Below are 72,089 nucleotides of genomic sequence, written 5' to 3' on the forward strand. Positions count from 1 at the left end.
GCCTTCTGACGCGCTGGTTGGTTCCCGCCTCAGTTGCCCACGGGCTGCCTGAGAGAGAGGAACTCCGCCGAGTGTCCCTCTCAAATTGCGCCATTTTTTACCGAGTGTCCCGCAGTGTTTTGGCCTTCAAAACTTTGTTATGGCACCTATCCGTGAACTATCGAGTGAAATCATATCCCAGATCATTGCTCTAAAGGAGGCAGGCCACCAGACAAAGGAAATTAGTGAATTGGTTGGTGTGGGACGATCGACAGTGCGTCGTTGGTGTGCGCGGTTTCGGGAGGAAAACAGTGGTGAAGTTCCCACAAAGAAACCGAGGTCTGGTAGGCCTAGGAAAACTTCCCCAAGGTCTGTTAATGTTTTAAAACGTGCAGTGGAGTTTAATCCTTGTGTGAGTGCAAGGAAAATTAAGGAGAGCAACCCAGAAGTGTTTGGTGAGGTGTCAGTGAGAACAGTGTCTCGTAGGGTGCATGAGCTTGGTTACACAAGTCACAGGCCTGTGAAAAAGCCTCTTCTCTCTAGCAGCCAGAGAATTCGTAGGCTTGCCTTTGCTAATAAATATCTAAATTGGGGTGAGGAGCAATGGTTGTCAGTGTTGTGGTCTGATGAGGCAACGTTTAGTGTTACCTGTAACAGAGGAGCATGCAAAGGTAGTGACCCACTTGACCCACGGTATGTAGAAAGCACAGTTAAACATCCTGATTCACTCATGGTATGGGGTTGTTTTTCAGGGAAGGGTTTGGGGAAGCTTGTTGTACTTCCCAAGAACCTCAGAGTGAATCAGGATGTTTACCTGGAGCTTCTGTGTGATCATTTACCAGACTCCTTCGAGCTAACAGGTGCACGAGTGTTTCAGCAGGACGGTGCACCTGCTCACAAGGCCAAATCGGTCACCAATTGGCTTCGTGACTGCGAGGTATCATTCATGACAGACTGGCCAGGAAATAGCCCAGACCTCAACCCGATTGAAAACCTCTGGTACCTCGTAAAGAAGAGTCTCCAAGGGAAGGACGTGAGCTCTCTGCCTAAGCTGGAAGCCGCCATTCGTGACTCCTGGGACAAAATACCCCTCCAGCACCTCAGGAGCCTCGCCCTTTCACTTCCAAGACGTCTCAGGTCCGTGAAGAAACGTAAAGGCTACCCTACGAAGCACTAAAGGTAAATAAAATGCATTATTTATATGTTTTTTCAATGTTGAAAGGTTTGTTTCTCAGGAGGGACGCAGGGCGCCCCATACTTCTGACGAGCACTGTAGGAACTACAGTATTACTGACAGAGGTACACACGAGGCGAACTGTTTTCAGATTTTTCGATCATATATTTCAAAATGCTTGGTGCTTACCACATTCGGATATTTTATGGTGAGATTGTACATGAAATAAGCTGGTACGGGATAAAAATCATAGCCAATTTAAGGTAAAAAGACTATAGTGACTAGATTAAGAAGATATTAGATTTCAATATAGTTTCATGATAGTGTGATTGAACAATGGAGGGAAGTTTCCAGTTCACTTCATTATTGACAATTACTTCAGCAAAACCTCTTTAAGTCATGGTTTTGGGACAGTGCAAGGAAGCAACTGACGTTACCTGTACAGCACTACAAAATTACCACATACAATAATGGAAGAAATTAATGTATACTGACATAATGAAACAGCGTGTACTGTAAAGATGAAACACAAATATATATATGTAGGAATAATTCTTCCATGAACAATCATGGCCCTACAAAAGCAAGACCCCAACTAAGTAAAAAAGAAAAAACTATAATTAATGATTCTATATTATACCTGAGAGTGCTAAAACTTAGCTCTGCTATCACAAGTAATGGTACATTAAAACTAACATAAGCAACAGGCCACAACAACATATAGTATGCAAGCATGGATTCAAAGATGTGCAAAATAATAAATAACATATGGGTTAACATTCTTAGATGCACATTCTTTTTGTTGATTATCAATATATTATAATATAACAGAACCAAAGAGTTAAAAATAAACTCTGATAAAATGGTACGTAAGGTTAGTGCAATGTGCCCAAATGACTAACATTCAGTGTCTGGATTCATAAAATAAACTTATAACCAATTCCCTCTTGTAACAAGATTCATTTTACCAAGAACAAGTGATATTGAAAGATTCTATTCTCTTTTCACTGTCCTTCCTACAAAAATAAATCACAGTCACAACATGAAATTTCACTAATCTCCTTACAAACCTGGGTCTATTTTTTTTTTCCTGTTATCATATCATATCAGACACTCATAGATCACTGTACATTTCAGAGCTGGACCAAAGTCTCCTACAGCAATTCAAAATAGGCTAACAACTTCAATATGGCATTACACTTTTTATTTTATTCTTCCTACCTCCAAATTATCTTACTCAGCTTATAGGAGAGTTTTTTAATTAAGGGGATTAGGTATGGCCTTCATTAATAATTTCAGAACTAGGGTGCTTTCCTAAGTTGAACGAAATACTCTACAGACAACACAAAAATGATTATGGGTTAATTCCTACAGATTATTATTATATTTTTTTTACTCAACTTGTAGAGCAGACTTTGAAAATGGTGAGGTTAATACAACCTTCACTGATGCCTTCCATAAGAGATCGCTCTCCTATGCTTAAAAAAAAAAAAAAAAAAAAAAAAAAGAGGAGGTAGCGGGAATAAAATGATTAAATATATTCACCCTCTAATGGGTTACTGCCTTTTTTTGTTTTTTGTTTTTACTTCTTTTAGATACAGCATGCCATGTGTTATTTATGCAAACTATACTAATATGAAAATGGTAAAAATTGCATGAGGGAATAATGAGGTGGAATACGGAAAATAAATCTCAAGGGAAAAGGTGATGTGAGGAGTAACACTGAGTAATTCTAAATGCTCCAAAATTAAAATGGAGAAAACAAAGGATAGAATAATGAATTCTGGACACATGGTGTCCAACTTATCCTTATGACATTGTCCTGTAATGGACCTCTGATGGTGGCACTGGTGAAAAACAAATTGTCTAACCTCCATTTTCTTGGCTGATCAAGGTAAGTCCATGTGGAGTTACTACACAGAGCTCCTCATATAAAGTTTCTCAATTCCTAAGCCTGTAACAATATTCCTCTATGACACAATAAAACACTGTTGATAATTTTCTATCGAGTACTGTATACTGAGCAGATTACAGATGTCAAATAATGTTGATTCCAATAAATACAATATACAGTAGTGATCATACTCATATTTTCAAGCATAAAGAAATGATACTCCAAAACCTAGTTAAAAATAGCATAGAGTAACAAAAAGTACTATACTGATCTGGATTTACGGATTACAGAGTTGTCATATAATGTTGATTCCAATACATACAATGTACAGTAGTAATGATACTCACGATACCATGTACAATAAAACAATACTCCAACATCCAGTTAAAAATACCACAGAATAACAAAAAAGTAGACACAATGTCCTTTCTTCTATGTCATGTACTGTAATGCTACTGGGGGCATAGATTGGTAACCTACTCTTAATCCTTCAATACAAAAGCATTGTATTTACTGTATTTTACTCTTGCTAACACCAGACAATTTAATTTAGCTTTGAGTGAGATCTCTCATACATATGCAGCTGAAAACAATTTCCATGAACACCTCCACTGAGAAAGGCCTCCCCAGTGCTGAACAGACCATCTGAGAGTGTCATGAATAAAAGAAATGCATTGTACTGGTACTAAAGGGATTTAACGTTCCTGACTATGGTAGCCTTGCCTTAGGACCCTACACTTTTCAAGGGGGTACTATGGGTTTGCCTGTTACAACGGTATTACCTTTTGTATGTGGGTTTTTCTTTACATATCGGTGCTAAAGAGGGATGCTTTCATGTCATGGTACCATTATGACCAGGTTGCTCAACTGCCTTGTTGTACAAATGTCCCTCAGCTACTTTCCTATCCCCTAAAACGAGGATGGTGAACTAACTGCAGGAAAAATTCAACTGAAGCCTGCAGGCCACTGGACTTCTATTTCAGTTGAACCTGGAGCTATAACTACAACTATTAGTCTGCATATGATATCTGGTATACTAAGGCTCCTCTGTAACAGCCAATTCCACATTAACTCCTTTGAGGCATCAGGGCCACAACATTTAGGGGTAGGGGACAAACTCTTTATATACCAATAACTAATAATTTATAATTTTATATGTGAGTTATTCCCTGCTATGTGGTGTGGTTGGCACTAACTTATGCACTTTTTTTCATATACTGTTTTTATAGTCCTTATCATAAGTTTGGGATACTCCAAAGTACCAAAAATTTTCACAGAACTTATACGGTAAACTATGGTAAACTGAGAAAATAGCTCAGTAAGTATAATACAAATGGAACTTTAATCCACATTTTTTTCTGTGTTTTACTGCTGACTTCACTGTGACAAGAAACATGAAAATTGAGACTTTCAAAAAAGACTTACTGTTGTACAATGGAGGGAGAAACTGAGAAATTATCATAAACCCCTACACTGAAATGAGGTCCTTTTCATTTTATTTTTGTTATGGCCAAGTGACATTACTTGGTTCAATTGAGATTCTCTTGTACTGAAGTGGCTACAAACAATCTCCCTCTCATAGCTAAGATCTGTTTTTGTAAGAAGAATCAGAGACAATGAAAGATTCTGTGCTCCCCTATCCTTGTCTTTCCTGCAAAAACAACAGATACTTACAATGTAGAAAATGCAAGTTTTCCATGAACCTCACCCCTGTAAAATACTGTATATCTTGTGAAGGCTTAGGATGTCAGTTGAGTTCAGAAGTGCTGGTGTTTACCTTTTGAATGACTTGGTTCAGAGTGAGAGGTTAAAGCTTTTGAGGTAACACTAGAGTCTGGAGTTCTGAAGTCTTCTGAGGCACATGAGTATTAGCTTGAATTCCTCCAGAACAATGGTCTATTTTATTTTTTGCTATCTATAGTACAGATAAGTTTATTCAGCTTAACAGAGATTTCCCAGACTGAAAGGGTTAGACACAGCCTCCAACAACCCATTCAATACTACAGGTCTTTCCTCAGCTGTATATGATCATCTCTTCATTGACCAGAATAAAAGAAAAAATACATCATCGCAACAAAGGGGCTTATTCTTCCAACACAATGATATATTTTGCTTTATTCTTGCTACTGATAATTTTTTCAGCTTATGGATGACACTCTTGTAGTAAATGGGTCAGAAACAGTCTCCATTAACCCCTTCAGTACAATGACATGCTTTGTTTTGGTATTGCTTGATGATTTAATGCACCTCAGGAGACCCCTCTTGTCATGAAGGGGTTAAGAGAATTGATGGTTTGAATAACAAATAAAATGAAAAGGTGTGTGAGAGTGCATGTGTGTGTAAAAGGACAGGTGGAATGATAATGTGAAAGAGTACATGAGGGAAGATGGCTTGGAAAGGGATGGATGGGGTAGGGATGAGTGGTGATAGAGAAACTTGGGAGGCCTTTTATCATGGCTCCTCCGGATGAACTCAGGGATTGGGCATTTACGAGCAGGGAATTTAGTTGATGTGTGTGTGTGTGTGTGTGTGTGTGTGTGTGTGTGTGTGTGTGTGTGTGTGTGTGTGTGTGTGTGTAGGAGACTGCGAGCCACTGAATATCAACGGATGTTAGGGGTTGTAATGTGTCTGAATCTTCAATGAATGTAGATGGGTTTGAAAACACTGGAAAGTACAGTGAGTGCTTGAAATATAGAAAAAGTGTTGTTGAGTCCAGTGAGATCATTGAAATACATAAGGCTGGTTTATGAGTTTGAAATTATATGAAGTATGCAAGTGAAATTACTGTGGGCAGTGTGTTGAGCTTGAAATGAAAGAAATACATGAGTCTGAACTGAAGGAGGGAAGTTATTTGTGCAAGTTTGACATATGAAGCAGGCCTGTGAGCTTAAAAGGATGGAGTTTGAAATAGGTGAATGATGCATGTGATTTCGAAATGAGGGAAGAATGTGACTATGAAAGGAAGCAATGTGTGAGACTCAAGTGAAATCTGCCTGTGAGTTTGAATTAAATGAAACCTGTGAAGTTGATGTAACTGAGGTACACACGTTTAAAATCAGTGAATACAGCATGATTTGAAATTAGGGAAGTTTGTGAAATGAAGGAAGCCTTTGAGATTAAAATAAATGAAACTTGTGACTTTGAAACAAATGAAGCTTGTGAGTATGAAACCAATGAAGCATATGAATCTGAAACAAATGAAGCTTGTGAGTCTGAAACAATTGAATGGTGCATGCATGAATTTTGTGTTGGCGTGGTCCCCCCAGAGCCCTAGGTGAGCTTGTGGTTGTGTGTGTACTGGGGGTTCTGGTCAAGGAAGGCGCGCAGCTTGGTGGGGTAGTCGGTCATCACACCTGTGGCGCCAGAGTCAAACGCTTGCCGGAAGTCGTCCTCAGAATTCATCACCCACAGGTATGTCTAGGGTCAGGGCAGGGACAGAAAGAAATTAAAAACTCCAATTCATAACTTCACAGGTATACTCATGAGTAACAACAATTTACTGTGGTTACCACAAGACGATATTCACTGGCTGAAGGACACCCATACCAATAAAGGCTTAAACTCTTCTGTCCAAAGTAGGATACAAGGTTGAATACTGTTATCGGGCAATAGCCAGGCCAGGTCAGACTAAAATAATATACAGTACTGGTACCAGCACCCTCATGTGGAAAGTGTTAAAAGTACCATTATTCACTCCATCAATGCTTTTGTCGTACTTACCGAATGTTATTTATTCTGCATAGTGACACACAGTTTACTTGGATATTCACTCTATCAATGTTTTTGTCATACTAATGATATTTATTCTGCATAAAGACACACAGTTTACTTTGGCTGCTGTGTAAGGGCTAACTATTTACAGAAATGGAATTTCTCTTACATGAATAAAACTGTCTGGTGGTACAGAGAGTACAGTACAGTGATTTGTAGGAACTAACCTGTACTCCTCTCTTGGACAGGTGCTCAAAAAGGGAGCGTCTGATAAGCAGTGTGTTGGCCACTTTTGCTGCAACTGTGTGCCACCATTTTGCTCCAATGTGATTACCAAACACTCTGAAAAGTATACATCATCATCATCAGCAGTAGCAATATTGTCATCACTATCATTGTATTTATTATTATAACCACTACATCACTATGCCTACTCTACAACATACACACCATCACCATCATGTGCCACAACCACTACCAAATACAGGTACTATTGGGGTCAAGAATTCTTACACACCTCCGATTTGCCTCAGGCAGATTTCATCTGGTAACACTGACTCCCCCTCTTCCCCCCCTCTCTTTCTCCTACTCCCTCCCTGCCTCCCTCTCACCGCTCCTCCCTCCCATCCTCTCTTTTCCCATTCCTCCTCTCCATTTACTCCCCCTTCCTCTCTCGTTCTCCCTTCCTCGCTGCCCTTAGTCTATATCCATTCACACCGCTCTGTGTGTGTGTGCGTGTGTGTGTTATCATATGCTATGACTGAGTACGAATGAATGAATGACTTTGTTGTCGACTATGTTTGCCTGCACGAATAGCTTGAAACACTACGGCGGACCCGAAGCATTGATAATGCCGCCATTAATACCCCTAAGTATTAAACTAAGGTGATAGGGATAGATAAGAAGGAAAATATACATCCATAAGATGATAAACTCGATAAGAGGAAAATAGCAGGTTACAATATGACGTTCGAATTGGCGGAGATTACTGTATCTGGGACCAATGTTATTAAAACCCCTTCTAGAATAAACGATCTATGCTAGCTTTCTCGAAGTTCAAAGAAACTAGTGCTTACCAGTGTCTAAAATATGAACAGTAACCTGGGCAGTATTACCGGTACTGAAACAATTATATATATATATATATAAAACCGAATTTCTTCGGTAGTAAACTGGTCATAGGCTTTCATCACAGCTCTTGTGTGTTGTATAAATGTGGTTTCACTCAGCTTTCTATAGGAGTTGTAAAAATTTATGCACCCAATATGATAGTTAGTGCTACGAAAGGCAGTTATATTTAAATACAACACACACACACACACACACAGAGGTGAATGGATAGAGAATAAGGGCAGCGAGGGAGGGAGAACGAGAGAGGGAGGGGGAATAAAAGGAGAGGAGGAATGGGGAAAGAGAGGGAGGGAGGAAGCAGGGGCGAGAGGGAGTAGGAGAAGGGGGGGAGAGAGGGAGAGAGAGGGAGAGAGAGAGAGAGAGGGGGAAGAGGGGGAGTCAGTGTTACCAGATGAAATCTGGCTGAGGCTAATCGGAGGTGTGTAAGAATTCTTGTCCCCAATAGTACAGTAATACCCCAATATACGATATCCCTAGATGCGATATCCTGGCTTAATGATGGGGGTAGAAATACCACCATACCCTACCTAATGATGGCCAAAATTCGGTTTAATGACGGATTTTTATGTTTTTTTACCGTTTTTTTATGATACTTTAGACTAAAACTGTGTTTAGGTTGATTTATAAACAGTTTTTAGACTTAGATTAATGTGTTTTAGCCATAGGTGGGGTAAACATTGTCATTTTGGGGTACAGTTTACTAAGTTTGATTTTTTCCAGACTTGTATTTGATGATTTTCAGATTTTATTTGTTGGTTTTAGTGAGTTATTTACAGGTGTTATGCTTAGGTTAGCTTCTTTTACAGCTGTCAGGCCATTTGGATTGTCTTTAAACATGTTTTGGGGCTCATTTGGGTGGGTTTAGGACCTGGTTGGGGGGAAAGCCAAGGCTGAAAAACGCATCCCATCACTTGATAAAACTACCTCGATATATGATACCCTGCCTAACGATGGGAATTACCTAACCAACTGCATCGTTAAACTGGAGTATACCCGTACTCTATGAGAAATAAATGTACAAAAACACAACACTGGTAAACACCTGAGTATATATACTATCTACAACATATTACTCTCAGATAGACACTTCAACATACAAGTAGGAATGATGTTCTCCAGGTGCATCTACCCCCCTCCCTCCCTCTCTTTGCAACACTCAGATAAGCATAAGAGTCAGCATGAATCTCTCTCTCTCTCTCTTTCCACCACACAAATATCCAACACCCTGGTAAGCATTACTCACTTGAGCATGTGGGCAGGCATAAATATCTCGAGGTGTGTCTCCTTGAGCGGCATGAAGGGTAGGACACCAGTGTAAAGCTGCAGCAGGAGAATGCACACACGCCGTGCACTGAATAGCAGGCACACGTTTGGGTTCTGGGGGTAAAAAGAATACAGTACAATATACAGTAGTTAGTTTGTTTTCATTTGATGAAACTGGGATACTCTCACAACTTGAATACTAACTTCTACTGGCCAGCTCCATGCTGTCCTCATCATTGCCCACCTTTAGAAGGCAAAACAATAATGTTTTGCCTGCTTCTGTGTGTGTGTGTGTGTGTGTGTGTGTGTGTGTGTGTGTGTGTGTGTGTGTGTGTGTGTGTGTGTGTGTGTGTGTGTGTGTGTGTGTGTTTTAATGCAGAAATAGATTATTAAGCCAGGGACATATTTCTTGGGTGGAACGTTGCACTGGGGTACCTCCATACAGAAATGACTTTTAGTGTCGAAACTCACTTCTGGGTGTTGGCAGTGCCACCAATAATATGTATCTTAGATGGGCCTTAGCTTGGTCCGCTCAGAGCTGGCCATTGCCGCCTACTGGCTTGTTTGCATAAAATCTGATTGCATCTTAGTTATAAGGATGGACCGGGTCTCCTTGGTTTTTTATGAAATCATCCCTCAAATCTGACTACACCTGGCCATCAACTCAGTTGAATGGGTTCAGGGATCTTTGTCAGTTTTACATACTGTACATTTATGAATGTACATTTGGGATAACTGTCAAATTAACATCAAAGGCAGGAATATAATTTCAATAAGCATATCATGTTTACTTTGTCAGGCACTTAGCAACAAAAAGAGGGGAACTTCAAACCTGAGGAGTTAAGAGTGAGTAAAATACAGCTTTAATGCACTTCTTCAATACTGGACTAGACATTCTTCCTAAGCTGTAAAATTATTCAGTGGCTTCCTTATTAATGTGAAAAAGACAATGTACTGTATGCCATTTTCTATGTGCTCCCAAAAGCATTTCAGAACAATTTTCTCTCAACTCCTTCAGCCAGACAGGTCACTCCCTCACTGAATAAAATAGTGTGGCATTACACAAAATAGAATACCAAAAGACTATCACTGTACTAATGGGGTTAGAATAACAGTGATCTTGTCAACTTGTACAAAAGCTGTTTTTCCGGCATCTCTTGTTTTCTAGTGCCTGTTTTACATATAATGAAATTCCTGAAATGCATGCCTGCTGCACAGTAAAAATATAGTGCTTTGGAGGAGAAATAGTAATATTTTTAAGATTATGATGACGATGATAATGATGATGGTAGTAGTAGTAGTTGTAATAACAATAATAATAATAATAATAATAATAATAATCCATCCATCCATCCATCATCTAATTCTATGTTGTCCCATGAGAAGTGTGTGAGTCCAGGGCTAGGCAAGTTGGTCCTGACATTTAAGATGAGAGTGACCAACCTCACTCATCCCTGAGTGGCATTACTTGAGCAATATACTCCAACCATCCCTTGGATATAAGCCTTCACCAGCTCAATCCGATTAACAATAATAAATAAAAATAAAATAAAATATAACAATACCAATGATGGTGATGCTGCTGTATATGATGAAAAATGATGAGGACATATAGTATATTGTTTTTACTCTAACTTGGTCCAGATTTTCAGCCTTTTGCAGCTTACTGCACTTGCCTGTGTGGCAGAAATAGACAATCATATTGCCTTAAATACTTTCTATGGCACTTCTTTGTGACTAGCATAAAAATAGTGCCAATCTACTCTTACAACGCAGCATTCAAGATGGGGAGATGGCAATTCTAGGACAAGTTATAGTACATAGATAATAGGGAGAGTAGTGACGTGGTGAGGATCAGACACAGGACTGACCTCCTTGTAGCATTTCTGGGTGACAACATCCTTCATGTTACCCCACACTGTTAGGTGCTCACGCTGGTACTTCTTCACAAGTTCGCTGACCTGAAATATAGTCACTCTTATAACCAACATATCTATGCACGCACACACACACACACACACACACACACACACAAACACACACACACAGATGATAAAAAGGAGCATGGTGCCAAGAGATGAGCTTAATAGACAGGGAAGATACAACTATGGGAAAGCTAACTTTAAAGGACTGAGGAAATTTAAAAAAAATTCTGATTGGAGAAAATACAGAGAAACAAGAGAGATGCCGAGGAAGTGGGATATTTTTCTAGACCTCTATAATTCAGGAGTGGAGAAACATGTTCCAAGAGTATGTGGGAAAGAAAACAGGAAGAAGGACTGGTTCAACAGAAGGTGCATGACAGGAAAAAAAGAAAGGGACATGGCATGGAACAAATGGAGAAAGAGAGGTAATACTAAATCAAAGGAAGAATATAAAAGAACTAGAAATGAATATACAAGAATACAGAGAGAGGAAGAAAGGAAATTTGAAAAAGATATAATTGACAAATGTAAGAATACTCCCCCAGTATCCCTGCTTGTCGTAAAAGGCGACTAAAAGGGTTGGCGGAGGGTTAGTGCCCCTCCCCGGAAAACAACTAACTAAAAAAACAAACAAGAAGCCTCGGACAAGGACTGACCAAACGTTGACGACCAAGGACCGGACAAAGGACATTGCAATTGGAACGTGGAATGTAAGGGGAGCAAATGATGAGGTGAAAGAGAGAAAGATTGTCCAGGTGCTTGAGGATGTGAAAGTGGATGTATGTTGAATAACTGAAACAAAATGGAGAGGAGAAAGTGTAAGAGAATGGGAGTATGGATGGGGTATATGTGCAGGAGTAGGTGAGAATGAGAGGGCAAAGGAAGGAGTATGTATAGTTGTGAGTAAAAGATGGAAGAGGAGCATAAGACAGTATGGATCAGTTGGATCAAGGATTGTGTGGGTAAAGTTGAAAGTTGGAATACAAATGTGGGCGACTGTGTGTGTGTATGCGCCAACGCAAGATCGTGCTAGAAGAGTGAGAGAAGAGTTCTGGACAAATGTAGAAGTGTGCATGGAAAAGTTTGGAAGGAATGAGAGAGTGTTTTTGACTGGTGATATGAATGGTAAAGTTGGGAATGTGAAGGTGGATGGAATAGTTGGTGAGTGGGGTGTGCCTGCTGAGATAGATGAGAATGGGAGTGCGTTAGTGGACATTTGTGCTGGGAGGGGGTTGGTGATAGCCAATACCCTCTTCAGGCATAAAATGATCCACAGGTATACATGGCGAGTGATGAGAAGGGTGGGTGGTGAATTGAGTGAAAGGAAGGCAATGACTGATTATGTGTGTGTGGATGAAATGATACGAAGATGTATATTGGATGCAAGAGTTTATAGAGGTTGGGGGAGTGGACTTTCTGACCACTACTTGGTGGTGGCCAGAGTTAAAGTTCAAGTAAGATGGAGGAATAGAAGAAGGGAAAGACGAGAGGAAGGAGTAGTTGCAACAAGAGTGGAAAGATTACAAGAGGATGAGAAAAAGGCAGAGTATAAGAGAAAAGTGGAGGAACGATTGGGCAAATATGAGTTGGAGCAGATGGGGGACGTGGAAGGTGTGTGTAGAATATTTACAGAAGAAATATGTGCAGCATGTGATGTGGTGTGTGGAAGGAAGAGAAGACGGAGGGGGGTGCAAGGAACAGCGTGGTGGACTGAAGAGGTGAAACGGGCTGTGGCACAAAAGAAGAAAGCATACAATGAATGGATGAGAAATAGGGACGTGGAAGAAGTTGAGAGGCGGAAGAGAGAGTTATATGTAGAAAGAAAGAGAGAGGTGAAAAAATTAGTAAGAGAGAGTAAGAAGAGAGTGGATGAGGAATTTGGAAGGAATTTGAGTGTAAAGTGGAGGGACTGTAAGAAAATGTTCTGGAAAGAGGTGAAAAGAGTAAGACAGGGTGGAAGTGAAGTTAGCAGGGGAGTGAAAGATAAAAATGGTAGATTACTAGTGGAGAAGGGAGAAAAAGTGAGCAGATGGAGAGAACACTTTAAGGAATTGTTGAACGTGGAGGATGGAAGTAATGCAAGTATAAGTGGCTGGGGAATGGCTGGGAGAAGGAGGGAGGTGAGAAGACAGGAAGAAATCAGTAGGATAGAAGTTGTGGAAGCAATGAAGAAAGTTAAAACAGGGAAAGCCCCAGGAATTGATGGAGTGTGTGGTGAAATGCTGAAGCATGGGGGAGAGATAGTAGTAGAATGGATGTGGAAGATGTGCAGATTGGCCTGGGAGGAAGGTAGAGTCCCGGAGGATTGGAAGTCAGGTATAATTATTCCCTTGTACAAAGGAAAAGGGGAAAAAGAAGTGTGTGGTAATCATAGGGGCATTTGTCTTCTTAGTATAATAGGAAAAGTGTATGGTAGGATACTTATTGACAGAGTTAGAGAAAGAACAGAGAAATTAGTTGGAGAAGAACAGGGAGGCTTTAGGAAGGGAAGAGGTTGTGTAGATCAGATATTCATTCTCACATCTTTAGTGGAAAAGTTTCTAGAGAAGGGAAAGAAGTTGTATGCGGCTTTCATGGATTTGGAGAAAGCATATGACAGGGTGGATAGACAAGGATTGTGGAAAGTGTTAAGAATATATGGAATAGATGGGAAGTTGTTGAATGCCGTGAAGAGTATGTACGATGGTGCGAAGGCTGCAGTGCGTGTGGATGGTGAACTAAGTGAATTTTTCTCTTTGAAAGTTGGGTTGAAACAGGGATGTGTCATGTCTCCATGGTTGTTCAATCTGTACATGGATGGGGTAATAAAAGAGGTACAAGGTAGGGTAGTGGATGTTGAAGTGGCCCTGGTGAGAGAGGATAGTGTTTGGAAACTCCCTGTACTGTTGTTTGCAGATGATACCGTGTTGTTGAGTGAAGACGAAGGGGGGCTGCAAGGCTTGGTGGATGAGTTTGAGAGAGTGTGTAAGAAACGGAATCTAAAGGTGAATGTAGGGAAGAGTAAAGTGATGGTCTTTGAGAGAGGTGAAGTCAGTGAATGTACAGCGAGGTTGGATGGTGTGGAATTGGAAAATGTGAGTACGTTTAAGTACTTGGGTAGTGTGATGAGTAAGGATGGAGGTTTGGAGGGTGAAGTGCTTGAAAGGGTACAGCAGGGAAGAAAGGTTGCTGGTTCTTTGAAAGCAGTGATGAGAAACAGGGAAGTGAGCATGGAAGTGAAAAAGTTACTACATGACAGTATTGTGATACCAACTCTAACGTACGGAAGTGAAGCTTGGACGTTGTTGGAAGGACACAAGTCAAGAGTGAGAGCCGTGGAAATGAGTTATTTAAGAGGAGCCTGTGGAGTCACATGGAGAGACAGGCTGACGAATGAGGATATAAAGGAGCGTTGTGGTGTTGATGTGGATGTGATAAGAAGCGTTATAAGGAACACACTGAGGTGGTTTGGCCATGTGGAGAGGATGGAGGGTGAAAGACTGACGAAGAGAGTGTATGTGAGTGAGGTGGAGGGGGAAAAAGGGAGGGGGAGGCCGAGGATGAGATGGAGAGATGGGGTGGAGAGGTATATGAGAGAGGGGGGGTGTGAGTTGGGAGCAGGGGAGTGAAATGGCGGGGGACAGGGCGACTTGGAGGCGATTTGTTTGTGGCCACCCCAAACGGGATTGAGGCATCTGGCAATAGATAGATAGATAGAACCCAAATTGTTTTAAAGATCTGTTAATGGCAAATTGAAACAAAAGGAAGGAATCACCCAACTGAAAGTAGGAGAGGTCTACAAGGATGCACCAATGCAAGCTGAAATAATGAACAAATGTTTCCAGTTGGTTTTCACTAAAGAAAGGGATTTTGTGGAAGGGGAGGGTGTGACTAGAAATGCAGTGATAAAAGATATACAAGTAGAAGTGCAGGAAGTGTATAAATTACTGGAAACTCAAGATGTAAGGAAAGCCCCAGGACCAGATGAAATCTCTACCTAGGTACTGAAAGAATGCAGAGAACAACTGGCAGATGAGATTCACAATTTAATTGTGCGTTCTCTGGAAGAAGGGAAAGTGCCTTGGGAATGGAAGAGGGCCAATGTGGTACCAGGAAGAACCCCTGAATTAAAGACCAATGTCCCTGACCAGCATAGTTGCAAAATTGTGTGTGTGAATCCTAAAAGACATATAGATAAAATATCTGGAGGAGATGAACATATTGGCTGAGAGCCAGTTTGGATTCAGAAGTGGAAGGTCATGTGTTTCCAACTTGTTGAGCTTTTACTCAAGAGCAATTGACATGCTACAGGAGAGAGACAGCTGGGTGGATTGTGTGTATCTAGATTTGGAGGAAGCCTTTGACAAGGTACCCCACAAGCAACTAATGTGGAAACTGGAACACATAGGAGGACTGAAGGGAAACATCCTGGAGTGGATGAGAGACTTCTTGAGAGACAGACAAATGAGGACAGTAATAGAGGACAAGATGTCCGGATAGAGGGAAGTAACAAGTGCAGTCCCCCAGGGCTCGATGTTAGCGCCAGTAAAAGTTCCTGATTTACGTAAAGGATATGGTACATGGAATGAACAGTTATGCAAGTCAGTTTGCTGATGATGCAAGGATCTTGAGGAGAGCAGAAGTCGAGGAAGACTGTAAAATGCTGCAGGAAGACCTGAATAGGATCCATGATTGGAGCCAGATGTGGGAAATGAAATTTAACGCAAAAAAATGTAAAACATTGGAACTGGGTAAGAGTGCCAAGAGGCCATCACTGAATTACATGATGGGTAATGAACCAATCAAAAACGTGAGAGAAGAGTGAGACTTGGGAGTACTGGTCCAGGATAGTTTGTCACTGGAAAAACACATTAACAAGATAGTTAGAGAGATGTACAATCTCTTGACTAACACACGAGTGTCATTCCATTACACGGATGAGGAAGTGATGAAAAAATTGATAGTGGCCATGATCCGCCCCAGGTTGGAATATGCAGCAGCAGTGTGGTCCCCACACAAGAAAGATATAAATAAGATCGAGAGAACACAAAGAACAGCAACCAAGATGGTCCCCAGCCTGGCAGACAGAGGCTGGAAAAGCTGGACCTGCTTTCCCTAGAAGAAAGGACAGAGAGGGGCGACATGACTACAGTGTTCAGAGCTATGATGGGACTAGATAAAATTGATAAAAATGATCTGTTTGTATGGGATGGGAGAGCAACAAGGACACGGAATAAAACTGAAAAAGCCAAGTTGTATGAAGAATATCAAGAAATATGGCCTTCATTATAGATGCATAGACCTGTGGAACAGCCTGGACAAAGAGATCATCCAGTCTAAAAACTTAAATGAGTTCAAAGCAAAATCTGACTTAATGAGAAAAAGAGACAGGACCCCACGATTGTAGCTCATTTCCTGTATATCACAACTAGGCAAATACAACTAGGTAAATACACACACACACACACACACACACACACACACACACACACACACACACACACACACACACACACAAAATGCAAAATCTCTCAGCTGTTACATAATTCTCTCTCTCTCTCTCAGGTGTTCATGCAATGGGGTGCTTTATGGGGTGGAAGACAATTGACAATCGTCATGGTCGAGCCTGCCACAGACGTCGTAGAACACGCATGCTCATGAATCATATGCTGCATTTGTTTGTGTGCACTTGTGAAAGGATCAATGTCATTCCTACTTACAAAACCACTTACACTCTCCAATGAATACACACAACAAGAGCTTATTCATTTGTATGAGTCATACAAAAAGGTAAAAATATTCTAATCTGGCAAGTCTAGCAACTAGTCAGCTCATTCATCCCTTATAATTTAATGTTTTCTATGTTAATTCTTTAGAAATGAGTAGATTTGTATCTCTTAATATATGGTTTCAATGAGGAAAGTCATATTTTCCTCCTCTAAGACGATTTACTAACTTAAATTTATTAATGCCTAAATTCGCCTTCAGTCAGCGATTTCGACAAACCGTCCCAAATCCAGGAACGGTCAAGTCATTTTTTGCCTGCTCTGAGAGAGGTCGGAAGGCTGGACTGAAGTCGAGAGGACGCACGCTGAGAATCTGAGATGTCAGGATCGTACTGTTGTGTTCCCCTGTGCATTAATAGGGGTGGCCATCAATTTCCTCAGATTATGAATGATGAAATTACAAAATAAACAATTTGGATAATATAGTGTCATATACAGTATGTATATATTTCTCAAAGTGGCTAATCAATCCAGAATAGAATATATTCTCTATAATAAGTATATATAGAAAAATATATGTATATATATAAAAATATGTGCATTTCACTTTCACTCACAAAGTACACACTGCTTCCTACCCAGATGACTTAACACTCCCACACACACTTCATGACTGGTGTACTACAAAAAGACTCAGAATGGCCTCTTTTATGGTAGAACACAGTCATAACTCACACCTCACTATCAATAACATCCCCTTTGTCCCAGATGCACACAAAATCTTTGGTGAAATGAAAGCACAGTAACAGAAGAATTTGGTAATATCTTGCAGCATAGAGCAGTTAGTTAGAAGCTGATCTGTAAAAATATTTATCTAAGATGGCCTTTCTGAAATTATCTTGATGTCCTCAAATGTGAATATTACAAAATCTTGGGTGCCGCAATATTAGTAAACAAAAGCAGAGTCTATCTTGTCCCTGGGACTGTACCTTCAATGTGCATGCGCCACTTGGATATTTGGGATGTTACGAGCGTCGTACCGATTTTTTACTTATATTGGCTAGTAATCGACTTGAAGAGGGCAATTACAAAGTATTTCGTTCCAGCCAATAGTGAGTAATGTAACTCCACCTCTTTCAGTACAATAAAAGACTACTAATGCAAAATAAATGAGGATCTTGGAGTTCATTTGATGCTAGTCTAGCTGGATAAATATTTTTTACGTATTACTATGAAAATAATAAGTAGTGTGCCTCCATTTCTTCTCAATTATTTGAGAAAAAAATAATTCCTCTACACATTACAAACATTAATTTGAATCATAAGTCCACACAAAGATATATTATTAATGATTCATGAGAGTGCGACTGTTCACTGTCAGTGGCAGGCTCGACCACTTCAATGGCGGCTCCAAAGCACCCCATTACTTCTTACCAGTCCAAGAACCTGGAAAATAATCATTATACCCATCACAGAGAAGCTTGTTTCTTAATACCTGCCCCCTTACCCTCCGCCCAAAGAATGGGAGGTCATAACCTAAAGGCTACAACTTGAGGAAGAGGGCAGGGCTTAAGAGACAAGTTGCCTGATGGCAGCTGTAATAAAGTATAGTAAAATCAGTCACAATAATATCACCTTTTTAATTCAAGTTAACTAATGAGGTTACATACAGAAATTGCTGGTAGGTGGGGATGCCCCGTATCCACTCACCTGATGTAGTAATACCTGCTTCTTCCTTCATGTCTATCTTGTGTGTGTGTGTGTGTGTGTGTGTGTGTGTCCTCAACTCATCTCATATCTCCCAACCTTCCTGTCACTATTTACTACTCTTCCTTCCATTTAACCCCTTTATCATGATGATGTACCCTGTATGTCATTTCTTGGCAAATACGGGCAGAAGAGGATGTACCCAGGATGTCAAAATCCAATACTTTACTATGGGCATGGCAGAGGGCTGTCTACAGCAGGGGTCAGCAACCTATGGACCACGGGCCAGACCCGGCTCGTATGCCTAATCTGACCGGCCTGTCAGTATGCTAAACAAATTCACAAAAATACTGCATTCCCATTTTTCACTTAGTAAGTGAAAAACCAGTAAGTCGTACTGGCAACAATTATCACTTTGATCCTCACTGCCTGCAGGTTAACTGAATGACTACAGTGAAATATCAAAGTAATTAGTAAGTACCGTGAATATTTCTATTACACATGGTGATAAATGTTTTAATGAAAGTTTTTTCTTTTGTTTCTAATGCATTAATTCTATAATAATTGTATTCAGTACAATTTTAAGGAAATACTGTACTTTGAATTTCTACTACACATAGTGATACTTGCTTCAATGAAAGTTACTTCTTTTGTTTCCAAAGCATTAATTTTATAAAAAAAATAGTATTCGGTAGTTTAATTTTAGGAAATATACTTTGAATAAATGTTATTCTTATTAAAGTGTATTCTTATACAAAAATTCATATTCATATTATTACTGGAGGAGGGGGTGCAGTCTTTAACAAGTTCAAAACATCTGGCCCGCCAGCTGAGTAACAGAGCAGTTCTGGGCCCCAGTCCGTCAAAGGCTGCCAATCTCTGGTCTACAACTTCCTAGTTCCTTCTCCTACTACTATTTGGATACGGTACTGGTGAGAAGGTAAGCCCATGGGCAAGTGGTTACGGGATTCAGATTGTGACAAAAGGGCTAAGGTACTTTTACAATGAGTGGCATACCAAATGGTTTCTTGTAACTCAGGAATTCATTTACAGTGCTGGATGGTAACCATATAACCAAGTAATGAGGTGACATAGAGACTGCTATGGCGCCCCTGTTAACTGGATGGAGATGCAAATGCAGTGTTCACCCGGGAACCAAACCTCCACCGTAATCCCCACGCCTCGTTGTGGCGAGATGCTGTCAGCCACATGAGAACATTAGTTAACTATTTGGGATGGTCCTTCAGGAGTGGTAGCCTGCCTGAAGCTAAAGGGTCTACTCAGTCAGACAGACTGAGCTAGTACAACAGCAACGGCAACAACAATAGAGTAGAAACCAGGCATAACAAATATGAATATGTTTGTTATTAGCATCAGTGATAATAACACCAGACTTATTAATGTACTATTTCTACTTTTTATGAAATCTTGCTGATGAGTTTATATTTTAATACTACTACTACAGATTATCCATGTGAAATAATTAGTTTGTTCTTTTCATTCACTCGGGACTTATCTTAGAAAAATCATATGGGATCTCTTGTAAAATTTGCTTCCAAGAGATTATGTGTGCTAAGGCAACTCCGTACCTTCTTTACCCGTGCACAGTTGTTGACTTTATACACGGGTTTTAATCGCCCCTGTTTAGAGTACAACTCTCATGTGTGGGGAGGCTCCCCAAATACAGCTCTTCTCAATAGGGTGGAGTCAAAGGCTTTTTGTCTCATCAACTCTACTCCTCTTTCTGGCTCCCTTCAACCTCTGTCTCTTCGCCACACTGTTGCATCTTTATCTCTTTTCTATTGCTACTTCAATGGTCACTGCTCCTCTGAACTGTCTGCTTGCATCCCTCCACCTCTACGACGGATGCGTTGCACCCATCTAGCTACAAATTCTCATCCCTTTTCTGTCCACCTCTCTAATGCAAGAGTTAACTGTTACTCCCTGTCTTTCATTTATGCAACAGGTCAACTCTGGAACTGTCTCCCTCTGTCTGTATTTCCTACTTCCTATGATATCCAGTCTTTTAAACGCAGCGTCTCCAGGCATCTCGAAACAAAAGGATCTTGAATTTGGTTCTCTTTTGTATTGTTTTTGTTTTTTCTTGGAAGGAACGGTTTGTGGGCTCCTGGCCTTTGGTTCCTTCTCTCTTGCATTAAAAAAAATATATATATCACCTAAACAAACATTAGTAATAAGTCTGTCACTATTCATTATGAGACTTTGCTATTAAATTTGTTTGTGTTAAATGAGACCATCACACTAACTTTACCTAATGAGTTTATTTCTGTATCATCAGTCCTAATTTCAGTGTTGATGGGAATGCCTGGGAAGTGCTGGAAAGGAAAAGGCATTAGTAACTGAAGAGGCTACATGAAACCCACTACAGTACTAACCTTACTGATGAGTTCATTATTATCAGTCTTGATATCAATGTTGATGGGAATGTCTGGGAAATGTTGGAAAGTCTCCTCCAGGAGGGGAAACTTGCGGTCATCACTCTTGCCACAGAATGTGATGCCGGGTGCAAAATCAATGGGTATCTGTTCCTTGATGAGCGGAAGCTGGGCGTAGTCATACTCACAGATGGCGCCGCGCTGTTCCGTTCGCATGTCCAATACTGAGTCATGTGACACCACCACCTGGCCATCTCTGGTCAACTGGCAGTCCAACTCAAGCATGTCTGTACCAACCTCCACTGCACTTTGGGTAAAAAAAAAAAAAGGGTTAGGTTAGATTAGGTTAGGTTAGGCTAGGCTAGTACAATACAGCATAGGCTAGTCTAGGCTAGGCTTCCACAGAGTGGTATGAAGGGATTAATCCTGCTGAAGAGTCTCTCGAGTGTGTGGAAGAGTTATGTTATTTGGAGGACATGACATGTTCTGTGGTTGGGATGGAGATATCTAAGGAGCAAGGGCAATGAGCTGGAAGAAGTTCACAGAGTTGTTGTCCCTCTTGAGTGTGAGAGGGGTCTCCCTCTGTGCTAAGGGGTCCTTGTATGAGGCATGTGTTAGGAGTGTAACCTAGTAGGGTAGTGAGACTTGGGAAGTAAAGGTGGAGGATATTTGTAGAGTCAAATGTATAGTACACAGATGAGAATGATCAGATGGATGTGTATTGCATCCTTGAATGACAGGCCTGGGGGGGGCGGGGGAGGCTAGGATTGTGAATGAAGAGTTGATAGGGACAATGGGACTTGAGTATACAGTATTAGTACTGTGATGAGAAGAGGCAGACTTAGATGGTTTGGGCATGTGAAGAGGATGGAGGATGACAGCTTGGCATGGAGGGTGAATGGCATAAATGCTGAGGGTACAACTGCAAGATACAGACCGAACAAGACTGGGAAAGAGGCAGTACACTTTGACCTCAGGGAAACGGGACTGAAGACAGAGACAGATGGAGGGAGATCAAGCAGCATGGAGCTGCCATTAGATGACCAAGGCCTATGCATATGAAGTGTATTGGAGCCTTTATAAATAAGCGAAATAAAACTGCAGAGGTTAAACAATGCAAACATGCTGTAGTTTTACACCATGCATGCTCCTCCAGAACAATAATGGCACTGTCCCCATTTAAAATCTGATGAAATGAATTACCTTAATGTAAAGTTAAAAATATATATTTTGGTGGAAAGGTTGGACACATTCTGTACCATACTATTACTACCAACAGAGACTAAACGTCTCACTACTGTGGACACAGTTGGGTACTGTAAATATTCATGAAGGTTAATACTGAAAATGTTAGATGAAGCTGAAAGGTTGTGCTGATTTAATGCTTTAGCTGCTATAGAAGCCCTTGGTTAATTTTGTTCAGTTGCTGTTGTTATGGCCCCTGGCTCATCTAGACATGAACCCAGTACACTGCATGCTGATGTTGCCCTTCATATGCAATCCACCATCCTCATATTGAAGGACTGGGAGGAGTTCTGGGATGCTTATGTAACCAGACAGCGTCACTGCCCAGTAATATCGGTTCTACCTTGTGAATGTAACCCTCTCCAGCACCATTTAATTCAGGCAAACACAGAACATTCTGCTAAGTCAAGAGGAGTCCTAGTACTGTAGTCAGAGGGCTAATAACTTTGCTAGCATGACTTTTACTCTTATTTTTGTTGGCTCCATACTACTGTAGTATACCTTATTAAGTTTAGGTGACTTTTCAAACTGTTAAGGTTATGTGCAGCTTCCATTAAAGTTAGGGTAACTTTTTTGAACTGGAAGGGTCACTTAAGGTTAACTCCTTTAGTAGAAGAGGTCTTTCATAAGCTGAATTAAATCATCCAGATTATTGCAATAATAAACTAAAATGTAAAGCTACTATATGATAAAGTTAATACTATCTAAAATAACTGTTTAACTGTTATTAATGGGCTTTTATTTAGGTTAATAAATAAATCAACCAATATGATGCTATGTTTCCCCTTAACCACCTTATTTACGTTAGTCATGGAACAGATGAAGATTGTTTAAAAGCACCAAACCAGTTAATTACAGTACTTCCTAAAAGTTCCTGGAAACTGCTGTGAAAATGATATAAATGATTTAAACACAACTTGTCTATCTATCTATCTATCTATCTATAGCCCGACGCCCAACTTGTCAAAGTGTGAAATTTAATCTTGGATGGTGTGTACTTTTGGGCCAAGTATGTATCCATACATTACTCTTTTTGAAGTACAGTACATAATATACTTTTCAGGTGAATGGGTGCCAACCGCCTACATTATTACCATATGATTTTGAATTAGCTGCTCGATGCTTTGTGACTGGTTACTCTCACTTTAAATGCCCAGAGTGAGTAGCCTAGTTCTAGGCAACTACACCCTTCATAAAATGAGGTAATAAATGAATCAATGATGAATGGATGAATGGATACTTTACTGATAATTTTGTGTAGTCTTGAGGTGACTGTGTCATACTTAAAAGTTTTCAAGATTTCCAAAAAACTATCTGTTTGCTTTTCAGTTACCATCAAAAGTCCTACAGAATGTTAAGGTATCATAAAGGTGGGGCATGCCAGCAAGATTAATCTACCCCTCCACACTCTTATCAGGAAATCAATTAACACTAACTCTTCTCATCTTATCAATTTAAATGTGTGCGATAATTATCAGGCCTGCTTATCTTCACAATTCCTGATTATACACTTCATTTACCTAATAATACTACAGGTATGTATCAAAATAACAGTATGGTATTAAAAATAATAATAATTAATAAGCATTCAGAGAGTGCATATCTCTGCTAATGCCAATAAAATGCATGAGTTACTGTTGTAATTCCTCTTTCTTACCCGACAAATATTTTAATGAAAATTTTACAGAATTATTCTACTCTGTTACACAAAATCAGAGAGTGCATGCCTCTGCCAATGCAAACAGAATTTATTACCCTTGCAAAGAAAGATGGTAAAACTTTCAGCAACTTGCCCTATACCATTCTGTGACATTCAGCCTGTGTGTGTGTGTGTGTGTGTGTGTGTGTGTGTTAACTCCTGGGGTATTTGATGGATCTGAATGAAACTTCCCACGTGAGCTCGTCTGGTTACTCCAGAGGTTGTCCACGCCACAATTTTCCATCCATCCACCCATCATCCAATCCTATGTTGCCCAATGAAAAGTGTAAGAGCCCGGGGCTAGGTAATTTGGTCCTGACATTTGAGTGACCAGCCTCACGCATCCCTGAGTGGCATTACATGAGCAATAAACCCAAATTTTCCAACCATGATTTTTATGGGGGACCTGCTCCATCCAACAAATTAAAAATTCTCAGACGTAGTGAAAGGGGTGGCAGATATGGCTTCGATATCTTAGTATATATTGTTCAATGGACTCTCACCTACAATGTGATACCTGGGGAGCATGACCCTCCCAGTAACTCTTGCAGGGTGAGCCCCCTTCCCCAAAATAAAAGCCATCAAAAGAGGGGAAAGTGAGCACACTGATTTCAATGAAACTGGCATACATATCGCAGGAAGGGGCATGCAGTTCCGTCTTTTCTCCAAATGCACAGGAAGAAAATGAACATCTACTGTCTCATTTCTTCCAGCATCTGGATCTGGATCCACCTCAAGATATAATCAACTCTTTCACCCACTGACCACCTAACCACCAATTTTCATTGAAATCTGATAACAACTCTCCGAGATATCTTGTCCACAAACCACCACTGCCATAACCACCACCAAGAACAACAATATATATATATATATATATATATATATATATATATATATATATGGTAGGTGGCGATGACCATCATCCACTCACTTGATGTAGTGCTGCCTACTTCTTCCTTAGCCATTATCATTCTTTTTCTGTGCCTGCCCACCTCTCTTCCTATTTCTTCCATCTTTCCTGTCACTTCTTATTGCTTTTCTTTCCTTTACAGGTGGCTTTACATTCAGTGACAAGCCAAATGGTTTCCTGTAAGCCAAGAAACCATTTACAAAGCTGGGTGGTAACCATATAACCAAACCATACATGCTCCCTACGTGTCAACAAGTGGGTTGGTGGAGGGTTAGTGCCTCTCCCCATAAAACAAATAACTCAAAGTCAAATGGCCACCCCTTACGAGATTATGGCATCTGGCAATATATATATATATATATATATATATATATATATGTATACAAACACACAGTACAGTGCCGTATATAAAATGAAAGGGTTGATGGACATCGCTTTTTCCCTTCAGATAGAGAGACCCTTCCTGGAGTTAATAAAATAATCCTAAGTAGGTCAGTCACTCTAATGCACTGAAAGGTATTACAGTATGTCCATTTATACTTTCCTCTTCCTTTCTGAATCCACTCCACCATACAAGTATTCCTAACCCCACTGGTAGGATGAAGTGTTTCATTTAATACTTGGAACTGTCAGACATTTTATTTACCTCTGGTACTGATGGAGTAAGAAACAATGTCCACTACCATATTCAGTACAAAGACATCTCTTTTTACTGAATTCTCGCTACCTGACCTTGATGATTTTATTTAGCATAGGACAGGCCTCTTAATCTGTAGGGGTCTCTCTTTTCCCCTTCACTACAATGATGGACTGTCTATTATATTTTTGCTTCATCCATCCATCCATCATCCAATCCTAAGTTGTCCCATGAGGAGCATAGGAGCCCAGGGGCTAGGCAAGTTGGTCTTGACATTTATGATGAGAGTGACAGAACTCTTGTACTAAAGGGGCTCAGACTTTCCCTATAATGAAATCTTTCGCATTTTTACTACCATCGAATGAGTTCATCTACCTTGGCACCGACCTTCACTCATGTGGCTGATAACAGAAATGCTGGTAATGATGACACTTATGTCTGTCACTGCACTGTACAAGTCATGCTGATAGAACACCTGCAATCTCAATGTGCTACCCATGATAAGGTCAAATTATCTCTTTCCTTGATTCCTTAAATGTGATGGCATTTATCTCAACTTATAATTGCTAGTGATATTCTTTTCAGCTTATATTAACTAGTAACACGTTTTTATTGACGTGAACCCAGTGGGACCAAAGACGTCTTTTTCATTTAGCTCTTGCAGTCTACAGATTATTTTATTTAGCTTGGGACACTCTTTTCAAATGGGAGGGATTTGATACATCCTTTTTAAACTGTTCCTATGCAAGAGGTCTTTCCTCAGTTGAATAAAAATGTCTGGTAGCTGCAAGAATAAACACAAGAGAGAATGTCATTTGAATTAAAGGATTATGGAAGACCTCTCACAGTATAAGTAAAGTAGTACAGCAGTTTCTATTATCCCCTTCAGCCTCAGGCATCACCTTTATTTCATTCTTGCTATTCCTAGATGGATTTGTCAAGTTTTAGAAAGATCATTTGTCGGGACAAGTTAGAAAGTCTCCAATCTCTTCATAACCTGACTTCTCCTTTAAACTGTCTAAAGATAGCAAGATGAGAGTAAAAAGAACACCACTTAAAGTGGTCTTACTTTCAGTAACATGTTGGTTAACGTCCTGAATTTTACATGTGGACCTATTGTACTGTGGTAGTAGATGTAGCCCATAGGTTCATATGAAATGTGAACCCGATGGAGTGCCGTCTGAAGTTGCACGGCTCCAGCATTCCATCATCTTTTGGGGACAGGGTGGGAGTTATGGGATATTTGTATAACTGGGCAGCTGACCTACCCCGTTAAATTGGCACCACTACATGAAGACCTCCCTCTCCAGCAATGACTTCCATTTTAGATGGAAGAATTATACTTAGTTATATGGTGAAAAACAGCTTATTATAAACATTTCACCATGAGTGGGGACACAGCAGATCCACATGAAGGATCATGGTACTGTACAGTACTATAAAATTAGATGCTGTTGCCCCAAACTCTACTGGATGTGAACCTGATGCACAGCACACACTTCAACTGGATGTTCTCAAAGTCATTTGGTGGGGTCAGTTTTTAGTATGACTAGATACTCTCTGTGGGGGTAAGACCTAGCAATAAAGAAAAACACGGAAGTGTAATACAACTATTAACAGAATGCCCACTGAAACAGTGGTATATAGTATAGGTATTAAAACAATTATAATACCAGTACCTCAAAATTAATGTTGACACCATAATTATATGAACACACAAAGATAAGACTGGAGTGAATAAAGATGGCACACACTGTTTATTGGTATTGTTATTTCCAGACTGGTTAAAAAATGCCTGAACTTGGCATGTTGACACACAGTTCTACTGTTGTGCTTTCTTTGTTTCTTGTTCCTATCTCACCCAACTCTAATACCGGTATAGGAATGGAAGTTGGAATGACAATTTGAAGATGGTGTCTGACAACAGGAAAAACATAAAGAGCAAATATACTGATGTCTGAAATTTTGATAAGCTAAACTTAAAAGGAATGAAATGCAAAACAACAATCATTCTTTCCAATACTGATACAGGTACTTACTGTCTGAATGCTGATAAAGTGTTTTCATAATTTTCACCAGCACCTGAAAAGAACAAAATACATTACAATACTTTACATGGAAGCTGAGCTGAAAGTAATTTAATGATGATGGATAACTCTGAATTGTACAGTATGGGTACTGGTTGCAGGATGAAGTGAAGCATTCAAAGCACTGGGTGATGAGTGAATGTATGTATGAACTATTTCACTGTCTACTGCGGATACTGCTTCATAGAACTTAGTTTTCTTTTTCCTATTTCTGGGTCCTATCTAACTCAATGACAATGTGGTTGCACCACACATGAGCAGGAGACTTGGATGTGTAATGCCATGATGAGGGAAAGAACACCATTTGCTGAATTACGATGAAATCTAAGAATTTGAGAATGTTAGTAAGCTGATGTGACTGGGAAAGCTGAGGTGGTTTGGACAAGCAGGAGGAATGTGTGGGAATACATGTACCCGGTAACTGAATAGCACTAAACAGAAAAGATCTGCATGGGACAAAGTAAATGCTACTAGACCAAGTATGGTACAGGGATGAAGTCCTAAAAAGGGACATCAGGATTAAGGGATTCAATATTTATTACGCACTAAACTGAGCATTTGTGTGGGAAAAGTCTTAGAGAAGACCCCCTCAATTTCAGCCCTTAAAAAAAAAAAAAAAAAAAAAAAAAACCTGAAACAATATTTACTGAGGGGTTATGGGACTGTCACTCTATCATCCTTGTCTATCTGTGCTGTAGCACAAGATAATAAGGAATGAACTATGAAAAAAAAAGTAAAAAAGAGAGAGAGAGAGAGATAATGATCTAATGATAAACATGAGTAGAGGGAAGAATGCTCGAGTGATAAACATGTGACTGAGGATTATTTCTTTTGAAGTACTATCACATTACACCAAAGTAATTTTTTTTTTTTTTCCCCTATCTGCAAGAATTTGGTATTACTGAAGGGTGTTTGTATACTTTTACAACAGGCCTAAACTCCCACTATTATGGGACCAAAAACACAGCAAATCCTGGGGAACTGAAGGGACACTATCATAATTATTACAAGGGGTAACATTCACTAGAAACTGATGAAAACTATTCAAGAAAATTTGTGGCACCAAAACCCATCTTAAAAATCAAACCCAACCTAACTCAATATCAAGGTCCTGGCTGAATTCAGTAGAAATGATAACCCAAATAAAGCTCAACTACTACAGGAACATAAATTCTCTATCTAGGTTATCTAACTATAGTCAGACGGCATAATCCCTTAATGGGTGGCTGTTTGTCTTTGAGAACAAAAATTAACCATTATAAAATACTACAGTACACAATGCACCATAAATATGGTAATTCTAAATTAGTGGCTTTCAGTAACACTCAGATCAAGTATCTAATAACTAAATGAATTTCCATGAAACAACTGCACTTCAGAACAACCACCATCTTCATATTTTCAAACCTAACTCTATGCTTTCTTACTTATTACATTTCTTAATTTTAACGCTGTGTTCTGGAGACTCAAAAAATAATTATATAAATGAAAAACTACTCAGGTATTGATAGGTTTACTGGTATTTCTAAAATAAAATGAAGTCACTGAATTAATCTATAAAACGATTATATAAATAAATTCAACGATATCCAGTGGCTTCTATTCACATTATGATGAAGTAATTTCAAAATCTCTATAGAGAAGTATGGCTGCGTTACGAGAATATCGAGAAAATGGTGGTGCTTTAGTAATTAATGAAAAGTACTGCATTGCGGGTATCGGACTTACCCCCGCGGTGGCTGATATGTCTGCATACGAACTTAACGTCCTTCTTCTTGTGTATTAGCATGGGAAATTTGAACAGAATGAAGGACGATATAATATAACACCCAACTAAGGCCGTCAATATCATCTCTATCACCATTTGGACGAGGAATTTACAGGAAACAGCTGAGCACGGCCGCTTTTGTTTACACCTGGACGGGTCGCCAGAGATCAGCTGATGCACCATTATCATAACACAACTGGTTTTATATCATAGACTCTTTTTCTCCATTTAATAATGGAGAAATATATATTCTAGGAATATTAGTATCCAGTTTAGCTTGAATAAAGAATCAATAACGTGAAATAAATGGTAAAATAACGGTATCGTCTGCAGCCTCATCCTCTGCCTTATCATGCTGACAGGACATGTATAATGAAAAATATTCCCCCAGAAATTAGCCTTACTAAATATGGAAAAGAGCTATAGTGGTATGAAAATTAGAAAAAGAAAAAATAGTAGTTTATAGGCTTGCGCATCCCGCCATTCATCCATGACGTCATCAATGCTGGTCTCTGATTGGCTGGTGGTGGCTGGAGTTTAATTTGAGGTGAATTAAAAACATTCTAGGATGATCGCTTAAATTTGGGTCCATTTTCCCCACATTCCGGGCGCCCTTTTCAGGTGAGATTATCTTGAGTTTATGCAATAGACCACAGAATTTTCTCGGCTGCTAGAAATACGGATGTAACTTTCCTAAACAGTCTGATAAAATGAGAGTTAAGGCACCCCCATACTGGTCTAAGTTGCTGGGAAATTATGGCGGAAAACAAATAACTGGTTTTGATGAATTGGTGGCAGATTTTGAAAAGGCTGAGAGATATGTTAAGTTGTTGCTAAAGCTTATGCATTTCTTTAGTGAGAGTGCGAGAATCGGTGGTAAAAGTTTACCACATGGGCGCGGCAATCCAAATTACATTCTCGCATTAAAATGTTAAATAATTTTAGTACAGTATGTAACATAGATAACTGTTTGGTGATTTAGACAACTATAGAACGAACACATTTTACTATTATGGGGTATTTAAGGGAGCTGCCTGGATGAATGTGGCAGCTTGTTTCCTGACAATTTTGTCAACCAAACCCAACTGGGGGGGCTTTTCCCCCCAGACCCCTTATGACTTTAACCTGTTAAGATTATCACAGTACCTAATATTGGAAGCGTCCCATTCATATAAGACCAAAACTTGTAATGTAACCTAGAAACTCATTAGAATATTGGCACCCAATTGGTAATTAAGGTATTAATGAATCGTTTGACCTGTGTTCATGAGATATTCAAGATTTTATTTTACAACATATAGGAGAGTTTACCACAGTTGTAGACTGTATTTCATTTACATGGGTATTAAAGATGTTCATTCATTCATTGCCAGACGCCATGTATCCCACACGGGGTGGCCAAGGGCTTAGAGTTAATTGTTTTACAGGGAGGGGCACTAATCCTCCACCAACCCCACTTGACACGTAGGGATGCCAACAGCATCTGGTGTTCCCAGGCGGTCACCCATCCAAGTACTAACCAGACCCAACGTTGCTTAACTTCGCTGATCGGACGGGAAGCGGTGTACTCAACGTGGTATGGCCGTTGAAAATAGATGTTTGGGCATTTTAAAATATTTGAATGGCTTGAAGAGTAAGTGGATGGAGAACTTTGGCCTATTTTACTGACCCTGTAGCTTGTCTTTCTTATGATTTTTATTTTTTTTTCCTGATGCTGCAAACCTCAGTGAAATAGTGAGAAAGAGGATGATGTTCATGATGACCGACTCATGAGGCAGGTATATTTTTTTGGTCAGTTTGAGCTAAGAACTTTTCAATTTTCAATTTATACAACCTTGCTATACAGTGATACTGGATGCAGGTCTTGTTAGTCCTCTATGTCCAGATCTTCATCATCTCCCGAGTTCAAACTACTGTAATGTGGTGGCCTGGGGTGGTTGTTATTTTTTCCTCAAAATTATACTTAATGGCGTGATTTTTCCAAAACTGGCTCATTAGCTTTTCAAAAAACATCACATTTTTGCCTCAACCACTTCATTGGGTAAGCTTTTCCACACATCCACAATTCTTGAGCTAAAAGACATCTGCCCCAGTTTTGCCGTACTTGGTTCTTTTGTCAGCTTCTTGTTACCACAGGTTGGCCCTTCATTTCTTTGTAGAGTGAAGTTCACTTTGGGGTCATACATTTCACTCATTATCCTTTATACTTCAATCTTGTCTCCCCTTACACACCGATAAGCTATAGAAGGGATACCCAGTGCTTTTATTCATTCTGGGTAGCTGAGAGACTTCATTCCTGGTATCAACTTCGAGGCTCTTTGGAGGACATATTCCGCCATTCTTATGTCTTTCATCTGGTTTGGTGACCACACGGACTGGGCATATTCCAACTGGGGTCTGACTATTGTTTATATAGTATTTTTAAAGTGATAGGCCTAAACATTGGTATGAGGAATATAGTACAGTACAGTACATGTACTAATACAGTATTTTGGATTGCTCCAGCTAGAGTGATGGCCTTGCCATATGCATTGGTTTGATCCCCTAGAGATGAATGGGGTTCTCATCATGTAGCAACATTTCTTTTTCCTCCCACAGCTATTTGAGTTGAAGGGGGTAAAGGATTCTAAATTTCTGGCTCCATGATCATCTGACAGCAACTCAGTCTTGCAGGTGCATGGTTGACTGAGTCAGTCATCAAGCAAGTAATGTGAATAAAGACAATGGACATTGGATGCTTCTGATGACTATGTTGACTTTGTTTTTCTAAGGTGTTTTAACTGTCTGACTCTTTAATACTACAGTACTGTACTTGAGTATTGCAGGTTATGTTATGGTATGTGACAAGCACAGAAACTGATGCTGTTCCAATATTGCAGGTTGTTTCTAAATTTTTTGTTGTTGTGGTGTGTGTGGATCGAGGAAGATGCCACAACAGAGCTCCCCCTATGGCTGTCTGGAGGGACAGTACCAGCTGCACCAGACCATTGGATCGGGGGGATTTGCCAAGGTGAAGCTGGCCACCCATATACTGACTGGGGAAAAGGTGGCTCTCAAGATTATGGACAAGAAGCAGCTTGGGGTTAGTGCTGCTGTCTGTATCATTCTATCTCTGTCACATTTCTCTTGCATTCTTCACCAGTCATCCATTACCACTTGTCTTTTCAACAAGCCTAATCCCCCATGTTGGTAGGCTTCTTTCCCCTTGTGATCCCACAGCTTCCTCACTTTCAGACATTTCTTATCAATATATTTCCATTTGATATGCACAGACAGTAGAGTACTGGCAGTACTTCAAGCATTACTAATAACTATTGTCATGTACAGTATGTTGTTATGCCAGTACTTCAGTAAATGAATTGGTTTACTGCACTCATCTGGAAGATTTGCTACATATTTGGTACTCTTTCTTGAAATTTATTTATTTAATATACAGTACTGCATGTTAATAACCTTTGTTATCTCTGTAGATGGTCATGATTTATTCCCCATAAAGCTTTGACTGTGGATTACTGGATATTTCTGAAAGGCAGTGCTAGTGTGCATGGGTAAGACGTGCTAACCTGGTAGCCTTTAGCCATCGAGAGGCAGATTCTCCCTCCCTTTCTCAACCAGAAGCATGATGGTAAACTTAAAGGAAGACTTTGCCTGCACATGTATTTTTTTGTAGTGTGTGTGTTTTCCTCATTTATTACCTTAACCTTTGCAACATGAGTAATTGCTGCTCTTTGGTATGATTGTCTTTTTTTGCACCAAAATACTGTTTGCATTTAATCCAAAATATTAAGTTAAAACGAAACTTCTCAGCACATTTTATAATGCCTGAGGTTATGTTGTACTAGGTTTCTTTTGCTGCTTTGCAGTAATAGCATTTTGTTAGTTGTATATATAACCTTTGTAACTGTACTTCATGCTTTCTTGTTGTGGATGTATTATGTATCCTACCAAACCTTTTTAATAAGTGAGGCAGTAGAAATGATCACCTGGGTAACATTTGTATTCCCTTCCTTTTAAGGAGTAGGTACTGTACATCTTTGCAGTAAAATAAAAATTGAGTGTGAATGATGATAATCTGTTAATTGTGCATAAGCATTTGATTGCTTGAATTTATGAATTTAAAGTGCTATATATCTTGTCTTCTTGGGTTGTGAATGTTCAGTGTGTAACAAGTACCAGCACAGATATTGTCAGTTCATGTCCTGTGTGCAGTGCTGGACCTTTGTAAGGAAGTAGAGTAGACTATAATTATATGAGAGAGTGGTTAGTGTTGTGGGAAGTGATGTCATAGAAAAGGTTAACAAAATTAGGCTTTTGAACTGGCCAGCTCAATTGATGGTATTACATAACTGAAAAACCTTCAGCCACCTCTTTGAGATATTGTTATATTAAGAAAAAAATTATGTACGAAGAGCATAAGTTTGGAAAGTTATGCCTGTAAGGTGGAGTAATGATTCCAGGGGCTAAAATGGAAAGTAGAGGAGTATATGGGCTACTTAATTGGGCATGCTGTTTAGTTCTGCCACAGTCAGGTTTACTTTTGCTCTCTGGACCTTATCTTTTGGTAAGAAAGAGATCTGGATGATGATGAAACATTGTTTCCATACAATAGACCCTCTGTATAACATACTAATTGAGGGAATGCCTGATCCGATAAAGCCGACAGTCTATCGTATCCAATGGTCTTCCCATGCGGTAGGATTTCAAGCACATCTTTGAAAATAAATGAGTACAATAGCATATTCTAGTATGAAAAATATAAACTATACCCATTTTATGCTAACTTGGTCCATAATTTCACCCTATTGTGGCTTATTTCATATTCTTGTCATAGCATTTCTTCATGACTAGTACAGTATTACTAAAGACTTCGTACAACTAAGCAGTCACAGTGGGGAGAGGGCCACTTCAGGCCATGTTGGAGTAAAGAGAATAGAAAACCCATGTATTGCAACCCATAGCGTCCCATACAGCATTACATTCTTAACATTGTTCATTATAGCCGATGGAAGTTCAGTGGCCTTTAGAGTCCGTTAAATCCAATATCCAGTCTATTGAGGTATGTTAAAGCGAGGGTCTACTGTACCATATTACCCTTTTTGAGTCTATGGAGTACCAGTGTAAATGATTATCTGTTCATTCATTTTTGAAGGCTCCAACATGCTTGCATGTGTAGGCCATGGTCACCTTATGGCGGCTGTCCATGCTGCTCCATCTCTGGCAGCTTCCCTATTCAGTTCCTTATCCCCGAGGTCACACTCAATGACCTCGTCCCAGGTCTTTTTCGATCTACCTCTCACAACCCTGCCCCTAACATTAACACTTCTCACTTTCTGCATCCAATTATCATCCCCATCCTCGCCACATGACCAAACCATCTCTACCCCTCCTCATCACAATACCAATACACTCCAGTCCCATCCTGCCCCTCAACTCTTCCATTGTAAATGTAGCCCCCCCAGGCCTCACACTCAAGGCCGCACTGCACATCCACCTAATCATTGTCATTTCTGTATGTTTGAGCCTGCGACTATCCTCTTCCTTTACTGCCCAAGTCTCACTACCATACAGCATTACATTCTTAACATATGCTGCATACAAAGATCCCGTAGCACAGAGGGAGAGCCCTTTCAATGTCAGGAGAGGCAACAGCTCCCTGAACTTCTTCCAACCACTGCTCTCTCTAGCCACAGAGCTAGCTCCAGCCCCACCTTCAGCATGTAACATCTGTCCCAAATAACAATACTTTTCCACACACTCAAGAGACTCACCAGCAAGTTCAATCCTTTCTCGCCTGGCAGTATCCACATGCTCTCCCTGGCTCACCACACACATGAAATCAGCATTATCTTGCACTGTGCTCTCTAATACCACTTCATCTCTTATGCAGCCACTTATCACAGACACTGCACAAGATGGAACTGCTTCCCATGCCCTTGTGGTAAATCATACACTGCCACTCTCCCTCTTCTTTGACTGTACTGCCACCAGCGCCAGATACCATCACTTTTGTTTTATCTGCATTTACTCTTAAGCCTTTGTGCCCCATACCATCTCTCCACATTCTAAATCTTTCCTCCGCCTCCCTTTCATTCTCTGCAGTCAACACTAAACCGTCAGCTACAACATCTCCTACAGGAGTCCATTTCTGAAGTTACATGAGAGGGCTTTGGGTTCTATGTTAAACAACAAGGGGACCAACCCCAGGTGCTCACCATCATTTATGGAAAACTCATCACTCAAATCTCCATTCACTGTTACCTGGGTGTGAGCACCCACATACATGGCCAGTACCACCTTATCTGTACTGTTTAATATTCTTGTTGCCCCGCAGGAGGACTTACCTCGCATCTACCTTGAAATTGAGGCCATGAAGCAGCTATCACACCAGCATGTATGCCAACTCTACCAGGTGCTGGAGACTGACACCAAGATATTCATGGTCCTTGAGTATTGTCCTGGGGGAGAACTTTTTGATTATATAGGTTAGTAGGCATGTGTAGAGGTGCTGTTTTCAAGGTAAGAAAAGGCTGTTACAGTACTGTTGCTGCTCATTCATCTCACCACAATAGATAGTGCTTAAAACCTCCGCTCTTCTCCTGTTCATATCTTTGGGTGAATAAAGATGAGGTGGCCAGCTGGTGGTTTTGTATTGCTGTTTAAAAGGACTGAGTCCTAACCTGTTACAGAGAACAGTGTCAGAGTTTTAAGTTTGGTAAACTAGTTATTAATACCAGTATATCTTTCAGAAGATTCAATGATGTCTTTAAAATACCCTGCTAATACCATGACACCAGTCCTAGATGAAAGGCTAGGCAGGTATTCAGTATGGATGTGGGTACTACAGTAGTGATATGTGAAGATGTGTGTGACACCATGTTTTGCATGTAGGTATGCTGGGCTTTGGGAATGGATAGTATAATTCTTATTCAGAGTTTAATCCATCCATCCATCCTTCCATCATCCAGTCCTATGTTGCCCCATGAGGAGCGTAGGAGCCCAGGGCTAGGCAAGTTGGTCCTGACATTTAAGATGAGATTGGCCAGCCTCACTCATCCCTCAGTAACATTACATGAGCAATAAACCCTAACCACCCTTTAGATATAAACCTGCATGGGCTCAATCCAATTGGAGTGCCTTAATTACCCACTAAACCACCAGGTGCCATAATTTGGCTACATGCTTACCACCCAACATAGTAAATGGTTTCCTGGTGTACAGGAAACCATTTGGCATGTCACTGACTGTAGAGTCACCCATAGGCAGCAGGAAGAGGAAAGAATGAAGGAAAGAAAGACAGAAAAGGGAGTGTAAAATCACTCATAGGCAGAAGAAAAAGGAAAGAATGAAGGAAAGAAAGACAGAAGAGGAAGGAAGGAAGAGAGGAAAGGGCAGACACCCAATGCAGCACTACATCGAGTGAGTGGATGGTGAGTGATACATAAAATAAAACAAAAGATTTGTTTCTTTTATCATGACCCCAAGTACATTTGAATCTGAACCTGGTGGTCTGCAAGCTGAAGTTGCCTTTTTGCAGTTGATCATCCTACTTTTGGGGCATAGGAAGAGAGTAGTGGGGCATACCTATAACCAGGCAGCAGATCTTTCCAGCTGTGTTGAAGCTACTGCATGAAGCCACCCCTCTGGTAGGCTGGTGCTTTTAAGACCTTAATACAAAACAGATCGTTTTCGTTTTCGTTTTTAAAGGCTCCAACATGCTTGCATGTGTCGGCCTTGGTCACCTAATGGCGGCTCTCCATGCTGCACGATCCATTGCAGCCTCCCTGTTCAGTCCCTTAACCCTAAGGTCACACTTAATGACCTCGTCCCATGTCTTTCTCGGTCTACCCCTCATAACCCCACCCCCAATATTAACACTTCTCACCTTCCTCACCCAACTATCATCCCCCATCCTCTCCACATGTCCAAACCACCTCAATCTACCTCTCCTCATCACAACACCAATACACTCCAGTCCCATCCTACCTCTCAACTCTTCCATTGTAAACCCAGCCCCTCCAGGCCTTGGACGCAGGGACGCACTGCACATCCACCTAATCATTGTCATTTCTGTACGTCTGAGCCGGCGAATGTCTTCCTCCTTCACTGCCCAGGTCTCACTGCCATACAGCATTACACTCCTAACACACGCTGCATACAAAGACCCCTTAGCACGTAGGGAGAGCCCCCTCAATGTCAGGAGAGGCAAGAGCTCCCTGAACTTCTTCCAACCACTTCTCACCCTAGCCACAGAGCTAGCTCCAGCCCCACCTCCAGCACACAACGTGTCTCCTAAATAACAAAACTCTTCCACACACTCAAGAGATTCACCAGCAAGTTCAATTCTTTCACGTCTGACGATCTCCACCTGCTCACCCCGGCACGCCGTACACATAAAATCAGCATTATCTCGCAGTCTACCTCTGATACCACTACATCTCTTATGCACCCATTTATCACACACACCGCACAAGATGGAATTACTTCCCACGCCCTTGTGGCAAACTGCACATGGCCACTCTCCCTCGTCTGAATGACAAAGCTATAAGAGAATTACATGGAGTTTAGAATGATGATGCAGTGTGTTTTAATGTATTGGTTAACTTAGCCATAGTTATATCTGTAATGGGTGACAGTATGCTTCCTTTATTTGCAGTTGAGAGAGACAGACTAGAGGAGGAGGAGGCACGGGTATTCTTCCGCCAAATCACAGCAGCTGTTGCCTACATTCACAACATGGGTTATGCACACAGAGACCTCAAGCCTGTAAGTCATATATGTAATGCTTTGTACCTTTTCCCTGTAGTGCTTGAACTTCAGTATATGATTTAGGTTAGCAATCCCCACCCACCCACTTTAGGAGAGCACTTAATTCATGGCTGAAGACTGTGCCATACATACAATGATTCAGGCCTACAAGAGGTGACTTGAGTATTCCTTTCATGTAAATTCTGCCAGGGAAGGAGATTGGTTATCTACCCATTAATGATCTGACCTATGATAACCGAGCCTTGGGTGACCCTGTGGCCTAACTTTGGATGTTCCTACGCCCCAAAAGGGGTAATATGTGATTGGCTGTTAGCTTCAGACACCCATATGCTGTGAGGGATATATGGGGTTGGCTGTTATTTTTACAAGGGGACATTCTAGTAGTCTGAAAAAAAATAACTAAACTGATTTACTGCTTGAGCTGTAAACAGCTGGGCATTTTATTCAGACTAACAGCAGTTAGTGTAATTAATCTGAGAAAATTTGTAGGGATAGACACACTTTGGGAATGTACTCAGGTTGAAACCAAGCAATTTTGTTACGCTGAATATAACTGGCTGGTATTAGCTTAGTGTTTGTTAGGGGTTGTTGAGATTGTGTCTAAACCCTACAGCCTGAGGATGCTTCTGTTACACTGAATGACATTCAGTCAGTGGCCAGAATAAGATAAAAAAGTACACCTCCAGGTTGAAGTAGCCATTTAACCCTTGTGCCATTACAGTTATCATAAGCAGGATCAATCAGAGGGTTAAACCTGTGTAAATATATTTAGTTCTTTTCTGTATTGTGTTTTTTCAGAGCTGATCTACCATTATACTTTACTTACTCATCCTTACTGTTCTAACCCTGACCACTCTTCCACACCCAACAGGAAAACCTCCTACTGGATGAGGACCAGGGCCTTAAACTGATTGACTTTGGGCTGTGTGCAAATCCTTCTGGTGGCATGGAACAGAAGCTGGCTACCTGTTGTGGTTCACCAGCCTATGCTGCCCCAGAGCTTGTGTCAGGCAGACACTACTTGGGTGAGCACACTTTGTGTTATACTCTGGCCACTTTTACTTGCCCTAAGTTGTGATGACTCTGTTGACTTTAACTTGGCCAGAAATTGCTACCTCTACTTGAAAGTTGAGTTGCAACAAGAAATTAACACTAGAATATGGTGCTATATTCTGTACACTCTAACTTGTCTAAAATAACCATTACCCTGTCTTGAACGCTGTGCTGGAACAAGAGATGAACAGTAGAATATGATGCTTTTCTTAATTATTTTCTTCTCTGCTGCCCATGCTTCCATCTGGGAACCTTCATATTGGGAATGTGTGTGGCATGTCATGTCCACATTGCACTGTACTTTGTATATATACAGTACAGTATATATATACTGTTCATACTGCCTTCCTGCTTCCTCTTCCTTATCTTTCACTACTATACTCTTCGACCCTTGTAAGTGTGGTTTTACTCTTGTTTTCATAGTCTGAGGAATGGCTGTACTCAAGAAAGTTACAAGGTATGGTACATATAAATGATAAACCTGTGGGATGGAGCTTGGAATATTGAATACCTGTATTTGCATGTATAACCCCCACCTCATCATTGGGTGAGAATGTTCAGGATGATGATGGATGAGTGGATGTGTGACCCATTTCACTGGCTACTCTTGACAGCCTTCCTTGCTTTTTTATTCCTTTACATATTTCTAGATCCTGCTCACCCCCTTGAAGTAATGAAGAATTGGGTTTCAGTGATTGATCATTTGACTGTCGGTAGAAGAGAAGTACAGTAATTGATGTAAACTTCTTATGCAGGGTCGGAGGCTGATATCTGGAGCATGGGTGTGCTGTTGTATGCCCTTTTGTGTGGCTTCTTACCCTTTGACGATGAAAATTTAGGAGCACTGTACAGAAAAATTCAGGTTAGTATTACACACATGTTTGTATCAGACCTGACAATAGTTAGTATTGTTCCTGAGGCACAATAGTCTTCCCACTTGTCAGTTCAACCTGTACATCCTCTCCTGTCACTCCTTGTATACTAATATTGGACCATTTGAAAGAAGATATCTTTTGTGAAATGAAGTGGTCAATTGTTTTTATGGTAGGTTGGTAGGATTTATGGGAAAACAATTAAAAGTATCATATTTAAAATTATTAATCTGCTCCTTGGTATAACTGGGAGTGATACCTTAAGTTACTCATACATCTGGGATACTTGTAGTTGGTATTCTTTACATATTACATTGTAGTCACCCCAAGAAGCAATGGCAGACTATTCAGAAGTTTTCAATCAGCAATAATGCACATACAGTACAGAGTGACTGAAGGATTCTGAAAGTCTGCCATCACTTCTTGGGGTGACTGTACATTGAAAATCATTCCTGTTAAGGATTGATTGTGTTTTTAAGTAGTAGATATAACATTCCAGGTTTAGGTTCATAAATCCTGGTTTGCTTTTAATGTCTATCTATCTATTCAGATGCCCATTAATTTACCTGGTTAATAAAGAAATGGAGTAGTTACTGTTAATATGGTAGCTGAGGTCAGTTAAGTTATACAGGTTTATCAATCTGCACTTGAGTGCAGCTGGTAGAATTCAAAATAAGTTTCATGCATTTATAATCATTAACTATCACCTTACAGCGGTGACCTTTTTATTTTATTTTGGCTACCACTGGATGATATTCATCCTCAGAAGGGCCTGTTGGACTGAAGGGGTTATGAATTTGATATTACTGGTAAGTTATCATCATCATGAATTTAGTTAGTTCTGATAGATAGTTACACAGCACAGTGGTTGAAGGGAATATCTTCATGGTGTACTCAGAAAGGAAGTGTGTTTGAAAGAGATGCAATTACACTCTTTGCACATTTGATAGACAGCTACACAGCACAGTGGTTGAAGGGAATATCTTCATGGTGTAATCAGGAAGGTGGGGGCACTCACTATCCACTCACTTGATGTAGTACCTGGTACTTCTCTTGCAGGCTTGGGTTCGAGTACATTTTTCCGTACTCGAGTTCAAGTACGATTACATTACGGTATCACGAATCCAAGTACAAGTACAAGCACTCTGTTTTATAACTGAACTCGAATCCAAGTACGAGTACATTTTATCGCCTGGAGTCCAGGCAGCTGTTTTTCACTCCTTGCAATTAGTACCAAGGTGCTAACATATTAAAAGCAGTTTATCAGGAGTTAGTGGGCATGGCTGTACACCACTTGACCTTAGTGACCCACCAACCCAGGCCACATGGCCTCTTCAAGGACACACCATTGTTACCCTCACCACTTTTATATATCATGGTTGTACTCAAAAGTACTCGTAAAATTGTTGAGTACTTTGAGTCCGAGTACAAGTACAAGTACTATGGAAATTTTAAACCTGAGTACAAGTACAAGTACATTATATTGTTTACGTAAGTACGAGTCCATGTACTCGGACCCAAGCCTGTTCTCTTGGGTGACTTCCCTTTCCTCTTTTTCCTTCTTTCCTTTCGTCCTCTTCTGTCTTTTTTCCTTCATTCGTTCCTCTTCCTTATGCCTATGGGTGACTAGACTCCCTCTTTTGTCTTTGTTTCCTTCATTCTTTCCTCTTCCATCTGCCTGTAGGTGACTCTACACTGAGTGACAAGCCAAATGGTTTCCCATACACCAGGAAACTATTTACTATGCTGGGTGGTAACCATATAACCAAATTATGGCACCTGGTGGTTTAGTGGGTAATTAAGGCACTCCAATTGGATTGAGCTTGTGCAGGTTTATATCCAAGGGGTGGTTGGGGTTTATTGCTCATGTAATGCCATTCAGGGATGAGTGAGGCTGGTCACTCTCATCTTTAATGTCAGGACCAACTTGCCTGGCCCCAGGCTCCTATGCTGTTCGTGGAGCAACATAGGACTGAATGATGGATGGATGTAAAACAATAACTCGGGAGAAGTAAAGTACCTAATAAAGACTCGGGCCAGCAGGGCCATAAGAGGATGATATAGAGAAAGACAATTTAGAGTCAAAGCTTAATTCCTGACCAGTTTGCCCATGAACTTCTTGAAAGGACTGAAAAAGCTCTTTGCCAGAATTTGCAATGGTTAGAATTTTGTCCCTATCTTGTGTTTCTCTTCATCACTTGCATTTAACTGTCAGGTACAGGAGAGGGATGCATTGATGTGTTAGCGCTAAAATATCCAGGTGGCTCCACTGCCAGGTCGTACAAACGTCCCTCAATTCCATCCTCATCCCTAACTGGAGGATGGTGGATTGTGGGAGAAGGGCAATTTCAGCCAGCAGTCCACCATATTCTGATGAATCTAGGGTCACAACAACAGCAGTCCTTGTGTGTTAATAGTATTCATTCTTCCAGCCTTGAAAATCTGTGTATGAGTTGAGTGTGATTTTACAGAGTGGTGTATATGATACCCCTGAGTGGCTGAGTTCTGGGAGCCGAGAGCTGCTGCGTGCAATGCTTCAGGTGGACCCCAAGAGGAGGATCACTGTCACACACCTGCTGAGTCACCCATGGCTTTTAGACGGGCATTCACAACCGCTTGATTTTGCATCCACATACAGGGTCAGTTGCTGTGCCTTGTATTAGGTGTTCTGGGGTTAGTAGTGGGACTGTAGTTGCTGCCTAACAAAGTAGTATTATGATCTCCATGCTAATAAACGGAAGTGGAGCTTGTATTCTTGGAAGGATACTCATTAAGAGTGATGTGAGTTGAAATGAGTTATTTGAGAGAAGCATATGGAGTTGCACTGAAAGATTGACAGATGAGGAAGCAAATGAGTGTTGTGTTCATGTGAATATGCTGGTGGTTGAAGTCGGAGTCAGGACTTTTTTACCGACTCTGACTCCGACTCCAGCATCACCATAATTGCTTCCTGCTCCCACTCCATGACTCCGACTCCACAGCCCTGAGTGTAGCTATGCTGTTGGGACTGTAAAAAGTTGATTAGTGTGGAATGAGCAGTAGGTAGGTTATGCACTGTATGTATGTATTGTAGCTGCTGTCTTGTGTTCAGTATTGTGAAGTGGATAAAGAGTAACAGGCTGTGATATTAAATGTGAACAGAATAGTGGGAACTGGTGTGACATGCTTAGTGTTTGAAAGTGAGATACAGTACAGTAATTGATGTTGAAAATAAACCCTTCAACTATGTGGGAGAGAAAAAAAGAAAGGAGTTTATAGGTGAAAGACTTAGGAATGGGAGAAGAATGGTTGACACAATGAGAGACTGGATAGAAAAATTAATTGTCGGGGAACCTCTGCCCACGATAGTACCTGTTAGGAAGAGCTTTTCTTGTAGCTAAGGCTTAAATCACTTTTGAGAGATGGGAGTTGAATACCCAGTAGTTTTGTAATTACCGTAGATGATAAAATGGAGTCTGTTAACAAGTACAAAGCTGTTAAGAATTAGTATATATATATATTTTGCTTTTATTCAAGCACTTCACTTAATGCCTCTAGTTGTATTTATGCAATACGTTATGGTACCTCAGGTGAAAAGGTTAGTGCTGTACCGTAGCATACATGCTTCAAGGATTTTAAGAAAAAACATGATTTTCAACTTCAGAGAAAATTGTAGTATTTCATAAGCAGGTTTTGTGAAAATAACTATAATTTATCAACAGTTTACTACTCAGGCAGCTTTAAGTATATAATGTACCTTAATTGAGGCCACACCACTTACAATGTGATGTACTATTCTTACCCCATTAGTATAGCAATGTGTTTGCAGTTCATTCTTGGCAGTGCCACATTATTAATTCAGTTCAGCCCCACAGTACAAAAGTTAAGGCTATATGGAACCTCCCCTCAGTTTGAAAAGTCCATTCTAAGCCGAATAAAGCTATGGAGGCAGCAAGACTTAAATGGAAAAGATATCTTGGTATTGAAGAGGTTAAGTAAGTATTTTACTACAAGGATATCTTCATTATTTTATTGTAGTAATCATCCAGACAATTTTATTTAGCCCGAGAGACATTTCATACTGGAGGATCAGATATGGACTTTGTTTGCTCCTTCAGTACAATTTCTCAAGATGGGTAGAATTGCCTGTACAAGCAAGAAGAAAACATAAATGACTATTTATTTTCCATGGCATTACTACATATTGTGACTAATAATGTTTGTCTCCCCCTCCCACACACATGCCCCATCAACCAGGATTTAGAGGTGAGAAATGATGCCAGTTTGCCTTCTTTTTTTTTTATGCACAGGCTTCTGTAGTCTACCCTTGTAGTACTGGCATATTTCACACTTACAGGAGCAAGGTCTCTGCATTTACTAGAAGCATCTAGATGTTAGCAGAATTATTTCACAATTCCACTCTAATTTTGCATTTACTCCACACTTTCAGTTTAAGTGCATTCTTTTTTCAACTGTTTCATTTTGATTATTCTTGCACTTTGATTCTACTGACACTTTATTGTTTCACACTGCTTCCACTGTTATTCCATAATTTTACTTTGATTATACTGTTTTTATTAAGGTGCTTCAATTGGTTGGAGCCGGTGTAGGTTTATATCCAAGGGGTGGTTGGGGTTTATTGCTCACGTAATGCCACTCAGGGATGAGTGAGGTTGGTCACTCTCATCTTAAATATCAGGACCAACTTGCCTAGTCGTGGGCTTCTCTTCTCATGGGGTGACATAGGATTGGATGATGGATAAACTACTTTGCCTTGATTCCACTGTTATTCCATTGTCTTTACTGATTTTGGCCAACAAGTATGCAAATTTAATTATATTCTGCTGTTACAGTCAGTGCAAAAAGTATAGCATGTGTGCAGGTAAAATGTTAGGTTCTTTGAATAGGACTTGTTCTGGGTTCATGACTGAAGGGTTAAAAAAAACACATACACACACACTTATGACATAAAAGCATTTCTTAACCAGTCAAGAACAGCTTTAAATCGGTTCAGGTGTTAATTCATCTTCAGTCTGATAATGATGCTATTTTAAAAGAGGACATCTGCATACAATAAAATCATCTGGCTGTAGTAAGAAAAAAATATGTTGTAATCTTAGTGAATGTTTATATATCTGCCTTTATTTCTGAACATCAGTATATATTATCTATCTGGCTTCATCAAAAGTTTCTTCAGGCATTTCTCTCCCTGCCCTGTAATAGCCCCCTTCTCTTTAGCTAGTTCAGCATGGAATAGATGCCTCTCATGCCTACTCCATTTTATATCCGGTCTGTATCTATCCATTGCCTGATGCTGCATCCTTGGTAACAGGATTTCCAGGGATTACTGTCATTGTACAGTGAATACCGCTCCCTAGTTAGTCCAGAGTGAATGCTTCCTGACCTTTTGCTGCTCTATTTTGTTAAGTGTTTTTGTTGCTGTAAGTTTTCATACATTATTCATTCAGCAATAACCTTGACTTGCTCATATCATTGACTAATTCTTGGATGTTATGAAAAATCATTTTTTAGTCCCACTATGTTATGTCCAGTCTTTATAATGATAATGATGAAGCTGATAATGACAGCTACTTACTGAGTCTTTTGCAATGAACAGACTTACGGAGTTGATGAGGATGCCATCACAGAGATTGCAGTGCACCAGGGGAAGTCTCGTGTGTCTGTGCGTCAGGCGGTGTGTCGATGGCGCTATGACTACCTCACTGCCACCTACCTTCTGCTGGTGGCTCAGAAGAGGGTAGGACGCTCTCTTAGGCTCATCCCAGGACCTACATCACTCCCAGATATACCCGTGAGTCACGCGGGCCTTTTTATTGGCAGTCCTGTTTGTCTGTTCAACCAGATGCCTTATTCCTGGAGGAAGTGGCTATGAACAGATCACCTCAACATTGCTGTGTTATCTGTCATAAGTAGTCTGGCAGTAGTACATTAAAGTCCAGATGTGTTACTTCAATTTCCTGCATTTCAAATTTCATCATCATCATCATCATCCGAACCTCCTTTCCCACCCTTGGGCAGGGTGAGGAGTAGCAACGTCCAGACATTCCAAGTTTGCCCAGTTCAGTGGGCCACGTTTCCATTCACTCATCATTCAAGCCCCTGGAATCCTGGCTCCATCTGATATGCCAAAAACATTCACCACATTCTGCAGCTTCACATAAACGTATCCGATAGAGTCAATCTGGATGCTGTCACATTATAAAGGGGTGCCAAATCCCTGTCATGTTAAAAAGGGGTGCCAGATCCTTTCTTCTCAAAACATTTATCCAGCCAGCTTGATCTCTTGTCAGTCCCCTAACCTCACTGATTTCCATACCTCTCTTCCTAACACACTCATCCACCATATCCCTCCACCTACTTCTTGGCTTACCTCACACCTCCTCCCTCCTTCAAATTTGCTCAGATATACCTTTTTCACCACTGTTGTATACTGTAGAGTTCAAATTTACCAGTTCTAATATGGAGAGAATGGGTGTAGATAGGGTAGTGAGAAGGGTGTATGTGAGTAGTTTCAAGGTTGGAAGAGGTTTAGTAGGTTAAGAAAGTGGGTGGATATGGTAAATGTGTGAGAATGTCAGGTATTGAAGGTGATGAGGCTGGAGTACCAACAGGGGATTGAGATCATTAATTATGTATGGCAGATTACAGGACAAGGGTTTGACATCCCCCTCCCTCCTCTTTTTTTTTTTTACTTGATGGTTAATGAATTGCACCTCTATAAAAAAAACAAATGTTCAGATGTTTGTACCGGTATCCTGTGTTAAAATACATACATACCGGTACTTACAGGCAGTCTTTTTTTATGAGAGACTAATGTGGTCTAAAATATTGTAACTACATACAATTTGTGATGTACGGTATACAGTAGCGTGACTGGTTTACCACCTTGATGGGCAGGAATGAAATTTTGATAGGCAATTTTTCCATGATTTACTGAAGACTTAAGAACAAAAAGGTGGTTAAAAAAAAGGAAAATGTGCTGTTCTAGGCTTATCTGAATGAGAATAGACTGTAGGCTTGAGTTACCCTTCTGCAGTCCACCATCCATCATTCAGGAGGCAAGGAGGGGTTTGAGGGATTTTTCTACAACCAGCTAGCACTGGCTGGTTAGTATATACTGATGTCACTGCAGGAAGATGTCCCTCTCCAGCACTTCTAGTAATGACTTATTATGTTTGCAGTCACAGCGAGCCCCAGCCAGATGTCTTATAGAGCAACTGAGTGAGCATGGTCACCAGGAAAAGGATACTCCAGATCGACTTGTGCAAGCAGCAGCAGCAGCAGCAGTAGTTCCTTCAGGTCTTGCCTCATCCCCACGGAGCCTCCACACATCACTGGAGGGTGGCTTACAGGACATAGACCTTCTGGGTATCGGTATCATTACACCTGCCAATCACATCATGGAGAAAGTTGTAGGTGAGTCACTGAACAGTGCTCCTCTTTATTGCACCATCATTAGCTATTGTCTCATGTTCCTGTCTTGGGTAACAGTAAGGGTAAGAGGGCAGAACCTTTGAGATGCTTAGCCATGGTGCTCATCTCCTTAACTTAGGTCTTTGAACATGTGGCATGCTATTCACCCTCAATTCTGAGATACAGTGCCACTGCATCACTCTTGTCTTAAATGTTGGGGCTGAGTAACCTGATCCTGGCCCCTTACATTCCTGGTGGGGAAGAATGGATTGCATGATACAATTACCAGTGGTTTGTAAATCCTACATCACCTTATCATGATGTGGGACAAGGGTCAAAGTGATGATGATTATGCTGCTTGAGGCCAGTCATCCACCATTAAATGTTTGGATCAAGGTGGCCTAACCTTGTTTAGTACATCTCACAAGGGGTAATATGGAACTGTTTGTTTCTTTTACTTCCTATTCTTAACCCATTCAGTATGTTGTGCAATATTCGCTTTGTATTCTTTTCACTGTTAGTTGACTTTATTTGGCATAAGAGTTTTGGAGAAGGCCTTTGACAGAGTCCCTCGGGAGGTGGTGAAGTAGACAGTGAGAAAGCTTGGGATTGAGGAGTGGTTATAGCAATTTATGTGGGTGACCACACCCAAGTGATGATGAATGGAGATTTGAGCGATGAGTTTTCCATGAATGTTGATGTGCATCAGGGATCAGTCTTGAGCCCTTTATTGTTTATCATGGTGCTTGAAGCTCTCGTGACTTCAGAAATGGACTTACATGGGAGATGTATGCCAGAGAGTTGGTGTTAATTGCAGCAATGAAAGGGAGGCAGAGGAAAGATTTAGGAAGTTGAGAGATAGTATTAGGCACAAGGGCTTGTGGGTAAATGCAAATAAAACAGAGGCGATAGCATCTAGGGCTGGTGGCAGTGCTATCAAAGAAGTGGGTGGCCATGTGTGGTTTGCCACAAGGGTGTGGGAAGTACTTCCATCTTGTGCAGTGTTTGTGACAAGTGGGTGCACAAGAGATGTAGTTGTATTAGAGGCAGACTGTGAGATAATGCTTATTTCATCAGTGCAGTGTGTTGGGGAGAGCAGGTGGAGATTGTGAGGCATGATAGCATTTATCTAACTGGTGAGTCTCTGAATGTGTGGAAGAGTTTTGTTACTTGGGAGACATATTATGTGCTGGAGGTGGGGCCCCTGTGTGCTAAGGGATCTTTGTATGCAGCATGTGTTAGGAGTGTCATATTGTAGTGTGACCTAAGCAGTAAAGGAAGAGGATATTTGCAGTCTCAAATATGGATATGACGATAATTAGGTGGATATGCAGTGTATCCATGAATATGAAGTTTGGGAGAGGGGGCTAGGTTTAATATGGAAGAGTTAAGAGGAAGGATGGGTCTGGAGTGTATTGGTGTTGTGATGAGGAGGGGTAGATTGAGATGGTTTAGGCAATTAGAGAGGTTGGGGATGACAAATGGAGGCAGAAAGTGAGAAGTTTGATCGCTGGGGGTAGGGTTGCAAGAGGCAGACCTAAAAATACCTGGGATGAGATCATAGAGTATGATCTTAGGGATAAGGGATTGAATAGGGAGGCTGCCAGAGATCGAGTAGCATGGAGAGCCACCATTAGGTGACCAAGGCTGAGGCATGCAAGCATGTTGGATCCTTTGTAAACAAAACAAAATGAATGTAACATTTCAAATAGCTTATGTTAGTGTTACCTCAAATAGGAGTGGTGAGTACTTTAAACAGTATAATGCAATGATGTTGCTTATGTATAAGAGTATGTATCAGATATCCATGAAAAATCAGTAACCAGGAAGATAAATTCCCTAAGCTTCCTGGTTGACTGGGATTGTACTGTACATTATAGCTATATAATTACAAGATGGGTTGGAGGTCTTTCATCTAAGTAAAAAACACTGGGGCAGTTGGCATGTCATTCATGTAACTTCTGTGGACTGTGATAGTCTAGACTAGTGTTACAATTTTGTATAGTTATAAAATTCCAAATTACTATGGTAGATTATGGACTTGAATCTAGGCCACCCTAGCCCAGAATGCATAATGGGAGGGTCATAACTTATGCACCTAGTAGCATTAAATAATGAAAACCCTCCTGTCACATTTAATGAAAATGATGGTGATGGTGAAGTTCTTTATTACTTACACCTTTTTCATATGTTGTCTCAAAAGAATTTACTCAGCTTAGGAGAGAATTTTTAACTGTGTTAGATACAGCCTTTATTAACTCCCTTACCATTAGAAGTCCTTTATCAGCATGAATAAATTTGTCTGGTAGTAGCATGAGTAAATAAATAATGTTAGTAATGAAAGTGTTAGTTGGTGTAGTGTAGTACAGTAATTTTGCTTGTAGTCTAATGTACTTAAATTCAAAGCATTAAGGTCATCAACATACCTTTTCTTAACAGGTAGAGTCCCAGCATCACCCAGTGTCAAGTCTCCATGCAAAGACATCAGCATAGACACACAACTTACGCCTCTACAGTCTCCAAAAAAGAAACGACCGCCTTCCCTCAGTGACGAAGAGGAGAAAGAAAACAGCTTCGCCCAGCCTCGTGCACCAACACCTGGCCATAAGTCACGCAGAAAAAATACTCCCACCACACCTCGTAAGGGTCTGGCTTCATTGTTACATTATTTATTTGTCTACCCATAACCCTTTCGGCATGAGGAGGTCCAGTGTACATTACCCTGAAGCAACAGAGTACCTAAGTGCAGTATTTCCATATGATTTTGTACAGCTTAAGGGACTTTTTTCCAAACTGGAAGTGTTAGGTTAGCCTTTACTAATGCATTCATTATGAGAAGTCTTTCCTAAGTTGAATTGGAGTCTGGAGGCAGCAAGAAAAACCCTGACCAGATGCCTTTGAGACTATTAACTTATATGTCTTAACCACATTAGTCTAGCCTTGGATTTCTACGTATATCAGTAATACGCATGTGGATAGTGAACTGAGTGACTTTTTCTATTTGAATGTTGGATTGAAACAGGGATGTGTCATGTACCCATGGTTGTTCAGTCTGTATATGGATGGGGTTATAAAAGAGGTACAAGGTAGGGCAGTGGATGTTGGAGCGACCCTAATGAGAGAGGGCAGTGTTTGGAAACTCCCTGTACTGTTGTTTGCAGATGATACTGTATTGTTAAATGAAGATGAAGGGGAACTGCAAGGCATGGTGAATGAGTCTGGAAGGGTGTGTAAGAAATGGAAGTCAAAGGTGAATGTAGGGAAGAGTAAACTTATGGTCTTTGAGAGAAATGAAGCCACTGAATGTACAGTGAGGTTGGATGAGGAGGAATTGGAAAATGTGAGTGAGTTTAAGTACTTGGGTAGTGTGATGAGTAAGGATGAAAGTTTAGAGGGTGAATGGCTTGAAAGGGTACAACAAGGAAGAAAGCTTGCCGGTTCCTTGAAAGCGGTGATAAGAAACGGAAGTGAGCATGGAAGTGAAAAAGTTACTGCATGAAAGTATTGTGAGACCTTGTTGGAGGGACACAAGTCAAGAGTGAGGGCAGTGGAAATGAGTTATTTGAGAGGAGCATGCAGAGTCACATGGAGAGAGACTGACAAATGAGGAAGGAAAGGAGCATTGTTGTGTGGATGTGGTAGCAAGCATTAGGAGAAACAGTGAGGTGGTTTGGCCATGTGGAGAAGATGGAGAGTGAGCAACTGATGAGGTGAGTGCATGTGAGTAAGGTGGAGGGAAGAGAGGGAAGGAGAGGCCAAGGATGAGATGGAGGGGTGGAATGGAGAGGTGTATGAGAGAGGGGGGTGTAAGCTTGGGTCAGGGAAGTGAAATGGCGAGGGACAGGGTGACATGGAGGTGATTTGTTTGTGGCCATCCCTTATGGGATTAACACATCTGGCAATAAATAGATAGATAGATGGATAGACTAACTCTGGAATGACATTAGTCATGAAGAAGTGCTATGGAAGAGATGTTCAACCATAGTTAAATCTTTTTCTTCCATTGAGCTGTGGGGAATATCTTGCCAAGGGACAAAAATCTTCAAGTTAAGTTGACGAACTTTAGAATGTAGGTTCAAGTATGACTGTTAGTTTCAAGAAGGTCAAGTATGAGGACCATTCCTAAACATTAAGTGTGGTACCGGTACATGTATTGTGATATGCTCTTGTTCCTCAGTTCCCGGAAAGCTATCACCATCCAGATCAATGGACAGCGGCCTCAACGACTTCATAACACCACTAAAGTCAAGGTTAGTACAGGTGTCTTTCACTTGCTGCATGCATTCCTGTATGGCACTGAGCTTTATATAATAGTGTTGACTGAACCCGATCTTTGCCATTTACAAAAGTCCTTGGTGTAGGTAGCCCTTGTAGACTTTATGCTGTTAACCCATTCACTATGGTGTCTTTTTGTAATTGATTCTTGCAAAAACCAGATTATTTTATTCAACTTTGGAGAGAGATCTAATAATGGAGGGATTAATGAATGCTGTATCCAACCTCGTAAGTTTGAGACATCTCCCCGAGAGCTGAATAAAATTGGACATAGCAAGAACAGAATGAAAAGCAGCTGTGGTATATCATCAGATTGAAGGAGTTAAATTCACAGTTAACTGCACAGAAATTGCATGCCTGTGAAGCTAATCAGCCACTTTCACCCTGTTTACAGTACAAGTTGATTAGAAAAAGTACAGTAATAATATTTTACAACATGCGTGCCAAGTATTGAAGACAGCTTGTATAATATTATGTGGTGTGTCTGAGTAAAACTTTGTATTATTTAGATTTTACACCACCCTTAATGCTAAGACATCTTCCCAGGCATTTGGCTTTGTGTATTATGGAGAGTGTAGGAATTATTTACTGTATATTCTTCAGTCTAGTGACGTCCATTTTTTTTTCCAGTCTTGCTCTCCAGATGATTTTAATTTAATCCACATGATTAGATAGTCTCCTGAATGGAATAAAATAATATGAAGATAATAAGAACAAAATATGTCATTAGACTGAAATGCCTAAGGCATTTATGGTTCAAAGGGTGTAGTGAGGTAATGGCTGTTGGCATATACAGTACAAAATGTATAGAATAGTTAGAGTCATTTGTATAAGCCTCTGGTTATGGTAGAGTAAGTTGTCACAGTTTTTTTTTTTTTTTTTGTTAAGTTCAGAGGTAATAGAATAAAATTACCTTTCAAAGTTATATTGTTACCATTAAAACTGAAATACCAGTTTCCCCCAGTTTACAGTACAGTACTGGTTCTTTGAAAAAATGTTGTGACATTTTGGAAGACACTGGCTTATCCAGTAATGAGCATTGCCTGTACAAGCATCATATCTCCACATTTTGGAAGACATCACTGGCTTATCCAGTAATGAGCATTGCCTGTACAAGCATCATATCTCTCCATCAAGGTATCTGGGAGGAGGTGATGACTTGGGCTGGTCAGGTGATCGCACTCCAAGGTCGTCAAGGAAGGTGCTGGGCAGTATAGAGAAACAGCTGGACAAGATGAGGAGCATGTTGACCCCACGCCGCAAACTACAAACTGACCTGGGGCCTTGTGTTGTCCAGAGCAAGGTGAGTGTCTACTATGCTCCACTAATTTATTATTTTAACTTGATGAAGATCCCTGACCCCTTTTAACATCATTTGCTGGTTAAGTGTAGTCAGATTGGAGGGCTGATTTGACTATATATAGTACGTTTTTTCTAACCTGACAAAGCTTCGTAATGTCTTTCAGCTTTATTGATTGCCAAGTGTAGTCAGATTGGGGTGTTGATATGACTGTAGTGCATTTTTCCTAACCTAACAAAGATCCCAAACCCCTTTCAGCTCAGTTGATGGCCAGGTATGGTTAAATTTTGAAGGTTAATTTTACTGTTGCTTGTTTTTTCTAACCTGATGATCCCTAACCCCATTCTGCTCACTTGATGGCCAAATGTAGTCAGTTTGGAGAGTCGGTTTAACAGTAATCAAGGAGTCTCATTCATACCTTATAACTGAGGCTCTTCAAATTTCATGTAACCACAACTTAGTCAATGAAGTTGTGGGAGTTGTCTGGGTCTGTCAGGTGTAAACAAGCCAGTTATAAATGTACAGAGTTGATCCCCTACACAACAAGGACTAATGCGAACCAAACTGGGTGTGAGGTATGTTTTTGTTAATAATGGTCATGTGGAGAGAATGGATAACAATAGAGTGGTGAAAAAGGTATATCTGGGCGAATTTGAAGAGGAAGGAAGCGAGGTAGGCCAAGGAGAAGGTGGAGAAATATAGTGGATCTGCGTGTGAGGAAGAGAGGTTTGGAAGTCAGTGAGGCTAGGGAACTGACAAGAGATCATGCTGGCTGGATGAATGTTGTGAGGAGAAGTACATGATCAGGGATTTAGCACCCCTTTTAACGTGGCAGCACCCGGATTGACTCAATCGGATACATTTATGTGCAGCTACAGAATGTGGTGAATGTTTTTGGTGTATTTGATAGAGCCAGGATTCCGCAGGCTTGAATGATGAGGGAATGGAAGCGTGGCCCATTGGATTGGGCAAGTTTGGGCTGTCTGGACATTGCCACTTCTCACCCTGCCCTAGGGTGGGAAAGGAGGTCTGGATGATGATGATGATGATGATGATAATGAAGCAGATTTGGATGGTGGCCACATTGTAGTCTGGGTAGGTGCACTTGTCTCTCATGGAAGGGTACTAGTTTCTGAAGGGTGAATGTCTGTTGGGAGTTCATGAAGGACCCTGTTTGGCTGTAGGTTATGGATGGCTGTAATGGATGTGTGTTTGAGCATGTGTCTGTGAAATAATTGTTTGGTGGAAGAGGAAGAGTGGCAGAGGATGTGTGGATCAAATATTTGCAATAAGACAGATAGTGGAAATGGCTTGTAAGAAGGGCTATAAGGTGTTTATGGCATTCATGAATCTGGAAAATGCTTATGACAAAGTAGACAGAGGGGGATTGTGGAAGGTTATGCGCATGTACGGTGGAGTATAAAAACTAAAATGGAACCCTTTGAATCACACTCGTGTCAGAGTTCGACGTACCGGAAATTCCGCCTTCTGCAGGGTCGACTTATCGAGGTTTAACTGTATAACAGTAATAGTAATAATAACAATAATAACAGTAATAATAATAATAATAATAAATGATAATAATAATAATGTTTGTTTTGTGCAGAATGTGTACAATGTAAGCACTACAGGAAGCAAGAATCCCGACCAGGTGTTGCAGGATCTCCGTCGGGCCCTCCTTAACAAGGGTATCCTCTGCACGCAAAAAGGGTAGGTTACCTTTACCATATTTATTTTATAGTTACCTGTTTGTTTAAAACTATGGATAAGTTTATCTACATATCTGTGTGTGTACCTATCTGTCAGTCAGTCTACCTGCCTACTTAACTACAGTACTTACCTACCTACGGTACAGTACTTACTTATATGCCAGTAGCTACTTACCTGTCTATCTGCCTATCCATTTGTTTATCTCCCTCCTTCAAAGCTTATATGTTTTCCTGTGAACCTGTTTACCAACCTGAATTATTGTATTGAAGATATAATTATACAGTCTCTGTCTACCTTCATCACCCTTTTAAACAAACTGTCTATCTATCTGTCTATTGCCAGACACCATAATCCCATAAGGGGTGGCCATTTTACTTTGAGTTATTTGTTTTATAGGGAGGGGCACTAACCCTCCACCAACCCACTTGTTGACATGTAGGGACCACATATGGTTTGGGAACTGCTTATGTTATTTTTTGGCGATTTCTGGGTTTTTGCCTAAATCAGTTCTTCATCATGTGGCGCACTTTCCTCATGAAAATGGCATATGAATGTTTTTGTCCTTCTGTCAAGAAGTTATAATAGCATAAACATTGTATTTACGGTACATGAAAATTAAGAAAATGAGTTTTTTCCGATATGCCCCAAAGTAGAAAATATGACTTAGGCATTTTGTTTGTGAAGGTGACGTTCATTTAGTACAGTATTCAAGTTTGAGTGGGAGGGGGGAAGTTCCTCAAGCAAGCATTTTTCTTCCTCACTTTACCCATTTTTTTTTTTTTTTTAAATACAGTTGCTCAGATGATGACCACATTTTGTCAGAGTGGAGAGGCATTTTGACTAGTAGCCAAGGAGACTCATTCTTAATTCTAACTAAAGCTCATCCAAATTTCATGCACCCACAGCTTTGTACAGTATTTAGATGTGAGAGTTGCCCAGTTCCATTGCATGAAAACAACAGAATACAGTTCTCATTCTTTGCTCAGTGTTCCAAAATATCATGACATTTTCCTAACAGCTGGTAATGCAAATCGTGGAAAACTGTTAAATTTGATTTTTAGGTAGTAATGGAGATTAGGAAGGGAATATTTTTGTCATTTACTGTGGATTTATTTGCAAACAATGCCATAGAAGTAAAGGCAACATATACTGATGGCTTATTGTACAGTTAAAGTTCAAGTGATATTACCAGGGCTTGAATGGTGAATGAATGAATAACTGTCCCATTCCACTGAGCTTTGTTCCTTTGATTTCTTCTTATCTTAGTGACAGGAAAATAAGAGTAAAAGCAGATGATGTATATTCGAATTTCCACTCAGTTAACGCCGGCGTGCCGCAGGGATCAGTTCTGGCGCCAACCCTATTTCTGGTTCATATTAATGATCTCTTATCTGTCACTCACAATCCCATCCACTTATATGCAGATGACTCAACACTACATAGTTCATTCACACTCAGACATCCATTTACAAAGTCTAATATTTCTACCTCTCAACTCAATACAGCCATCTCCATAAATCAAAATCTATCTACAATCAGTGAATGGGGACAAAACAACCTTGTCTCTTTTAATGCTAGTAAAACTAAATATATACAGTTTACTAATAGACAGATATTGCCAGATTCGTACATTACCTTCAGTGCTACTAATATTCCCATCTCCAAAAGTATTGAAATTCTTGGTGTCTCACTTAACAGTGCCCTCAGCTGGACCTCTCATGTCAGATCACTTGCTAAAACCGCCTCAAAGAAACTTGGATTATTGTACAGAGTCCGTAACTTCTTCGCCGATGAGCAGTTAGCTATAATTTATAAGAGTCATGTGCGCTCTCAGCTTGAATATTGCTCACCCTTGTGGAATGGTTGTGGAGAGGTTGCATTAAGACAACTAGACAAAATTCAGAATAAAGCTGTTAGAATCATTAACAACCCTGCCATTACATATAAACTACCTCCCCTGCAAGTAAGAAGGAATGTTGCCTCCCTTGCATTATTTTACAGATATTTTTTTGGCAAATGCTCAGACGAAGTTGCGTCCATGGTGCCACCTCTCCATGCCTTCCCTCGTGCTACACGGGCATCTGGTAGCGCTCATGACTGGAATGTCACTCAACCATATTGCAGAACTTCTGCCTATCAGAATTCTTTCATTCCCTGAACTGCATCTCTCTGGAACTCGCTTCCCCAGAGTAGTTTTCCTTCAAATTTCAACCTACAACTGTTCAAGTCTAACTGTTACAGATATTTTATGAACAGAGGACACCAGTAATCTGGTGTATGGATTATTTTTTTTTCTCCATTTGTTTTTCCTTCCTCCGTTCTTTTAAAAAAAAAAAAAAAAAAAAAAAAAAAAAAGAGAGAGAGAGAGAGAGAGAGAGAGAGCTTGCCATTGATAATTCTCCCTCTATGGTACTTCCCCTTCCTTGCTTTTTGCACCTTTACCTCACCCTGTCCTTAAGTGGAAGAAAAAAACAAAACAAAAAAGGTGATGATGATGATGAATTAAGTGTTAATCTCTGTTCTCTCCCCTGACCCGACAGGTACACACTTAGAGGCAAGGTGAGAGATGAAGTGGGTGGTGCTAAACTGTCATTTGAGCTGGAGGTGTGTCGCGTGCCTCCGCTGGATGTTGTTGGCATCCGGCGAAAGCGACTCAAGGGGGACGCGTGGATCTACAAACGTGTGTGCGAGGAGATACTGCGGTTGACTCAGACCTCAGCTTCCGTCACAAGTCCCCCTCGTGTCATTCCTCCCACACCTAACAACACTGTTACATCTCGACAAATCCCGTCCATCGTAGAACCTGCCAAGTTAGCGGCATGAGGGGGGGATAGGTGCGTAGTGTAGATTGACATTTTGGTTCAAATAGCCAAACCTCTTCAGCTAGAGGATATTTTTCTTATGCCATTATTTGCTGCTTCCAGTTTTATTCATCTTAAGAGAGCACTCCATTATAGTAGTGACTCGAGCTAAATGAAGTTATCTGGAAATAGCAAGAATAGTTTTTAAAAGTCAACATCATGGGGGATGCATGGATCTGCAACAGGTGTGCAAGGTGTCTAAGTCGCACTTCAGCAACTGTCACCAGTCCCCCATGTGCCATCTCTCCCCCACCCACATCCACTTTTCATGTCTCAGCAAATTCCAACTATCTACAAGCCTGCCAAGTGAGCGGCCTAGCATCGTGAATCCGGGCGATGTCCTTTTTAATATGTTCATGCTGCTGCTAGACGATGTTCTTCATTTTAGTAAAGGTCTCTTGAAGGGGTTTATTAAGACTATCTAACCCATTCATCTTGAAAGAATAATATTTAAGCTAAATAAATTCATCTGATGATGGTCTCAGTAAAATGAAGATGTCATCTGAGTGAATGGATTAAGATTATAAAGGAGAATGTTAACATGCCATATAGAATGGTTAAGAAGAGGTGCTAAGCCCCTGAAAGTACAGGCCTGATTATTATTATGAAGCACAAATACATTTCCATAGTATGAAATGGTGGATGGATAGTGTGAAAGATGTATGCCTGGGGGATAGAGCAGAGGACTTGAAAACTTGGTTGATGAGTGAATGGAAGTGTGCTGCATTTCTCCAGGTACTCTGAAACCTCTGCTTCATTGTGCTTTCTCGTCCCCTCATTTTTGTATCCTACCCATACCATTTTTTAATTAGTGGGAGGCAGAGTTGGGGTGATGATAGTGATCAAAGTTAGGTATGGTGGATGAATTATGCAGGTGTACTATAATTGTAGGTACATTTTAACTAAGTAAGTAAAAGGATTCTCACTGCTGAGTTGCAGAAGACTTCATTGAAGAAAAATAATTTTCTTTGTCATGTCTAATGGCAGCTAATACTGCATATTACTGTATTACAGGTACTGAATATTAATTGTCATTTACTGACAAGTACACATTTTTAGAAGGTACTTAACTGACAGCCTGGTCAGAGCAGTTGATCACTTTTTCATTCATTCATTGCCAGACGCCATGTATCCCAGACGGGGTGGCCAATGGCTTAGAGTTAATTGTTTTACAGGGAGGGGCACTAATCCTCCACCAACCCCACTTGACACGTAACTTGATTCAGTTAATCGCTAACTCCTGGACTGCAAGAAGTCTTTCCTAATACAGTAATAATAAAATTGTTTGAGAGGAACCATTATTAAATAGGATTCTCTGTACTGAAAAGATTAAAGACTTTTTTTTTTTTTTTTTAATGTGAATGCTAACTTGAGATTCCTTAGATGGAAGAGTATGCTTCCTAGGTAGCTAATGTTTTCATCTCATGTTGCTGCTCATTTTGAAATCCCCACATTGTCATTTAGGCACACAGACATCACCTACAGAACACAACTACTCATTTGAGCATGCAGAAATTTCCAGTTACCTTAGCAGTGCCTGGCTGGCGTTGTATGACATATTCAGTCCATACAATTACTGTCATTTACTGGCTACAACAGCTTGTTACTGCTGTACCATATATTATGCTTTTATACATACTGTATATACAGTGCCTGGTGGTCTAATTAGAATGCCCGAGTAAGAGTGACAGCTTTGACATGTGCATAGGCTTAATCCCTTAGAAGTGACTGCAGGTTATGTAATGATGTAATGCCATTGATGGAGGAAGGGTGGTTATCCATCATTTAATATGCTGGACTGTTAGGCTTTGGACTGTCAAGGGGTTAATATTGTATTGGCTGGCTGTATATTTTAAGAACTAGTTACTCTTTAGATAGGAGTAAAGACACATTTGTAAATTAATATTTTACTAGGGTTAGTGTTAAGTTTGTAAGTATTGTACTTATATATTATGCATATGATGTGCAATCTGCAGGTTTCTCATGTTAATGGAAGTCTTTTCACTCGTTGCTTGGAAAGCAGTTCATGATGGAAACTGAGTATGTGAGTTATTACCTAATTAATATAGGACTAATTAAACAGATTTAATGAGTAAGAAGAGAGTATGGGGAAGAAACAACCTCTTCAGTCTGATGTTGACTTGTATTTTATTTTTGCTAACACCAGACAATTTTCTTTACCTTAGGATAGACTTTTTGAGCTGCATGGGTTAGATATAGCCTTTAAGAACTGCTTCATTGCTGGAGATCCATCCTGAGGTTGAGTAAAATTGTCTGGTGGTATTAAGAATAAACTAGATAATACATGGCTGGATTCAAGGGTTAAGGTAAATGTAACTATTGGTAGTGTAAGTTTTGCATTTGTATTATATTCTGTGTTGGACTGTTTAACTGATAGGGATTTCTCTTGCCTGAATGCAGTACGTAAGTGGGGTGGGAGCGGTGAAAGCATTAAAGCCAATCAATGTAATCTACTGGCTCTGGGTACAAGGTTTCAGTAGGGTAGTTAAGTAATGCAGTCATTGTTGGTCATGGCAGTGGGATGGAGGAGGGAAGAGAAGGTACAGTTGCACGTTATGTTTTCCACACTTAGGATGGTTTTGTAAGTGGTATGTGAGACTTCATAGTGATTTATTATGCATATTACACTTGTTACTCTTTATGATATTTATATATTTCCAGTACTGACATAGTTTACTCCAGTAACATCCAAGGGAATATGAGATGTTTATCCATCATCATCTAGTCCAGTGTTGCCCCATGAGGAGCGTAGGAGCCCGGGGCTAGGCAAGTTGGTCCTGACATTTAAGACCAGCCTCACTCATCCCTGAGGGGCATTATGTCAGCAGTAAACCCCAACCACCCCTTGGATATAAACCTGCACAGGCTTAATGTGATTGGAGCACCTTAATTGACCACTAAACCACCAAGCGCCATAATGTGGCTATATGGTTACAACAGTGTAGTAAATAGTTTCCTGGTGTACAGGAAAACCATTTGTGTTTAATGCAAAATAAATCAGTTACTGCAAAGTCAGTGATGCCACCCTTACTTGATAATTAACACACTGTAAATATTAGTGCATATGTAATACCGGTAATTAACTCTTGGATGAGTGGAGGTCTCTATGGTGACCAAAATTGTTGGCCAGAGTGAAATACATCAGTTGTCAGCCATCATTTAAAGGTTACTGCAACATGTGAAGGGAGGCTTGGGGTGGTGAGATGAAGTAGTGGTAAGATGCTAGAGAGTTGTGACCACCCTGACAGTAGATGGATAATCTGTAATTGACATTGGTTTTTAAGCCATTATCATTCATCTAGATATGTTTTCATTCAGTATGCTTTTGCGTACAACCATTTACGGTACTTAGGTTTGTGTACAGTACAAACGGTCCTCACTCAGATGTGTGAAGGCAGTATGCCACTTTAGTGAAACAGTCTTAAGTGAGACATGCTTCTAGTTCTTGGCTCTGAGGTTGAGAACAAAGAACTCATTTTTGACTTCAAAAATACTTTATATTGAATCTCAGGCAACTTGGTAATGAAACAGCTTGAAGCAACATTAAATGAGGATGAAAGGTGCAGTCATGTGAGCTTTTATCATGGCTGAACATCAACAGTAATGTACAGTGGACCCTCACTATAACGGACTAATTGGGAGAAAGCCAGGTCTGGTGAAGCTGATAGTCCATTATATTGGAAGCTCCACCTCTGAGGTGGAATTTCAAGCACATGTTTGAAAATAAATGAGTACAATAGCATATTCTAGTATTAAAATGTAAACTATACCCATTTTACACTAAATGGCCCATAATTTCACCCTTTTGCAACATATTTCACATCTTTGTCATAACACTTAATCATGACTAGTACAGTAGTAACTAGTCTGTTATTTTAACTCGGTGGTCACAATGGGGAGAGGGCAAATTCAGGCCAGGTTGAAGTAAAAAAAAAAAAAAGGGGTGGGGGGTAGGAAACACGTATTGTGCCCCATTTAATGGATGTTGTGCATTAGATTAGATGATGATGATCATTATAGCTGATGAATATTCAGTGTGCTTCGTGGTGTCCATTAAATCCAATACCTGCTATACCGGGGTCTTAGAGTGTGGGTCTGCTGTATCGCCATGCTGATTTTGATGGGATTAGTAGTCAGATTTGGTTACAGAGACTTTAACCAAGTTTTTTGTTATTTTGACTTGTCTATTTGGTATAGTGCAGGGACCCAAGTTGTATTTGTACACTGACAACAACAAACTTCAACTCATCAGTCATTTAGGACTGTACACCTAAATCTCTCCACAAGAAAACACTGAATGAATAAGCTCTTACATCTAAAGAAAAAAAGCAGCAATATGAGAAAGAAAGGAAGCACCCACAGAGTTGTTAGTCACTGAAAGAGAACAGTGTGTGTAGCCCATAGATTGGTGAGAACATAGTGGAATGAGGACAGTGGCAGTGTGACTAAGATGTGGATAATAACAAAGGTAATTCCCATGCACCAAATCCTCCAGCTGGCCTTTTATTCCTTTAAATTCTCTTGCTCTGTCTTCAAAGGCCAACCTTCTGAGTAAGTAATGTCTGTGTGAATTTTTTTTTTTACCATGGGCTTACATCAGTATATAATTCACAAACCAGATCTTAAGAGATAACTTTCATCCTAGCATAAAGGGTCTTCAGTTCCTTCCTTACAGGATTACAGCACTTATAGGAATACAGTACTTACAGGAATACAGCACATATAGGAATACAGTACTTAAAAAGTTTGAGGTGACATTACAACACATGCCACTCTACACACTCAAATATATTTGTAAGCATGCAGTATGTAAATTGCTTCTCTGCAGCCTCAAAATATGTCAGATGGAGGATCATTGGCCACCTTGAAATCCAGTACTGTATTGCTGAAAAGCTGCAGGGTAAAAGGATCATCATCACCACCATCATCAAAGCACATAAAATTCTAGTTAAATTGGTGTTGCCGGCAATATGTAGCACAGAAAAACTGTCTTATGTGGCTGCCTGAACTACTGTGTAGCTGATTTCTATCTGTATACAACACTCGACAATACCTGATGTAAAGTGAAGATGTATGGTCCATATCACCAGCCACTCTCCTGGTAACCCCTACTTACTTGTTTTCTTTTTACTGTATTATATGGCATCTGGCAATAGATAAAATAGATAGATTTCTGTATTCTTTGAGGATTGTACACAAAGTCCTTGATTACCCCCCCCCCCTTAAGTTCACTATACAGTAATTTAGAAGAAAAACTGCACAACTTGCATTGCAGTCTATGAACCATGATTTCATTTAGTTATTTATTTTTGCTATTAGTTACAAAGAAAAATTGCCTGATAAAGTACAGTGCTGTCAAAAATTCAGTCCTGGTTCGAGGCTTCTTGTTCGTATTTTTAGTTAGTTGTTTTCCGGGTAGGGGCACTAACCTTTCGCCAACCCATTTAGTGTCACGTAGGGAACACGTGTTGGTTGGTTATAATGTTACCACCCTGCGTTGTAAATGCTTTCCTGGTTAGGAAATCATTTGGCTTGCCAGTCAGTGTAGAGCCACCCTAAAAACAGAGTACCACTACACTAAGTAAGTGGATGGTGAGCGCCCCCACCTACCACAATATGAGATATGAGAGAGGGGGGTGTATGAGCTGGGAGCAGGACAGTGAAACGGCGGGGGACAGGGCGACATGGAGGCGATTTGTTTGTGGCCACCCCTTACGGGATTAAGGCATCTGGCAATAGATAGATAGATAGTGTCAAAAATAAGCTGGTTTGCTAGTTCAGCTATTGTGGAACACATCATTGACAAATGACAAGGACTTCATTGTACTGTACAGAAATAAAACTGGTAATGGAAAGGTGGTGGTGAGCTTCCCAAGCCTTCTAGAATATGGTACAGTGCTGGTGTGAATATATTTGTATACAGAAGATACCTGTAATGAAAATATTGTGTGTGTGTGTGTGTGTGTATTTTCTGGGTTTCAGATTGGATGCAGGATAGTTTTAAGAATACAGAAAGTCCTTGTTGTACATTGTATCCCAGGAAATACATGTGAAACTTCAAGTTATTCTTGGGCTAATACCGAGTCATAAATGCAGTATCAGCATGGGTTTAATTTTCATCTAGTTTTGAGATACAATTACTGATGACCTTATGGATGCAAATGGTTTCCCTCATAATTCACCCACTATCATCCATAAGTGCATCTAATAACTGAGAAGTGAATGCTTATGCTGTGTGTGTGTGTATATATATATATATATATATATATATATATATATATATATATATTTTTTTTTTTTTTTTTAAACTAAAAAATAAGCCCAGTAATACCACCCTGAAGTTTCTGACATAGTTTCTGGGACATCCAGTTTCACAATTTTTTTTTTTTTTTTACATAAATTTTTGCTAATAAGTTCAATGTAGTTTACAAAAAAAAAAAAAAAAAAAAAAAAAAAAAAAATGTGTATCAGCATTTTGACCATTAGGTTTCATCGACTCAACAAGGTTGTAGTGTTAGCCTTAAAAAAATATCTAGGTTTACCAGTAACAGAGAAAGAGTTACCTGAGATTGTTTTTCAAGGCTTTGACAGATAGGTTTTTTCTCACTGGACAAAATCTGACATTAACCAGATTAAACAGCTCAGGTGTATGAACTGCAGTGAAGGGTTAAATTTACCTTGCTACCAACAAGGCTGATTTACTGTTCCTCCCAGTTTGCAGTATCAGTTGTATGGAGAATTTGTGCTATATTAGAGGACATCACTGTTTATGGTCAAGTACACTGTACTGTTAGAATGCCTCATTTGGGGTGATTGCCTTCATAGATCTGATTACCATGAAATGGCTGGAGGTTTTTGATCAGGCAAGGCCAACAATGGAAGTTGTCTGGTCAAATGAACTGGACCGTGATAAGCCTTGCGTCCCTGCACCGTAAAGGAGGTATTTTGGGGTCAGCTGGCTGTTTATATCACCAGTTTTAATGGCCTGCTGTACTAACAATTGTCTTGGAACAAGAGGCTGTTTTAGGTAGTTGATTATGGTATGTAATGTCACCAGTAGGATAGGCTAGTTATCTATCTTAGCCCGACCTTAGGGCCCTTATCTCACTAGGGGTAATATACAGGACTAGATGCCCTGCTCCATGACCTCAACGGATGTATATAGATATAATTGAAGATGGGAAAAAGCCCCAAACAAACTGTAACCCCTTTCATTCAATGGCATTTTATATTTTACTTCTGTTATCTCCAGATGATTTAGTTCACATCAGGGTAGTTTTATCATGCTAGAGGCGAGGTTAAATATAGCCTTCATTAACCTCATTACTACAAGAGAACTCCCTTAAGCTGACTAGAATTACATGATGTTTGCCTGATGAACCCTTTGTTTGCTGGTGTATTTTTCCTTTCACAGTATGACTAATTTCATTTTGAAGAAACTTTAAATCAGAGAAGTTAGTGTATGGCCATCATTTACCCATTCACCTTAAATATGGCCCAAAAGCTGAATAAAGTTGTCTGGGGGTAGGAAGTCACCAAGTTGAAGGGGTGAAGCTAAGTACCTGTATAATCGTTTGGTAGTGACCAGATTAGAATGAAAGTAGTAGTTGGATTGAATGGGTTAACCTTGTGCAAACCACTCTGTATATCTGTTTTTGTAAGTCCAGTGCTCTCAAAGCCATGGAAAGGCTTGTGGGGGCTAAACTGCTCAGCCACACTGACACAACTATGTTACTTGATCACTCAATAAATAGTTTTATACAAAGATGTGATTAAATTACCCTTTTCACTAAAACTAGATACTTGCCTCAGAGTGTACCGTATGCGAGTGAGATGGAAGGGAAGAGAATCAAAGATGAGGTGGCGGGATAGCTTGGAGGGGTACATACCGAATGTGAAGTACAAATTCAGTAAGGTAAAGCGGTAAAAGACACCAAGAAAGAGGTGAAAAAACAGAGTTGTTGCTGTTGAGTAACCCTTGTCAGGTTAGGCAGACCCATTCATTGCAGGCAATTAGTTGCCCCTACAGGACCAACCCATTCTGTGAACTGATGTCCCTTGTGGCAGACTGCCTCACCACAGCAAGGAGTGGGGAGGTTGTTTCCTGAATGGATGCCACATTTCGATCACGACCCAGTTAATTGGCTCAATAGGCTCATCATCCCTTTATTTGGTTATATGGTTACAAATCATCATTGTAAATGGTTTCCTGGGTTATGGGAAACCATTAGGCTTGTCACTCTGAGTAACCTGAAGTGGAAAGAATAATGGAAAGTGACAGGAAGGGTGAGAAAATAGAAGAGAAGGACTGAACACACAGAAAAAGAATGATAGGTGAAGGAAGAAGTAGGCAGCACTACATCAAGTGAGCTAATGATGGGTACCTCCACGTACAACCTGGAGGGACAGTGGAGAAGAATATTGAATGAGAGATATGAGATGGGGGTGAAATAAGCCTGATGACAGAAGAGTATATTCTGGTGGTAATTTGTTGGCTTAAAGACGTCTGGCTACAGGTAGACTGGTACACAGGACAGACTGTATTGGTTATGGATTTCATTAATTGTGAATATGCTGAAATAACAATTCTAAAGTTGCTCATGGTTCATTATAAAATTATTTTAAGTTAAAAGTGTGTGTGTGTGTGTGTGTGTGTGATAATTCAGGCGTGTCTAGAAGCTGTTTCACATGAAATTACATATTGCTTGCACACATCGTAGACGAAGTGATAACTTACCGTATACTTTATTTAGGAACATAGGAAATGGCTGTAGAGATGAATATGATGTATCGTGCGACCACAGCTATGCCATGACTAACTTGAAGATTTATTGGGAAAATACTGTACACGTACCATATTGCTCATCCTTGTAGAATAGATGTGGAGAGGTTGCACTAAAACAACTAGACAAAATTCTGAACAAGGTTGTTAGAATTATTAATAACCCTGGTATTACTAATAAACTACCGTACCTTTCCTACAGGTACGAAGGAATGTTGCCTCCCCTGCATTATTTTACAGATACTTTTACGGCAAATGTTCAGACGAAGCTGCATCCATTGTGCCACCACTCCAGTGCCTTCCCCTGTGCTACACGGGCATCTGGTAGCGCTCATGACTGGAATGTCACACTGCCATGTTGCAGAACTTCCACCTATCAGAAATAATTTATTTCCCGTCGCCCCGAACTGCATCTATTTGGAACTCGCTTCCCCAGAGTTTTTCCCCCGAAACTTCAACCAACATTTGTTCAAGTACAACTGTTACAGATTTTTTAGGAATGGAAGGCACCAGTAATCTGGAGTATGGATTATTATTATTTTTTTTATTCATTTGTTCTTTCCAAATTAGGGCCCTCTTCCCGTATGAGGGACGTGGTGGGGAGATGAAAGGAGGGATGGAAACATCGTGATGAGAGAAAGAAACTATGGTGACGTAAAAATTCCCACTAATGCCACATCATACAGACCTAAATATAACACACCTCGCATAACACAACACAGAAGACGGTGTTTGGGGCGAAGTGGTGGCAAGGAAAGGTTCTCAATGAATCCACAACCCCGGATCTATACGTAATGTCGCCAGAATAACACGAGAGGCGGTGGATATCTTAGTGTCCGGGTGGTGACATGTGAAGGAAATAAATCACCTACTGGCAAGTGTCTGGTGAACTGGATTAACGGGATTCCAGGATTTGCTCAGTAAATAAATAAATAAATAGACAAATAGATAGACAGACAGACAGATAGATAAAGAAATAAAGTTGATGGAAGGATGAGGCGTGGGAGAAAGAAATTGAGGTGGAAGGAAAAAATATAGAAATATATAAAGAAGGTGAATTATTTTCATCTCTCCTCCTCCTGTCTTCCTCCCCCTCTTCTCTCTTCCTCCTGTCTTCCTCCCCCTCTTCTCTCTTCCTCCTGTCTTTCTCCCCCTCTTCTCTCTTCCTCCTGTCTTCCTCCCTCTCTTCTCTCTTCCTCCTGTCTTTCTCCCCCCGTCTTTTCTACTCTTCAGCTCTCCTTTTCCTCCCCTCTTCCTTTCCTTCTCCTCCCCCCTCCTCTCTCTCTCACTTCCCACTTCCTCCCCTCCTCTCCCCTCTTCCTCCCCCTACTGTTTAATTTCACGGCCACAAATACATTAAGCTCCCCTTTATCCTCACCCTCACCCCCCCATCCTCACCCTCATCCCCATCCTCTCCCACACTCTCACCCCCACCCTCACCCTCACCCCCACCCTCACCCCCTCCCTCACCCTCACCCCCACCCTCACCCTCACCCTAACCGCCAATCTGTCACTGATGTCATAATCGAGGTTGTCATTCTCTCTCTCTCTCTCTCTCTCTCTCTCTCTCTCTCTACTGTTTCCCTCTCTCTGTGTCTGTCTGTCTGTCTGTCTCCTACCGTTGTTCTCTCTCTCTCTCTCTCTCTCTCTTTCTCCAGTTATTCATTGTTGTTGTTTTTGTTATTGTTGGTGATTCCGTGTTGTTCATATGTCCATCTTTTCACACATTGTCTCGCTTCTCTCTCTCTCTCTCTCATCCTCGTCTCTATCACAGTACAAGGAATATGTAAAAAAAAAAAAAAAATGGAAAAAATGAGAGAGAGAGAGAGAGAGAGAGAGAGAGGAGCACTTAACTTGTTAGGGCAGAGATGATACAATTATTGTCAAAATAGGGATGGTAATGTCGACTGAAAAGGACTCAGCCGTACCGTACCGTAGTGTAGCATAGTGTACTGTAGTGTAGTGTACTGATTGCCTACGGTACACTACATCTGTCTACTGGACATGGCCGTGGCGTACCGTAGCATACTAATTCACTACGGTGCATTACATCTGTCTGGTGGATGCGTCCGTGGCTACCGTAGTGTACTCATTCACTACGGTGCACTACATGTCTAATGGACGCGTCCGTAGCGTTCCGTAGTGTTCTGATTCACTACGATGCACTACATCTGTTTAAAGAATGCGGCCGTAGCGTATTGTAGTGTAGCGTTGCACTGTATACTGATCCGGCACACTACACTACATCTTTCTAATGGACGCGGGTGTAGTGTACCGTAGTGTAGCGTAGTGTACTAATTCTCTACGGTTCACTACGTCTTCTAATGGACGGCTGATGTCTGCCGCTCTGTGTCTGTCTTTATATGTCTTACCGGCATACGCAAAAGGCCACGGCCGTATAGCGTATAGCGCAGAAAATGCATTGTATTAGTTCATTACCATTACAGTACAATTGCCCAATGAACTACTGATGTCTGTTTGTGTCTGCATGTGTCTTATCGTTAACCGTAAAAGGACGGTATCGTAGTGTAGTAAAGCGCTGTGTAGTGGATGTAAGGATCACTACACTACACCAGCACTATGGAGATGAGTAAAAGACGACTGATTTGTCTGTGTCTGTCTGTCTGTGTATCTCTATGTTTCTGACTGTCTGTCTGTTCAATCACCGCCCTCTGTTTACACCCCATCAATTGTTGTTCCGGTTGTTATTGTTTTTTTATATTGTTATTGCTTTTGTTATTTTGTTGTTATTGTTTTTGTTGTTATTGTTATTGTTGCTGTTGCTCCAGGCCCATGTGGATGTGAAACCGATGGACTGCACGGTGAAGCTACATTCTTCTTTCAACCCATCATCCTCTTTTGGGAGATCAGAGAAAGAGATGGGAGACGTTTGGGAGATCCGAGAAACGTTTGGGAGATCAGAGAAACGTTTGAGAGATCAGAGAAACGTTTGGGAGATCAGAGAAAAGGATAAGAGACGTTTGGATATCAGAGAAAGAGATGATGTACGTTTTCTATAAGGAGGCTGAAAGGGTGCCTGATTAATTTAGCCTGTGTGAAAACGTCCTTCCTTATTTATCACTGACCTTACCTAATAAACGTTTGCTCTCTGTCTGTATGTCTGTGTCTGTGTCTGTGTGGCTCTGTCTGTTGGTCCCCGTGTCTGTGGGTAGTTCTGTCTGTCAACCCCGATGCCTCTGTCTGTGTCACTCTCCATCTAAGGCAACAGTATATTAAATTCACTGCTCATCCCTACTGTGCACGTGTGGAAAGTTGCTGTCTGTTTGTCTGTCTGCCTTTGTGTCTGTCTGTCTGTCCTTGTGTCTGTGTCAGTCCATTACACATGTCAAGTGGATGGTCGATTTGTCTTTTTCTGTGCCTGTCTCTCGTGTTTGTGTCTGTATACGTGTCACCGTCAAAGAAAGCTGTACCACACTCGTTCACTACACACTCGTTCACTACACACTCGTTCACTACACACTCGTTCACTACACACCCGTTCACTACACACTCGTTCACTACACACTCGTTCACTACACACTCGTTCATTACACACTCGTTCATTACACACTCGTTCACTACACACTCGTTCATTACACACTCGTTCATTACACACTCGTTCATTACACACTCGTTCACTACACACTCGTTCACTACACACTCGTTCATTACACACTCGTTCACTACACACTCGTTCACTACACACTCGTTCATTACACACTCGTTCATTACACACTCGTTCACTACACCCATTCACTACACACTCGTTCACTACACCCATTCACTACACACTCGTTCACTACACACCCATTCACTACACACTCGTTCACTACACACTCGTTCACTGCACACTCGTTCACTACACCCATTCACTACACACTCGTTCACTACACACCCGTTCACTACACACCCGTTCACTACACCCATTCACTACACACTCGTTCACTACACACTCGTTCATTACACACACGTTCACTACACACTCGTTCATTACACACTCGTTCACTACACAATCGTTCATTACACACTCGTTCATTACACACTCGTTCATTACACACTCGTTCACTACACACTCGTTCACTACACACTCGTTCACTACACACCACCAGTACTCTTGCCCAATACACGGTCTTTGTCTCTCTCTTTCGTCTCTGTTCTGTCTGTCTGTCTGTCTGTCTCTCTTTGCATCTCTCTGTCTATCCCTCAGCCTGTCTGTTCCTGTCGATTTCTGTATGTTCTCTGTCTGTCTGTCTGTCTGTCTAATTCAGAAAAAATTGGTGACCTGTGTGTGTGTGTGTGTGTATGTGTGTGTGTGTGTGTGTACGAGGAACAACTTATTTACATCATGTTTTTGCCTTCTCTCTCTCTCTTTCAGCATTCAGAACACATTTTCCCCTGAAGCTGGTTTCTTTCCCTCATGCCTGTCACCTGCTCTCTCTCTCTCTCTCTCTCTCTCTCTCTCTCTCTCTCTCTCTCTCTCGTTATCTAATCTAGTCGTTTCCAGAGAGAATTAAAGACACCAGCAAGTCATATATAGCAAGACAGAAATCCAGGTAAAATATACACGTCCTTCAACTTCCACACACACCCCATCCCTCGAAAATGTGGATAGTGAAGTGCAGAAGGGCTAATGTAGTCTGTATTAAACTGGATTAACGCCCATATGAACCTGAGGCAAAATATATATAATTCTGGAAAGCATATCTCTCTCTCTCCCTCTCGCTTTCTGTCTGTCTGTCTGTCTCTCTCTCTCTTTCTGTCTGTTTGTCTGTCTGTCTGTCTGTCTGTTTGTCTCTGTCTCTCTCTTTATCTTTCTGTTTGTCTCTCTCTCTCTCTCCCTCTCTCTTTCTGTCTGTCTGTGTCTGTCTCTCCCTCTCTCTCTTTCTATCTGTCTGTCAGTCTGTCTCTCTCTCCCTCTCTCTCTCTCTCTCTCTCTCTCTCTCTCTCTCTCTCTCTCGCCCTCTGTCTGTCTGTCTGTCTGTCTGTCTGTCTCTCTCTCTCTCTCTCTCTCTCTCTCTCTCTCTCTCTCTCTCCCTCTGTCTGTCTGTCTGTCTGCCTGTCTGTCTCTTAGTCAGACGATGGCAGGAAGAGTTTGGGGAGGGGGGGCTGGATAAGTTTAAGGGGGCGCGTGAATAGGTGAACCAGGGTTAAGGGGGAACGAGAATGACTGTAATTGGTGGAGTAACAAAATGGCTGCATCACCACCTCTGTCTGTCTGTCTGTGTGTTTTATAAGGTGCACATGTGTATTCGTATATCGGTGTGTGTGTGTGTGTGTGTGTGTGAGAGAGAGAGAGAGAGAAAGAGAGAGAATTAACCTGTTCACTCTCTTTCTCTCTCTCTCTCTCAGCTGAATAAAATCGTCTGGGGATGGAAGAACAGAAGAAAAGGGGTCATCGTGCTAAAGGGGTTGATGGTATGGAGGAGGAGGAGGAGGAGGAATATAGAAATATAGCTTTTATATCCAGCCAACGAAACAACACTGTGAAGGAGACTCATTATGTTTACCGATAGGAGGCAAAAGAGGGGAAGGAAGAGGAGGAAGAAGGAGAGAGGAGGAGGAAGTAGAGGAGGAAGGAGAAGAGGAGGAAGAAGAGGAGGAAGAAGGAGAGGAGGAGGAGAAGAGGAGGAAGAAGGAGAGGAGGAGGAAGGAAAGGATAAGAAGAGCAAAGGATAATAAATGAACAGGGATGATGATGATGATGACTGAGAGAATAAGACGATCAGGAAAGTAATAATAATAATAATAATAATAATAATAATAATAATAATAATAATAACAACAATAATAATAACGAAGACG

At 40.6% G+C, this 72,089-nt stretch overlaps 2 protein-coding genes and 1 non-coding gene across 3 annotated transcripts; 1 reads left to right on the forward strand and 2 right to left on the reverse strand.

Moving 5' to 3' along the window:
- Window positions 1-6,317: 6,317 nt before the first annotated feature.
- Window positions 6,318-29,330, reverse strand: LOC145395230 (lysophospholipase D GDPD1-like). The gene is made up of 7 exons (XM_080268920.1): window positions 29,195-29,330; window positions 27,419-27,461; window positions 20,886-21,192; window positions 11,024-11,113; window positions 9,133-9,266; window positions 6,986-7,100; window positions 6,318-6,464 (listed from the first exon to the last, which is right to left on the reverse strand). The coding sequence occupies exons 1-7, from the start codon at window positions 29,328-29,330 to the stop codon at window positions 6,318-6,320; spliced, it is 972 nt and encodes a 323-aa protein (XP_080125046.1).
- A 1,375-nt stretch (window positions 29,331-30,705) lies between these two features.
- LOC145395332 (5S ribosomal RNA) lies at window positions 30,706-30,824 on the reverse strand. Its single transcript, XR_013896577.1, has one exon. It is a non-coding gene; the product is annotated as a 5S ribosomal RNA (ribosomal RNA).
- Window positions 30,825-32,160: 1,336 nt separating this feature from the next.
- On the forward strand, window positions 32,161-57,446 carry LOC145395146 (maternal embryonic leucine zipper kinase-like). Its single transcript, XM_080268839.1, has 14 exons — window positions 32,161-32,316; window positions 35,566-35,716; window positions 37,888-37,997; window positions 38,872-39,025; window positions 39,809-39,915; window positions 42,397-42,564; window positions 44,162-44,170; window positions 45,522-45,716; window positions 47,107-47,341; window positions 49,778-49,978; window positions 51,516-51,588; window positions 52,751-52,916; window positions 54,520-54,623; window positions 57,164-57,446. The coding sequence occupies exons 1-14, from the start codon at window positions 32,161-32,163 to the stop codon at window positions 57,444-57,446; spliced, it is 2,112 nt and encodes a 703-aa protein (XP_080124965.1).
- Window positions 57,447-72,089: the final 14,643 nt, after the last annotated feature.

This window comes from Coenobita brevimanus, chromosome 30 (assembly GCF_032717465.1).
Source record: "Coenobita brevimanus isolate Jiangsu-jjx chromosome 30, ASM3271746v2, whole genome shotgun sequence".
Lineage (NCBI taxonomy): Eukaryota > Metazoa > Arthropoda > Malacostraca > Decapoda > Coenobitidae > Coenobita > Coenobita brevimanus.

Bases quoted from the DNA above. Each gene is read 5' to 3' on its own strand.
- LOC145395230 (XM_080268920.1), bottom strand. From the start codon at position 29,330: ATGGTGATAGAGATGATATTGACGGCCTTAGTTGGGTGTTATATTATA. The intron at 11,114-20,885 runs GTTAGTACTGTA...ACTATATTTCAG, and splicing joins ATAATGAACTCATCAGTAAG to GTCAGCGAACTTGTGAAGAA. The intron at 9,267-11,023 runs GTCAGTCCTGTG...TTTTACCCCCAG, and splicing joins CCCAGAAATGCTACAAGGAG to AACCCAAACGTGTGCCTGCT.
- LOC145395146 (XM_080268839.1), top strand. From the start codon at position 32,161: ATGCCACAACAGAGCTCCCCCTATGGCTGTCTGGAGGGACAGTACCAG. The intron at 39,916-42,396 runs GTTAGTATTACA...GTGATTTTACAG, and splicing joins CACTGTACAGAAAAATTCAG to AGTGGTGTATATGATACCCC. The intron at 49,979-51,515 runs GTAAGGGTCTGG...CTTGTTCCTCAG, and splicing joins AAATACTCCCACCACACCTC to TTCCCGGAAAGCTATCACCA.